At 37.2% G+C, this 60948-nt stretch overlaps 2 protein-coding genes across 2 annotated transcripts; one reads left to right on the top strand and one right to left on the bottom strand.

The window, feature by feature from the left end:
• The first annotated feature begins 34762 nt into the window (after positions 1 to 34762).
• Positions 34763 to 41085, top strand: LOC127082626 (transcriptional corepressor SEUSS). Its single transcript, XM_051022855.1, has 10 exons — positions 34763 to 35128; positions 35751 to 36805; positions 36893 to 37012; positions 37304 to 37352; positions 37542 to 37756; positions 37886 to 37954; positions 38238 to 38335; positions 38882 to 38975; positions 39533 to 39602; positions 39822 to 41085. The coding sequence occupies exons 2-10, from the start codon at positions 35780 to 35782 to the stop codon at positions 40763 to 40765; spliced, it is 2685 nt and encodes an 894-aa protein (XP_050878812.1). The 5' UTR covers positions 34763 to 35128; positions 35751 to 35779; the 3' UTR covers positions 40766 to 41085.
• A 36-nt stretch (positions 41086 to 41121) lies between these two features.
• LOC127082627 (thioredoxin M-type, chloroplastic-like) lies at positions 41122 to 42639 on the bottom strand. The gene is made up of 2 exons (NM_001426879.1): positions 42084 to 42639; positions 41122 to 41758 (listed from the first exon to the last, which is right to left on the bottom strand). Exons 1-2 carry the CDS (start codon positions 42289 to 42291, stop codon positions 41445 to 41447), a joined length of 522 nt encoding a protein of 173 aa, NP_001413808.1. The 5' UTR covers positions 42292 to 42639; the 3' UTR covers positions 41122 to 41444.
• Between the last annotated feature and the right edge of the window lie 18309 nt (positions 42640 to 60948).

Consider the following 60948-nt stretch of genomic DNA (forward strand, 5'->3'; position numbering starts at 1 on the left):
CTATCAGATATAGCCTAGCGTACGGTTCATTCTGATTCAGCTCAACATATGACTCTTTCAACTCAGATGCGATCTAACGTACGATCCATTCCGACCTTCAACAACTCCAATACGGTCTAGCATACGACCCATTTGGACCTTCAAGGCCTCAAATGCTACCTAGCGTACGGTACATTCTGAAGTGTAGTCTGGCGTATGACTACCCCTTTCATCATCAGATTCAGCCTAACGGACGGCTCATTCTGCTCCAATACGGTCTAGCATACGACCCATTTGGACCTTCAAGGCCTCAAATGCTACCTAGCGTACGGTACATTCTGAAGTGTAGTCTGGCGTATGACTACCCCTTTCATCATCAGATTCAGCCTAACGGACGGCTCATTCTGCTCAAATACAGTCTAATGTACGACCCAGTTAGACCTTCAAGTCTTCAGATGCTACCTAGTGTACGGTACATTTCTGAAGCGTAGTCTAGCGTACGGCTACCCCTTTCATCATCAGATTCAACCTAACGGACGGCTCGTTCCGCAACTCAGATACGATCTAGCATACGATCCATTCTGATCCTTTATCCCCAGCAGTGTATGACTCATTCGGATTCTTATCTCATTTTGATTCGGCACAACATATTACTCCTCCAACAATACGGTCTAGTGTACGACCCATTCGGATCTTCATTCCTCAGATACTACCTAGCGTACGGTACATCCCGAGGTGTAGTCTAGCGTACGACTACTTTTCGTCAGATACAGCCTAACAGACGGCCCATTCTGCAACTCAGATACGATCCAGCGTATGATCCATTCTGATCTGTTATCCCCAGCGGCGTATGACCCATTCTAACTCCCCAGTGAAGTCGACGGCCTAATGAATGACTCACTATACGGGCTAGCATATGACCCAGTGACACCCATGACTTCAGATATCTTCTAACGTACGACGTACTCTGAAGCTCTCATCATCAAACTTCCTAGATGGCATCTTTAAACCCATCTCCATCAAGACTAACTTGTAAGACCCCAATTTTGTCCCTAAGATCCCCCATGGCCCATATCATATCATATCATATCATGGCCTCAAGGATCATTGCATGCCCTAGCTTCCCTCCTAGTGGGTAGGTTGCCTTGTGAGTGTGGTTCTTGATCACCAAGCATGTCTTGCATTTGTATATCTTTGCTTTTTCATATGTTTACTAACCAAAAAGTACAAAAATATTGTCATCTAACCATGTTACTTGCAGCTGAAGCAATCATCAGCCAATTAGGTCAAAAACAGTCAAAGTCAGGCATTGCAGTGGATGGTGACCATTCTTGCAGAATTTGGGCACCATGATCAATAATCAAGAGTTCATATGATTTGGGACATCATTTGGAATCAAGTTCTCAAGGAATTAGGGTTTGGAATTCATCAGAAGGTGCTTCAGTCAAGCAAAACCCTAGAAAGTCAAACTTGGTCAACTGTGGATTTAATCAATGATTTGATGGATGGAATTGATTTGAAGGAGTTCATTCATGCTTATATAAGCCTCATATATCATGTCCAACCTCATCAGTGAAGAAAATAAAGTCAGACAAGAAATTTCCAGAAATAGAAAGTTGACCTGTAATTCAAATTTGCCAAAAATGGAAACTTCTTGATCTTAATCTTACATCATGATACAAGCTTCAAATGAATTTTTGCCCAACATGAAAGTTGAAGATCTTGTTCTCCCATTTCCAAAAAGTCCAAGAACACCCAATTCCCATGTATGGTTGGCAAGATATGATCAATTCATTTTCACAATTTCTTGAATTTCAAAAGGCCATATCTCATGAACCATTTGGCCAATTTTAGTGGGGTTTTTTCCTACAAGCTCCATTTGTTCCCCTCTTTCCAAAAATGCATTCATCTTTCACCAAAACCTCACCATGCAAAATGCCATTTTTGGACTTGACTTTATTAATTTCAAGTGGTGCAAAAGTTGACTTTTTGATTTAGCAATTTTTAAACAATTTGGCCATTTGGGATCTGTTTTAGATGGTATTTGGAGCATGCTCAAGGCCCAAACTCGGCCAGACCTCACACCCTCCATGTACACATGTTCAAAATTAGCATTTTGGCAAAACCTCTTCATTTAAGTTAATCTTGCTTAGCACTTCATTAACAAAACTTAAAACAGAAGTATTTAAGGACATTTTCTGCAAATTCAACCCTAGCAGCAGCCTCACAAACATACAGAAAAACCACTCTCTCACAAATCACCATTTTCCTTCATCTTAAATTTCTGCTAAAAAACACCAAAGGGCTGGAATATTGGTCACTTGTTTCACGATCCATCATCATCTTGGAACCCTTTTCCAGCCTCATACCACGACTGTAAGCACAAAACCCAGCTCTGTTTTCTTCGACCCCCTCTCATGGCATATCAAAGTTCAAGCTGATTCGTGCTAGCTGGACCTCAAATTCTCTTTCCATTCACTTCCTGGACACTTCTTGAGCACCTGTTTCCAGCATAAACGTCCAAACGACCATCGAATCGCGACTGCACTCCACTTTTGGTCAGTTTTCGAATTTCTTATTTCACCAAATCATGCCATGCTTTAGATAGTTTATATCTTGCTGAGTCCAATGAGCTTTAGATTATTAAAAATGGTTGAGTATGGAGTGAGTAATTCGGTTTTAAAGCTTGATGTTCATGGATGTTTTTGCTTGTTGCTTCGTGTTTAGTTTGTTTTAACGAATATGGATTTGGGATTATGATTGTGCTTGGTTTGATTGTTCGATTGGTATGCGTATTCATGATTTCTGGGCGATTTCGTTTTTCATGATTTGATGAAGATGATTACTGTAGTTGAAACCCTAAGAAACCCAGAAAAATTTCATGTAAATCGCGTTTCTGCTTTTGGACTTCTGCATTGCATGTACTGTTACTGTAGCAAACCCTAAATGCATTTGAATCCAGAAAACACGATTGGTCTGTTATTCCATTTGTTTTGCTGACCTCCACTGTTCCATGCCCATGCTGAATTGCTGCTTGACACGTCCCAGATCAATCCGCACCGTTTCATTAAATTCCCAACATATTTACCTTATTGCCACCGTGCCCTATATTATTTAATTAATCATATGTTAAATCATTTCATTTCATAATATTATTTCATCTTGTTACACAAACTTACAAAAATCACAACTCATTCATTTCAAATCCAAAATTCATGAAATTTTTTCCATTGTGTTTTGCTTGATGTCTACTTTTTTATCATGATTTTTGCTGAATTTTTGGTTGGTCGAATTTTAAATGGAATTAGGGTTTTGCTCATGTATGCATATTTTGTACATCTTACCAATTCAATTGTGAAATGATGATGATGTATCCATTTGCCCTGAAATTTTTTGTGCTTAAACTACACTCATTCATGTTTGTTTTGATGTAGAGTTCATGATTTTATCTTATCTGGTTGTTAAGATATGAATTTTTGAAGTAGGGTGTGACAATTTGTGTCACACCAATGATATGCAATTTCATGATTTTTGTTGACATGCTTCCTGACCTCCAATTGATGTGAATTTTTTCATGATCCTTCTCTTATATGTCTAGTTGACTTGTGATTTTTCTTGGAATTAATTATGCCATTTCCTAATTGTTTGAGATTTTTATCCCCTGCCTAGTCAAATGTTGACTTTGTGTGACACATCTTGCCATTTCATTTGGGAAATTCTCATACTTTATTGGATGATCATGAAATTTTACATGTGCATACTAGACATCTTAAGCTTTGCCATAGTGTTGATCCCATTAATTTCTCATTTGTTATCACTGACTTATGATTTTTTTAAGTTGATACATGTTTGTTTGACTTCTTTGTGCATGCTTGAAATTGTTTTGACTTTCTGATTTTAATTGACCATCTTCCCATGATCCAAATGAGCTGAAATTTTATATGCATGTCATATTATGGATTGTGATTGATCATGAATTATTTGATGATTTTTGGAATTGATTATGATTGATTTTGAGCTAAGTCTTGCTGTTGACTTCTATGAGCTTTCACTTGCCATGCTTTGACTTCTTTTGCTTATGAAATCATGATGATGAATGATATGAATGTGGGACCAATTGGGTTTGCTTCTTAAATGTTTGAACTTGATTTTGGTTGACTTTCATTTGCTGTTTTGACTTTCTCATTTATTTTTGACCCTAGGCTTGCCCTAGGGGTCTCCTGGCTTATGTTTGAGTTCATTGTTTCAGGTTGAGCAACAAATGCTTCAAAGAAACTTTTTGCAAGTTGATTAAGTTTATTTGTTTATCATGAGCTAACCTTTGTTTTGTAGGTGGTTTGACTCATATGATTTGAGTCTTGTGCTTTGCACACTTGCCTGTCTGTTTTGACTGTTGGTTTCTACCTCTTTCTGATTTAAATTGTTGAACTGTGTACTGATTTGTTTGACTATTTCAGGTACCTTTAGTTGCTTAAGTTCTTTGAACTTGCTTTGCTTTGCTATTTAGCAATTTGCTTTGAGGTATAATCCCTTGTTCTTCATGTAGTCTGGAAGACCTGGCCTGTTATTTGGCCGGGCAAACTGTCTGAAGTCCTCCTTAAGAGGCAATGCTTGTGTGTGTTTAATTTTTGTCCCAAGCAGGAAAAGTCCTTCAAGTAAGGCAATTGGTAGATCAAAGGGATAAGCAACCTATCCCCTACTATTCAGTGAGTCTTCTCCTTGCTCCCATTACATGGTTGTAGCATTGAGATCAAAACCCAAGATCTATAGAGTCTAATGTGGAAAGAGCTCCATCTTTCTGAGCTCCCACACTTTCTGATATGCTCTCCCTGATCAGGGATAAGAGCAATGAGGCACACCCCTCATCTCCTTTCATCTGCTTCACCTTAGCCTCTCAATGGCAAGGTTAAGAGCAACTTTTTACCCTATTCCAGTTGGCCTCAGTGCCTAACCCTCTTGTGTGAGCCTCCTTGTTTGGCTATAGAGTGTGCTGTTTGATATTGATTGATTGATTGATTACTTCATATGCACCTGCTTGCTTGTATGCTCTATGCATTTATCATCATTTATTGCTCATCAATACATAATCATCTCATTTGTCTTTGTGACATTATCATTGTTGTTTGCCCATTGAGGACAATTGTAAGACCATTCATTGGCCATTGCTCCTATGACATGGAAGTGAGTATAAGACCATCACCTTGGCCACTCATCTTATCTTTGCTTGATGCATTTGATTGTATGTGAGGTTGCAATTGTAAGTCCCTGTAAGTTGGCATTTGCTTTCCTATGATCACATGTTGCTTTGTTTGTTTGTATGTGAGGATACAACTGTAAGTCCCTGCAAGTTGGCATTTGTATTCCTAGGACCATACTGTGGAGGTTAGAGTAAGCCCAGATAGATTGGCATCTGACGTCCATGTTTTGCTTTTCTTTGTTTATGTGAGGATGCAATTGTAAGTCCCTGTAAGTTGGCATTTGCTCTCCTGTGATCATAAGTTGGTTTGTTTGTTTATATGTGAGGTTGCAATTATAAGTCCCTGTAAGTTGGCATTTGCTTTCCTATGATCATATGTTGGATATTGGTATAAGCCCAGACAGATTGGCATCCGGTATCCAAGTTTCATTTTGTTTTAGGAGATTAGTGTAAGTCCATTGAGTGGCATCTGATATCCAGTTCTGTTTTAGGAGACTGGTGTAAATCCATCTATTGGTATCCGGTATCCGCCTTTTATTTCTTTTTTTGAGGAGATTAGTGTAAGACCATTGAGTGGCATCTGATATCCAGTTTTATTTTAGGAGATTGGTATAAGACCAGTGATTGGCATCCGATATCCGCTTTTGTTGACTTTCTTGTTTGTTTGTTATTATCCATTGCTCATTCCAAAGGACACACTTGAATCATTTTCTATATGATTTCAAGAAGTGAACCTTCTAAGAAGTTTTACAATCCATCCCCATCCATTCATCCCCATTATGTCCTAAACCTTTTCACACTTTGATTTCAACTTGACATAGATATTGTGCAAACATCTTCATGCTTTTCAAACTAAAAACCTGGACCCCGAGTCCTTGACTTTTTTTTAAACTCATTTCATAATACTTCTTCAAATCAATCTTAATCATACTTTGACTCCATTTTCATAATCACAATCAATTAACTTCACTCATTCACTTGTTTTGGCTTTGTCCATTGTTAATCTTTTCATGCATTAGCCATAGGTTTCAATTATCATTGTGGTTGATGTAAACCTCACCTTATCTTTAGTGAGTCGACAGTAAGACTTCCGTACTGAAAACAGGGCTAACCCCTCTAGTACGTCGAAGCTATCCTCGCATGGTGGATGTTGGTTTTGGTCGAGTGTTCTCCCATTGATAATGAAAAGCCTCAGTGCTATTGTTTAAAATTGAATCCACCAACTTTTTGGAAATCTTTTAGCCGAACTACGGCGTTTTGATCCTTACCTTTGATGGAAGGTACGTAGGCAGCGGGTTCATCCGTTCAAACCCAATAAAAATTGTATATTCTTCTCTCATCATCCCAATCATGTTTGCACAATACTTATGTCATAACAAATAACAATTTAATACAACAAGTGTGAAAAGGGCTCCCTAGGAGTACCTAGGACGTGATGGGTGCCTAACACCTTCCCATTGCGTAATTTACCCCTTACCCAGACTCTCTGATCTTTTTATTAGTTTTCTACGTGTAAAACTTCTTAGGCTTTTGTTCGCTTTTTAGCCAGTCCTTTGGATAAATAAAAGTGCGGTGGCGACTCGAAATTTCATTGTATCCCTTGCTTATGATTTAATCAATAGATCATATAGCGACGAATACACCGCTACAGAAAAGTGGCGACTCTGCTGGGGAGAAAACTCTGGTTGGTATTGCCTACTTTTCACCCTTGTTGTGCTATATTGTTATCTATTATATGACATATTTTTGTACAATTTGGGATAACTGTATTGATTGTAATGTGTGAATTGCTTGATATACAATTGCTGTTTGCTTTGGTGATCTGTGAGATGAGTTCTATACCCGAACTCGAGTGCACTCTAGGATAGGAGAATGGCATAGTCTCGTTGACTGGTGTGGAGTATTCCTTAGCCAGTTGACTTGCGAGTCCATTCACTTGGTGGAGGTCATGTTGAACTAATAATGTCACACAAGTTATTTGTGGTTAGGCATTATTCTTTCAATCATGTTCCGCAGAAGCCAAGGGCCTTAGTTTACCAAACCCATCTTGGCCTATTTTTAGGACCGTAGTGCGGAGGTCGTTCAGATGTCAGTTCTGATACGATTGTTACGCGATACTACACTCATAAGAGTTTCTCTTGAGAATATTCTTGGAATACGAGTATTCGTTCCTCCGATAATATTCGAGAGATGGAACGATGATTATGGGAACCTCTGATAGAACATGTCTGGCAGGTTTAAACCCTAGTACACTCCCTTTGGGTGGTTCTTAACCGAGACTCATGCTCGTGACTCTCAACAAACCCGTGATTCGTGGTTGAGTCGTTCAAACATTGTTAATATCAATGGATCCCGGATCAGGTGTAAAACCTAAAATCCATCAAAGCGGCTGGTTGATATTAAGAATGTTAGAACCGGTTCATGTACCGTTAATATCAATGGAACTTGGATGTCGATAAGGTGAAAACCTAAATCCACCAAAATGGATGATTGATATTAGGGATACACAGAGCTTTCCCACGACCTTTGTGTGGCGTGCTTTGCTTGATCCTTGAGTGTGTTTGTTGCATTCATGCATTCACGCATTCATCCGCATTCATGTCATCAGAAAGAGAAAATTTTCAAGGAACTTAAAGGGTTATTTGCAAAATTTTCAGACATGGAAAGACCGAAAAGGCATACAAAGAAGTACAGCTTTAAGCAGCCCGATGTAAAAGAGTTAAGGAATCTGACATCGTATGTATTAGATCCCTTGGGTTTCAAGGCTCGCTATGGGAAGCTTCTACCTCTGCTCACCACTCAGGTTGATGAAGGATTGATGAGTACCTTGGCTCAGTTCTACGATCCGTTGCATCATTGCTTCTTATTTCCGGACTTCCAGTTGTTGCCGACTTTGGAAGAATACTCTCACCTCATTGGGATTCCGATTCTGGATCAAGTGTCGTTCAGTGGCCTAGAGAGTATTCCATCTGCTCGAGAGATTTCCAGCTTGTTGCATATAGATGAAGATCTGATTAGAGCTAATCTGACTACCAAAGGCGGAATTCAGGGCTTTCCTTCCGAGTTCCTCATTGCCCAAGCTACCTTTTATGGGAAGGCCATGAGTGAGGATGCCTTTGAGGCTCTATTCGTATTGCTCATCTATGGATTGGTGCTATTTCCCAACTTCGACAAGTTCGTGGACATGAACGCCATTAGGATCTTCTCAGTTCTTAATCCAGTTCCGACTTTGTTGGGCGATACATATGTCTCCTTGCACCTGAGGAATATGAAGAATGGAGGAGTTATTGTCTGCTGTTTACCCCTGCTGTACAAGTGGTTTATTTCGCACTTGCCGCAGACAGTTGCTTTCAAGGAGAACAAGGGATGTCTACGGTGGTCCCAGAGACTCATGTCTCTCACCAATGATGATATCACCTGGTATGATCGCGTGTATGATACCGTCCAGATCATCGACTATTGTGGTGAATTCCCTAATGTGCCTCTTCTTGGTACATGTGGTGGGATTACCTACAATCCTATTCTTGCACGTCGTCAGCTTGGGTTCCCCCTGAAGGATAAACCTAATAGCATTATGTTAGAAGGTGTGTTCTTCCAGGAGGGTAAAGATCCCCAAGGCCTGAAAGCCAGATTTGTCCGTGCATGGCGCAGTATTCATAAGAAGAGTAGGAATGAGTTGGGTCCAAAGAACTGCATTGCTTTGGAGCCATACACCTCTTGGGTCAGACAGAGAGCTGCCACCTACTTGATGTCGTACGATCATCCAAGACCTACACTGTTGGATGTGGCTGGGCCTTTAACCCTCCCTACCCAACGTGTAGAGGAGTTGAGAGAAGAAGACCTTTCGCGTGCTTGGATCCGTGAAAGAGAGGAATTGCTGCAGCAGCTCAAGGAGAAGGATGCTATGATTGAATTTCTCGAGCACCGAGTGATCGACGATCCGAACGACACTTGGACTTCTCTGCTTCCTCAGTCTTCCAAATTCTGGAAGAGGAAGTATGATCGACTTGCTAAGGAGAAAGCTGATATGGAGGCTGCCTATGAGAAAGAGATCAAGAAGTTGTGCACTTCTCGTCTTCCAGCATCCCGAGCTAATAGGGATCCATAGGATGTCATTTACCTTTTCTCTTTGTAATAATTAAAAAATGTTGTACTCCTTTGTCTCAATATATTGAATGAAATATCTTCCATGAGCAATTAAAATGTTTAAATATTCAAAATATTGCAAATAAAAAACCTAAGGGTTCCTTGAAAACAAAGCATCTGCACAAGCATTTCATGCATCATTCTTGCATAAACAGGTACTCCTTTTCTGGTCTTCTTGTCCTAACCTCTGTTCTTCATTTATTTTGAAGACAAGCTGACTCACCGGTATTATACGCGGTTCAATTCAGCAAGGGTCATGGAGCAACTTGAACAAGAGAACAGAGAACTAAAGGAAGAGGTCGCCAGACTTGGCGCTTTGATGGAGCAACTCCTTGCTGCTCAGAATCAGCCTGCTCAACAGCCAGCAACTCCTGTTCAGAGGACGGTTATTTCAGAAGTAGCTACTTCAACGGTGCCAGTCAGTGCCCATCAGCCCAATGCCATGCCTCCCGGTTTTCCTTGGGGGATGCCTCCAGGCTTCATGCCTGATCTGCCAGCTCCTACATTTGCTCAAATGCCGGCATCTAGCCCGGTCCCTGTTCCCGCTCCTCCTGTCGTGCATACCATGCCTAGGGTAGACGACACCATCTATCACTCTGAGGCTTCTGAGGGCTCAGATGTTCATGAGAAGATGGATGCAATGAATGACCAATTCCTTGAGCTGAGAAAGGAATTGAGGACTCTTCGAGGCAAAGATCTCTTCGGCAAGTCTGCAGCCGAACTCTGCCTAGTTCCCGGTGTCAAGATACCAATCAAATTCAAGGTCCCAGACTTTGAAAAATACAAGGGGAACACCTGTCCACTTGCTCACCTGGTCATGTACGCCAGGAAGATGTCAACACAGACTGATAATGATCAACTCTTGATCCATTATTTTCAAGACAGTCTGTCTGGTGCCGCGCTCAGATGGTACATGAGCCTGGACAGTGTCAACATCCGATCTTTCAATGACCTTGGCGAAGCTTTCGTCAAGCAATACAAGTACAATGTCGATATGGCGCCTGACCGAGATCAACTCAGGTCCATGTCACAGAAAGATAAAGAGTCGTTCAAGGAGTACGCCCAGAGATGGCGTGAGCTGGCAGCTCAGATCACTCCACCGCTGGAAGAGAAGGAAATGACCAAGATCTTTCTGAAGACTCTTGGCTCATTTTATTATGAGCGGATGGTAGCAAGCGCTCCCTCTGATTTCACCGAGATGGTGAACATGGGGATGCGTCTTGAAGAAGGTGTCCGTGAAGGACGGTTGGCCAAAGATGATGGTTCTTCCTCTAAACGATATGGAGCGTTTAAGAGGAAAGAAGGCGAAGCGCATGCGGTGCAGTCTCAGCCAAAACATAGAAGACCCTCTGTTCAGAGGAAGCCGGCACGTCATGCCAGTCAGTAGCACCAGGTGGCTCACGTAGCGCCTGTTTTCAAGGACAATACTCCTCAACGTCAGCAATATCAACCTCAACAGTATCAGCATCAGCAGCATTATCAACAACTGCAGTACCAACAACAACAATCTCGTCCACAGCAACAGGCTTACCAGCCTCGTGGGAGTACGAGTAATCAAGCAAACATGGGTTATGAAAGGAAGAAGATCAGTTTTGATCCGATTCCTATGTCGTATGCGGAGTTATATCCCTCTCTAATAGAGCGGAAGTTGGTTTCTCCGAGAGATCCTCCGGCTATACCGGTCAACCCTCAGTGGTGGTATAAGCCTGATCTGCACTGTGTCTATCACTCTGGTGCTCCGGGCCATGACATTGAAAATTGCCTCCAGCTGAAGACTAAGGTTCAAGACCTTATGAGAAGTGGAATCCTGAGTTTTGAGGACTCGAGCCCGAACGTCACCAAGAACCCATTGCCGCCGCATGGGAAATCTGTGAATATGATTCAGGAGTGCCTTGGGAAATACAAGGTTAAGTACGTCAGCCACATCATGAAGTCGTTGGTTGATTTACATAAGATGCTGTGTCAGTACAGCTATTTGGAGCATAACCACGACAAGTGCCGCGTCTGCTCAGTTAACCGCTTGGGTTGCGACCAGGTCCGCAGAGAGCTTCAGAAGATGTTGAATGAGGGTACCATTGAGATTCTGCAGAATCGCAATGTTGATGAAGTCGAACCTGAAGTGAATGTCATCTCACCAGTGTTCAAGCTGCCAGAACCCGTTGTTATTCGTTACAATAGCAACAAACCGAAGGCTTCCCCTTCTTTGGTCATTAAACCGGCAGGCCCTGTGCCTTATACATCTGATCGAGCTGTGCCATTCCGGTACAATCCTGTTGCTGTCCGGGATGGGATCGAGGTGCCTTTGCCTTCAACTTCCGTAACCACTGTTGCTGATGTCAGTGGGTTGACCCGAAGCGGTCGTGTATTTTCTGCGCCTCCAAAGGCTGCTGCTTCTGACACTGTTGAGCGTCCGGTTGGGACCGCTGTGAATATCCAGAATCCGGCACTTGATGTTGCCAAACCCTCCTCATCCGTACAAAAGACTCCTGTTTCTTCAGTTGGCCCAAGTGGCATTGTTGATGAAGAATCTGATGAGATGCTGAGGCTCATCAGAAAGAGTGAGTACAATATTGTAGACCAGCTTCTACACACGCCCTCCAAGATTTCTATTCTTTCTCTATTGCTGAATTCAGAACCCCATAGGGAGTCTCTGCAGAAAGTCTTGGACCTGGCATACGTTGATCACGACGTCACCCTGGAACAATTTGATAGTATTGTTGCAAACATTACCGCTTGCAACACCTTGAGCTTTTGTGACGCTGATCTCCCTGAGGAGGGAAGAGACCACAACATGGCTTTACACATATCCATGAATTGCAAATCTGATGCAATGTCCAATGTGCTGGTGGACACTGGATCGTCCCTTAATGTATTGCCAAAATCCACACTCTCTCGTCTGTCATATCAAGGTCCTTCTATGAGGCAGAGTGGGGTTGTTGTGAAAGCATTTGATGGGTCGCGCAAGACCGTGATTGGGGAAGTTGACCTCCCAATCAAGATAGGACCAAGTGATTTCCAAGTTACTTTTCAAGTAATGGACATCCACCCATCTTACAGCTGTCTCTTAGGCAGACCATGGATTCACGAGGCTGGCGCCGTGACATCCACCCTACACCAGAAGTTGAAATTTGTCAAAAACAAGAAGTTGGTTGTAGTAGGGGGAGAAAAGGCTCTCCTGGTTAGCCATCTATCTTCTTTCTCGTATATTGACGCAGAGGATGAAGTTGGAACTCAGTTCCAAGCTTTATCTATTGATGAACCAATCGAGAAGAAGTCTCCTTCATTCACTTCCTACCGAGATGCGAAGCTGGCCATTGAATGTGGTGCAGTTGATGGATTAGGGAAAGTGCTTGAACTCGAAGATAATCGATCCCGGGCTGGCATTGGCTATGGTTCTGGGGCATGCAATGAGCAAGGTTTGTTCACGAGTGGAGGATTCATCCATGCTGATCAACCTGAAGAAGAGGAAGCTGCTGCTATCATTGAAGAGGACGCAGAAGACGTGAACAATTTTGTTATTCCTGGTGGTGTCTGCCACAATTGGGTCGCTGTAGATGTTCCTACAGTCATCCATAGATCAAAGTAATTGTTCATTTTGTTTAAAACCCTTCTCCCATGCCAAAAGGAGAAGCGATGACATTGTTGGCAAAGCATATATACAATGATGTTTTCATTCAATTTTCGCATTGTTAAACATTTGTTTTTCCTTTGTTTTCACTTTTTGCTTTTTGCATGAAATCAGTGATCACAAAAAACCCATAAAAACAAGAATAAAAGCAAACATTTTTTCATCTGCATAATGATTTGCTTGTTTAAATTCTGAAATTTTTCTTAACTAAAATCATTATGCAGGTTGATCCTAAAACCCATTGAACATAATGATCCAACGCCATCTCCCAATTTTGAATTCCCTGTATTTGAGGCAGAGGAAGACGACGTTGAAGAGATTCCTGATGAGATCACCCGTCTCCTTGAGCACGAAGAGAAGATCATTCAGCCGCATCTCGAAGACTTGGAAACAGTCAACTTGGGGTCTGAGGATTGTGTTCGCCTGGTGAAGATTGGGGCACTTCTTGAAGAGTTTGTCAAGGAAGATTTGATCAGCTTGCTACGAGAATATTCAGACATCTTTGCTTGGTCCTATGAAGACATGCCGGGTTTAGATACAGATATTGTGCAACACTTCCTGCCTTTGAAGCCTGAGTGCGTGCCTGTGAAGCAGAAGCTCAGAAGAACTCATCCAGATATGGCAGTGAAGATCAAAGAGGAAGTTCAGAAGCAAATTGATGCGGGGTTTCTGGTGACTTCGACATATCCTCAATGGGTGGCCAATATTGTGCCTGTTCCTAAGAAGGATGGAAAAGTCCGTATGTGCGTTGATTACAGAGATTTGAATAAGGCTAGCCCGAAAGACGATTTTCCTCTACCACACATTGACATGTTGGTAGACAATACAGCCAAATTCAAAGTCTTTTCCTTTATGGACGGATTTTCCGGATATAATCAAATCAAGATGGCACCAGAGGATATGGAGAAGACAACATTCATCACACCTTGGGGAACATTCTGTTATCGAGTGATGCCCTTCGGTTTGAAGAACGCCGGAGCCACGTATCAACGAGCTATGACTACCTTGTTTCATGATATGATGCACAAGGAGATAGAAGTCTATGTTGATGATATGATTGCTAAGTCCCGAACGGAAGTTGAGCATATCGAGCATTTGTTGAAGCTTTTTCAGCGTTTGAGGAAGTTCAAACTTCGCCTGAATCCGAACAAATGTACTTTTGGAGTCCGTTCCGGCAAGTTGTTGGGTTTTGTGGTAAGTGAAAGAGGTATTGAGGTTGATCCTGCAAAGGTCAAAGCAATACAAGAGATGCCTGCACCCAAAACTGAGAAGCAAGTCCGAGGTTTTCTTGGCCGCTTGAATTATATTTCCAGATTTATATCCCACATGACTGCCACATGTGCGCCGATATTCAAGCTCCTCCGGAAAGATCAGTCTCATGATTGGACCGAGGATTTCCAGAAAGCTTTCGACAGTATCAAAGATTATTTGTCTGAACCTCCGATTTTGTCTCCGCCTGTGGAAGGAAAACCTCTGATTATGTACTTGACAGTTCTTGAAGACTCGATGGGTTGTGTACTCGGTCAACAAGATGAATCAGGGAAGAAGGAGTTTGCTATATACTACCTCAGTAAGAAGTTTACTGATTGTGAGTCTCGGTACTCTACGCTTGAGAAGACGTGTTGTGCTTTAGCTTGGGCTGCTAAGCGTTTGCGCCAGTACATGATTAATCATACAACTTGGTTGATATCCAGAATGGATCCAATTAAGTATATCTTCGAGAAGCCTGCTTTAACTGGGAGGATTGCCCGTTGGCAGATGTTGTTATCTGAGTATGATATTGAGTATCGAGCTCAGAAAGCTATCAAAGGTAGTATCTTGGCTGACCATCTAGCGCACCAGCCGATTGAAGATCATCAGTCTGTTCAGTATGACTTCCCGGACGAGGAAATTTTGTATTTGAAGATGAAAGATTGCGATGAGCCTACACTTGATGAAGGTCCAGAACCTGGTTCCAGATGGACGATGGTGTTTGATGGCGCTGTTAATCAATATGGAAATGGAATTGGGGCAGTGATTATTACTCCCCAAGGTTCACACATTCCGTTTACAGCAAGGCTAACTTTCAAATGCACGAACAACATGGCGGAATATGAAGCCTGTATTATGGGACTTGAAGAATGCATTGATTTGAGAATCAAGTATCTTGATGTCTATGGTGATTCAGCCTTGGTTGTCAATCAGATCAAGGGTGAATGGGAGACGAATCAGCCAGGTCTCATCCCATACAGAGATTACGCAAGACGGATTTCAACTTTCTTTACAGAAGTTGAATTTTATCATATTCCTCGAGAGGATAATCGGATGGCAGATGCTCTTGCTACGCTTGCTTCCATGATAGTAGTCAGATGGTGGAATGATGTCCCCAACATTACTGTGATGCGCTTGGATAGACCAGCTCACATATTTGCAATCGAAGAAGTGAAAGATGACAAGCCTTGGTATTTTGATATCAAGAATTTCCTCCAGAACCAGGTCTACCCGCCTGGGGCATCTGTGAAAGATAGGAAAACTTTGAGAAGGTTGTCAGGCAGTTTCTACCTCAGTGGTGAAGTGCTGTACAAGAGAAATTTTGATATGGTTTTGCTCAGATGCGTGGATAGACACGAAGCAAACCTGTTGATGACTGAGATCCATGAGGGTTCATTTGGTACTCATTCCAATGGACATGCCATGGCTAAGAAGATGCTGAGAGCAGGCTACTATTGGCTGACAATGGAGTCTGACTGTTGCAAGTATGTGAAGAAATGTCACAAGTGTCAAATTTATGCGGATAAGATTCATATTCCTCCGACACTCCTGAACGTGATTTCATCACCATGGCCTTTCTCTATGTGGGGAATCGACATGATCGGCATGATTGAGCCGAAAGCGTCCAATGGACATCGGTTTATTCTCGTAGCAATTGATTACTTCACCAAATGGGTTGAAGCCGCTTCGTATGCGAATGTAACCAGACAGGTGGTTGTGAAGTTTATCAAGAACCAGCTGATTTGCCGTTATGGTGTGCCAGAGAGGATCATTACTGATAATGGATCCAATCTGAACAACAAGATGATGGATGAGTTGTGCGCTGAATTCAAGATTGCACACCATAATTCCTCTCCCTACAGACCTAAGATGAATGGGGCTGTTGAAGCTGCTAATAAGAATATCAAGAGAATTATCCAGAAGATGACTGTCACGTACAAAGATTGGCATGAGATGCTGCCATTTGCTTTGCATGGATATCGTACGTCTGTACGCACTTCAACAGGGGCAACCCCTTTCTCTCTTGTTTATGGCATGGAAGCCGTTCTCCCAGTAGAGGTGGAGATCCCATCAATGCGAGTCTTGATGGAAGCCAAGTTGACTGATGCTGAATGAATTCAGAGTCGTTATGATCAGTTGAATTTAATTGAAGAGAAGCGATTAACTGCCATGTGTCATGGTCAGTTATATCAGCAGAGAATGAAGAAAGCATTCGATAAGAAGGTCAAGCCTCGTGTGTTCCGAGAAGGTGACCTCGTGCTCAAGAAAGTTTTGTCTTTCGCGCCCGATTCCAGGGGCAAGTGGACTCCAAACTACGAGGGTCCATATGTTGTCAAGAGAGCCTTTTCAGGCGGTGCTTTGATGCTTACAACAATGGATGGGGAGGATTTCACTCGTCCTGTGAATTCAGATGCAGTCAAGAGATACTTTGCCTGAAAAAAAAAAGTATATGCAAATGAAAAAACAGAATAGCTCGCTAAGTTGAAAACCCGAAAGGGCGGCTTAGGCAAAAATGAGCGTCTCGGTGGAGAACCCGCAAGGGTAATCCAGGCAAAAATTAGAGACTTGAAAAAAAGAATATTTGCATCCCGCTAGATTGAGTACCTCATCCTGGGGCAATCTAGGCAAAAATTAGGGATTTGGCAAGTAACTGCATCCTGACAAGACTTTCTGTCCACCAGTCGTCATTTCGTCAGAAGATTCTCGATTCGTCGTCAACTGAAGCTTCGGATACATCGAGATTCAAATTGGTAGAGAAAGGATCATTATGTTCAATGTAGCCCTCTTCCAATATATATCACTGATTTCAAATTTGTACAGATCTATGGAGTCTTGCCATTTGCAAACTACCATTCCATCAAATCAATTTGAGCTTTTTATCCAATTATTTGCACTCTTATTTGTTTCAATTCAACAAATGTTTTGCATGTTTTAAATTGATAAAATGTCATTGTTTTAAACAAATCAAATTTTTCAAAATTTGTTGTTTTAAACAAAGTGAACATTCATAAGATTGAAAGGATACTCAAGAATATCTCAGTGCTCTCCCGAGGGTGGCATGATTTCCAACAGGTAAGACATTGGTTCATATTCCTGGTTTGGTCGTATCTTCTTTCTTCAGATCTTTGTTGAGGTTGTTCCTCAAACAGAGTTGTTGTTGGGGTTGTTCCCCAGTATAGACGCAAGCAGAGTGTTGTTGAAGGCTTCGTTTTCTCCAGCAGCAGTTTTCCCCCAGCATGGGTGCTTTTCTTGTGAGTTTCGGCGGTTAATGGTTTGTCATCTTGGTGCCCCGTCACTTTCACCAGTGGGTCGTCTGCCCCAGACTTTATTTGTCTCCTCAGCACAGTCATGAGTAGAGCTGTTATTAATATCCCCATCGAATTTGCGAGCAGAGTTGTTATCACTCTTCCCAGTGCAGTTGCCAGCGGAATTGTCTGTTTCCTCAGCACGATCGCTTTCTTTTTGAAGACTCGGTAAGTCAGCGGTTTGAGACCCGATACTTTACCTTTTCCCCGGCGAAGTCGTCCGCGATTTTGTTGCTATCTCTCCATCAGAGATTTTTCTCTTCAGCAGAGCAGGATTTATTTTCTTACTCAGCGGTCGATTTGGGTTGACATCCCAGTATATTGCAACCATCTTTTCCTCAGCGTAGTCTGCAGAGCGTTTGTTGTGACAGTTTTGCCAGCTGAATACTCCTTCAATCCCCGATATGGTCGGATGATGGCTCTAGCCTCCAGTGAACGGATTGATTTCCTGACTGTTCGTGATCCCCAGTAGAGTGGCTTATATTGCAGAATCTACTTGTTGTGATCAGTTTGCTATGTGTATTCTCCCCAAGTGGAGTGGTTCGTCGCAGAATCTATTTGTTTGATCTGTCTTCCCTCAGTGGTTTGTTCCCCAAGAGAGTAGCCGACAGTTTTTCCCCAATAGAGTTGCTTATGCAGTTAGATTCTATTTGGATGATATCATTCTCCCTCAGTGGGTTGTTCCCCAGCGGAGTTATGTGGAGTTGCTTCTACAGCAGTTCGTGCTTGTGCAACGCACTCTTTGTTTCTCAGTTGACACTGGGATCCCCTGCAGATATCGTGGGTTTTCTCTTGTTCTCCAACAGATTCGTCTTGGTGGCTGTTTTGCCCGTTGTGACTTTCTGTATCCTGATCGGGTTGTTTCCTGATATCTCTGATCCTCTGTTTCTTCAGCAGTACCCGCAGACCTTTGCTTTACAGCATATAGATCTCCGCAGATTGGCTATCCAGCTGGTTGTTCCCCTGGAAGTATAATACCGGGCGTTCGATTCCTGGACCTGTTGTGTTAGAATTGTCTGTTTTGTCAGCATTCATTAAACATAAATCACGCATATTCATGCATATTCATAAACATTCAGATATTCATGTTGCAATAGTCCGTCTTTTCGGATTATTCCCGAATTGGCTATTTGTCAAATGTCTTGTGTTTCCCAGTGGGTTGTTCCCCAGCGGAATGTTTTTGGGCCTCTACCCTCATACTGGTAGTTATAAGTCCTATTCTTCCTGGCTTTCTTGACAGAATTTGTGGTTATACACCTTTTATTCTCCAGCCAGAGTTGTTGGTTTCCTACCTAACAGTCGGTAGTTGTAAATCCTATTTTCCTGCTCTTCAGCAGTTTGTGGTTTGTTATAAACCCTATCTTGGTTTCCCGTGCGGATTTGTGATTTGTTCTATCCCCACGCGGAGTTGTTGGTCTTCTACCCCGTATTCGGTAGATGTAAACCCTAATTTTGTGGTCACCTCCACTCTTTTGGCCCTCTGCCTACAAACCAGCAGTCGTAAGTCCTATCTTTGCGGTTTTTCTACCTACAAACCGGTAGTTGTAAACCCTGTTTTCTCCACTTGCAGAGTTAACTTTGTTGTTCATCCCAACCGATGACAATTTCCTTTGTGGTTATCTTCATCTAGTTCTTGATGTTGATTTTCCTTTTCTTGGATAAGTTGCTCAGATCAGCACTTATATCCCTAGCAAGTTTTTTGTGGATAATTGCCGTATGCTAGCAATTTTATCCCCAGCGGGTCCTTTCACCTTTTGTCAGTGATTGTGTTCCCCGGATCATTGATTTTCATCAATGCATCCCAGCGAGTCTTCTTTCATTCACCCTCTTGTTGGTAATGTCTGTTGCTCCCTTTGAATGGTCATCATTATATACCTAGTTTGGTATCCCGATGCCTTTCTTTTCGGATTTTATCCTATAAACAACCTACAACCCGGTTAAGGATAATATTCCATGCGAGGTTATTATTCACGTTTTGACAGCTATGAATAATATATCTCATGCGCTCTTTAGTTGGAATCCTTTGTTGATTTTCCCCAGCTGAGCAAGATTCGTATTCTTTGTAGAATCGAATATCCATCCTATAAACAAGTTTGCTTTCGCTCTCTTCAGGATGATGAGTGTTTTGGAAGTGAAATCCAATTCACGTTTTCGGTAGATCACCTATTATATACCCAGTAACCGGTATCTCTGGTGTTTCTTACCATGCGAGTTTATTATCTACGTTCTGACGGTAATAGATAATATATCTCATACGAGTTCCTTATCCACGGTCTGTCGGTAATGGATATTGTATCTCATGCGCTCTTTGGGTTTGTGTCCCCAGTTGAGCAAGATTCGTATTCTTTATAGAATTGAATATCCATCCTTTAACCAGTTTGTGTTTTGGATGATGAGTGTTTTGGAAGTGAAATCCAATTCACGTTTTCGGTAGATCACCTATTATATACCCAGTAACCGGTATCTCTGGTGTTTCTTACCATGCGAGTTTATTATCTACGTTCTGACGGTAATAGATAATATGTCTCATGAGAGTATTCTATCCACGTTCTGACGGTAATGGATATTATATCTCGTTCACTCTTGGGTCAATCCTTTGTTGCTTTCCCCTCGGAGTAAGATTCGTATTCTTTGTAGAATCGAATATCCATCCTATAAACAAGCCTGCTGTTCTAGCTTTCTTCAGGGTGATGAGTGTTTTGGAACACACACCAATTCACGTTTTTTTGTCCATCCTATAAACAAGTCTGCTGTTCTAGCTTTCTTCAGGGTGATGAGTGTTTTGGAACACACACCAATTCACGTTTTTTTGTCCATCCTATAAACAAGTCTGCTGTTCTAGCTTTCTTCAGGGTGATGAGTGTTTTGGAACACACACCAATTCACGTTTTTTTGTCCATCCTATAAACAAGTCTGCTGTTCTAGCTTTCTTCAGGGTGATGAGTGTTTTGGAACACACACCAATTCACGTTTTTTTGTCCATCCTATAAACAAGTCTGCTGTTCTAGCTTTCTTCAGGGTGATGAGTGTTTTGGAACACACACCAATTCACGTTTTTTTGTCCATCCTATAAACAAGTCTGCTGTTCTAGCTTTCTTCAGGGTGATGAGTGTTTTGGAACACACACCAATTCACGTTTTTTTCGGCCATCCTATAAACAAGTTTGTTGTTCTAGCTTTCTTCAGGGTGATGAGTGTTTTGGAACACACACCAATTCACGTTTTTTCGGCCATCCTATAAACAAGCCTGCTGTTCTAGCTTTCTTCAGGGTGATGAGTGTTTTGGAACACACACCAATTCATGTTTTTTCGTCCATCCTATAAACAAGTCTGCTGTTCTAGCTTTCTTCAGGGTGATGAGTGTTTTGGAACACAAACCAATTCACGATTTCGGATTTTATCCTACAAACAACCTACAACCCGGTTCAGGATAACTTTCCATGCGAGTACATTATCTACGTTTTGACGGCTATAGATAATATATCTCATGCACTCTTTTGTCGAACACTTTGTTTGTTTCCCCAACTGAGTAAGATTTGCATTCTTTACAGAATCAAATATCCATCCTATAAACAAGTTTGCTTTCGCTCACTTCAGGATGATGAGTGTTTTGGAACACAAACCAATTCACGTCTTTGGTCGGTCACCTGTTACATACCTACAACCCGGTATCCTTGGTGTTTCTTCCTGAGTTTGTTACCCTTATACCGGTAACATCTCATTTCTTTGGTATTTCCTCAGTGAAGTTTTCCTGTTGCTTCTCCCCAGGAGTCAGCTTGTGTCTTTCCAATGAATTTATTCTCCTTTGGAATTTTCTTTTCCCCAGTGTGAGTCCTTCACTCCCCAGTGAGGCCTCCAGTCTGATTTCTGTTTCCCTAATCAGAGTCGTGTCTTGTTCACGCTGTGTCAGTTTTGTCTATCCCCAACTAGAGTCTTGTTAGAGTCTCTGTTCCTGGTGAGTGTATTACTCCGATGGATCGTCTTTTCTTCTGTGTGAACAATATTCCCCACAGAGTTTGTGTCTTTTGCATGCATACATCTGCATCATGAGGTCTCTTAGGGACCAAAATTTGTCTCATTACTGTTATTTAAGCCCATTCTACCGCGTCGAGATGAAGATTTCTAAACTTCACTTCTCCGGCTAGAATGACCTTAAATAGGGGCATCTGTAAGACCCCAATTTTGGCCCTAAGATCCCCCATGGCCCATATCATATCATATCATGGCCTCAAGGATCATTGCATGCCCTAGCTTCCCTCCTAGTGGGTAGGTTGCCTTGTGATTGTGGTTCTTGATCACCAAGCATGTCTTGCATTTGTATATCTTTGCTTTTTCATATGTTTACTAACCAAAAAGTACAAAAATATTGTCATCTAACCATGTTACTTGCAGCTGAAGCAATCATCAGCCAATTAGGTCAAAAACAGTCAAAGTCAGGCATTGCAGTGGATGGTGACCATTCTTGCAGAATTTGGGCACCATGATCAATAATCAAGAGTTCATATGATTTGGGACATCATTTGGAATCAAGTTCTCAAGGAATTAGGGTTTGGAATTCATCAGAAGGTGCTTCAGTCAAGCAAAACCCTAGAAAGTCAAACTTGGTCAACTGTGGATTTAATCAGTGATTTGATGGATGGAATTGATTTGAAGGAGTTCATTCATGCTTATATAAGCCTCATATATCATGTCCAACCTCATCAGTGAAGAAAATAAAGTCAGACAAGAAATTTCCAGAAATAGAAAGTTGACCTGTAATTCAAATTTGCCAAAAATGGAAACTTCTTGATCTTAATCTTACATCATGATACAAGCTTCAAATGAATTTTTGCCCAACATGAAAGTTGAAGATCTTGTTCTCCCATTTCCAAAAAGTCCAAGAACACCCAATTCCCATGTATGGTTGGCAAGATATGATCAATTCATTTTCACAATTTCTTGAATTTCAAAAGGCCATATCTCATGAACCATTTGGCCAATTTTAGTGGGGTTTTTTCCTACAAGCTCCATTTGTTCCCCTCTTTCCAAAAATGCATTCATATTTCACCAAAACCTCACCATGCAAAATGCCATTTTTGGACTTGACTTTATTAATTTCAAGTGGTGCAAAAGTTGACTTTTTGATTTAGCAATTTTTAAACAATTTGGCCATTTGGGATCTGTTTTAGATGGTATTTGGAGCATGCTCAAGGCCCAAACTCGGCCAGACCTCACACCCTCCATGTACACATGTTCAAAATTAGCATTTTGGCAAAACCTCTTCATTTAAGTTAATCTTGCTTAGCACTTCATTAACAAAACTTAAAACAGAAGTATTTAAGGACATTTTCTGCAAATTCAACCCTAGCAGCAGCCTCACAAACATACAGAAAAACCACTCTCTCACAAATCACCATTTTCCTTCATCTTAAATTTCTGCTAAAAAACACCAAAGGGCTGGAATATTGGTCACTTGTTTCACGATCCATCATCATCTTGGAACCCTTTTCCAGCCTCATACCACGACTGTAAGCACAAAACCCAGCTCTGTTTTCTTCGACCCCCTCTCATGGCATATCAAAGTTCAAGCTGATTCGTGCTAGCTGGACCTCAAATTCTCTTTCCATTCACTTCCTGGACACTTCTTGAGCACCTGTTTCCAGCATAAACGTCCAAACGACCATCGAATCGCGACTGCACTCCACTTTTGGTCAGTTTTCGAATTTCTTATTTCACCAAATCATGCCATGCTTTAGATAGTTTATATCTTGCTGAGTCCAATGAGCTTTAGATTATTAAAAATGGTTGAGTATGGAGTGAGTAATTCGGTTTTAAAGCTTGATGTTCATGGATGTTTTTGCTTGTTGCTTCGTGTTTAGTTTGTTTTAACGAATATGGATTTGGGATTATGATTGTGCTTGGTTTGATTGTTCGATTAGTATGCGTATTCATGATTTCTGGGCGATTTCGTTTTTCATGATTTGATGAAGATGATTACTGTAGTTGAAACCCTAAGAAACCCAGAAAAATTTCATGTAAATCGCGTTTCTGCTTTTGGACTTCTGCATTGCATGTACTGTTACTGTAGCAAACCCTAAATGCATTTGAATCCAGAAAACACGATTGGTCTGTTATTCCATTTGTTTTGCTGACCTCCACTGTTCCATGCCCATGCTGAATTGCTGCTTGACACGTCCCAGATCAATCCGCACCGTTTCATTAAATTCCCAACATATTTACCTTATTGCCACCGTGCCCTATATTATTTAATTAATCATATGTTAAATCATTTCATTTCATAATATTATTTCATCTTGTTACACAAACTTACAAAAATCACAACTCATTCATTTCAAATCCAAAATTCATGAAATTTTTTCCATTGTGTTCTGCTTGATGTCTACTTTTTTATCATGATTTTTGCTGAATTTTTGGTTGGTCGAATTTTAAATGGAATTAGGGTTTTGCTCATGTATGCATATTTTGTACATCTTACCAATTCAATTGTGAAATGATGATGATGTATCCATTTGCCCTGAAATTTTTTGTGCTTAAACTACACTCATTCATGTTTGTTTTGATGTAGAGTTCATGATTTTATCTTATCTGGTTGTTAAGATATGAATTTTTGAAGTAGGGTGTGACAATTTGTGTCACACCAATGATATGCAATTTCATGATTTTTGTTGACATGCTTCCTGACCTCCAATTGATGTGAATTTTTTCATGATCCTTCTCTTATATGTCTAGTTGACTTGTGATTTTTCTTGGAATTAATTATGCCATTTCCTAATTGTTTGAGATTTTTATCCCCTGCCTAGTCAAATGTTGACTTTGTGTGACACATCTTGCCATTTCATTTGGGAAATTCTCATACTTTATTGGATGATCATGAAATTTTACATGTGCATACTAGACATCTTAAGCTTTGCCATAGTGTTGATCCCATTAATTTCTCATTTGTTATCACTGACTTATGATTTTTTTAAGTTGATACATGTTTGTTTGACTTCTTTGTGCATGCTTGAAATTGTTTTGACTTTCTGATTTTAATTGACCATCTTCCCATGATCCAAATGAGCTGAAATTTTATATGCATGTCATATTATGGATTGTGATTGATCATGAATTATTTGATGATTTTTGGAATTGATTATGATTGATTTTGAGCTAAGTCTTGCTGTTGACTTCTATGAGCTTTCACTTGCCATGCTTTGACTTCTTTTGCTTATGAAATCATGATGATGAATGATATGAATGTGGGACCAATTGGGTTTGCTTCTTAAATGTTTGAACTTGATTTTGGTTGACTTTCATTTGCTGTTTTGACTTTCTCATTTATTTTTGACCCTAGGCTTGCCCTAGGGGTCTCCTGGCTTATGTTTGAGTTCATTGTTTCAGGTTGAGCAACAAATGCTTCAAAGAAACTTTTTGCAAGTTGATTAAGTTTATTTGTTTATCATGAGCTAACCTTTGTTTTGTAGGTGGTTTGACTCATATGATTTGAGTCTTGTGCTTTGCACACTTGCCTGTCTGTTTTGACTGTTGGTTTCTACCTCTTTCTGATTTAAATTGTTGAACTGTGTACTGATTTGTTTGACTATTTCAGGTATCTTTAGTTGCTTAAGTTCTTTGAACTTGCTTTGCTTTGCTATTTAGCAATTTTCTTTGAGGTATAATCCCTTGTTCTTCATGTAGTCTGGAAGACCTGGCCTGTTATTTGGCCGGGCAAACTGTCTGAAGTCCTCCTTAAGAGGCAATGCTTGTGTGTGTTTAATTTTTGTCCCAAGCAGGAAAAGTCCTTCAAGTAAGGCAATTGGTAGATCAAAGGGATAAGCAACCTATCCCCTACTATTCAGTGAGTCTTCTCCTTGCTCCCATTACATGGTTGTAGCATTGAGATCAAAACCCAAGATCTATAGAGTCTAATGTGGAAAGAGCTCCATCTTTCTGAGCTCCCACACTTTCTGATATGCTCTCCCTGATCAGGGATAAGAGCAATGAGGCACACCCCTCATCTCCTTTCATCTGCTTCACCTTAGCCTCTCAATGGCAAGGTTAAGAGCAACTTTTTACCCTATTCCAGTTGGCCTCAGTGCCTAACCCTCTTGTGTGAGCCTCCTTGTTTGGCTATAGAGTGTGCTGTTTGATATTGATTGATTGATTGATTACTTCATATGCACCTGCTTGCTTGTATGCTCTATGCATTTATCATCATTTATTGCTCATCAATACATAATCATCTCATTTGTCTTTGTGACATTATCATTGTTGTTTGCCCATTGAGGACAATTGTAAGACCATTCATTGGCCATTGCTCCTATGACATGGAAGTGAGTATAAGACCATCACCTTGGCCACTCATCTTATCTTTGCTTGATGCATTTGATTGTATGTGAGGTTGCAATTGTAAGTCCCTGTAAGTTGGCATTTGCTTTCCTATGATCACATGTTGCTTTGTTTGTTTGTATGTGAGGATACAACTGTAAGTCCCTGCAAGTTGGCATTTGTATTCCTAGGACCATACTGTGGAGGTTAGAGTAAGCCCAGATAGATTGGCATCTGATGTCCATGTTTTGCTTTTCTTTGTTTATGTGAGGATGCAATTGTAAGTCCCTGTAAGTTGGCATTTGCTCTCCTGTGATCATAAGTTGGTTTGTTTGTTTATATGTGAGGTTGCAATTATAAGTCCCTGTAAGTTGGCATTTGCTTTCCTATGATCATATGTTGGATATTGGTATAAGCCCAGACAGATTGGCATCCGGTATCCAAGTTTCATTTTGTTTTAGGAGATTAGTGTAAGTCCATTGAGTGGCATCTGATATCCAGTTCTGTTTTAGGAGACTGGTGTAAATCCATCTATTGGTATCCGGTATCCGCCTTTTATTTCTTTTTTTGAGGAGATTAGTGTAAGACCATTGAGTGGCATCTGATATCCAGTTTTATTTTAGGAGATTGGTATAAGACCAGTGATTGGCATCCGATATCCGCTTTTGTTGACTTTCTTGTTTGTTTGTTATTATCCATTGCTCATTCCAAAGGACACACTTGAATCATTTTCTATATGATTTCAAGAAGTGAACCTTCTAAGAAGTTTTACAATCCATCCCCATCCATTCATCCCCATTATGTCCTAAACCTTTTCACACTTTGATTTCAACTTGACATAGATATTGTGCAAACATCTTCATGCTTTTCAAACTAAAAACCTGGACCCCGAGTCCTTGACTTTTTTTCAAACTCATTTCATAATACTTCTTCAAATCAATCTTAATCATACTTTGACTCCATTTTCATAATCACAATCAATTAACTTCACTCATTCACTTGTTTTGGCTTTGTCCATTGTTAATCTTTTCATGCATTAGCCATAGGTTTCAATTATCATTGTGGTTGATGTAAACCTCACCTTATCTTTAGTGAGTCGACAGTAAGACTTCCGTACTGAAAACAGGGCTAACCCCTCTAGTACGTCGAAGCTATCCTCGCATGGTGGATGTTGGTTTTGGTCGAGTGTTCTCCCATTGATAATGAAAAGCCTCAGTGCTATTGTTTAAAATTGAATCCACCAACTTTTTGGAAATCTTTTAGCCGAACTACGGCGTTTTGATCCTTACCTTTGATGGAAGGTACGTAGGCAGCGGGTTCATCCGTTCAAACCCAATAAAAATTGTATATTCTTCTCTCATCATCCCAATCATGTTTGCACAATACTTATGTCATAACAAATAACAATTTAATACAACAAGTGTGAAAAGGGCTCCCTAGGAGTACCTAGGACGTGATGGGTGCCTAACACCTTCCCATTGCGTAATTTACCCCTTACCCAGACTCTCTGATCTTTTTATTAGTTTTCTACGTGTAAAACTTCTTAGGCTTTTGTTCGCTTTTTAGCCAGTCCTTTGGATAAATAAAAGTGTGGTGGCGACTCGAAATTTCATTGTATCCCTTGCTTATGATTTAATCAATAGATCATATAGCGACGAATACACCGCTACATAACTAATTGACAAGTGCAAATTTTTGGGGCGTTCTAAGTGTTCAATAATCTTCCACCTCCAGACCACGAATGGCGTACATACCATTTTGACTCTCTCGGTTCAAGAATATTGAACAGGGGCAGCTGTCATACCCCAAAATTTGCCCATTAATATTTTAAGACATTTTGCAGGGCATTCCGACTCATTTTTATGACACTGATCTTAAAGGAACAAAGGCCCAGCTCACGAATGGCCCAATCCAGAAAATGGCCCAAACTGGCCTGTTCGCTACGCGCTCGCTACACGCTCGCCTAGCGAACGTTCGCTACGCGTTCGCTACACGCTCGCCTAGCGAAGCTGACAGACAACAGAAAATTTCGGGCTTCATTCTGAGCCCATTAGGTCATGAAAAAGAGCATTATAAATACCAGCACTTCAGTAATGAAAAAGAGAACGAAAAAGGACGAAAGGAGAACCCTAGCAAGCAAACCCTCGCGCTCACAGACGGAAAACCCTGGAGGCTAACCCTGAGAATTCCGAGAAACCCTGAAGGAAAAGCCGGCGGCAGCAAGGTCACTTCCGCTCAATTCGATCCGGTCGGCCAATTCAAGGTTACAATTGCTATTACTACCTTATGTTCTTAATTTGCATATGGCATTATGATTAAATTTATGAAAATATCTTAAGTTTGTCATGTGAATTGTAGTGTGCACTTGAATACCTTAAATGATTAACCATATAATTGCTGTAATGAAAGCCATAAGGCATAAAATTGGTTGAAATTGTACTGATATCAAAACCAGAATCCGCAGTCGCTCGCTAGCACGTCGCTAAGCGAGCATGAAGCGAGTATTCGCTAAGCCTTCGCTAGGCGAGGCAGGCGCGAACCTGACAGTAGCCGACTTTCCTATTCTGATTTTTCACTCATGTTTTATCATAGCCAGGCATTGTTTATCTGATCATATTACTGTTGTGATTTCTTTTGCGGTGTAATCCTCGATTGCACCCTGATTTGGTATTCTAACCCGTTTGCTGAATGTTGCAAAGGTTCACACACCCCAGGAAAAGATTGTTGTTTAGGTCTTCCACTTTATTTGTGGGATACCCTTGTGAAGAGCTGCCCTAAATTGCTTAATTAATTTTAATGTATTAATTTTAATGTATTATTTTTAATGTATTGATTTTAATGTGGAGATTCACCCTAATTACCTAATTAACTTTAAAACATGGCCTCTAAATATGTGATCTTGGACCTCTCTTTTGCCCTACGGTATTACGGTATAACGGTCATGTCCCGCGAATGTAGGGATACACTTAGCAACGGCCCTTCGGTTAAATCATCATAAAATAAATCATGGTCCCTCGGATGTTGCCTTCGAAAATACGATTTTGTCCCTCGATGACCCTTCGGTGTAGCCTACGGTTAAATGATGATCGTCCCTTCGAATGCTAAGGTATCCTTACAACTGTTGCCTTCAATGACCTATCGATGACCCTACAATGACCCTTTTACATCCAAAGGATAAAACTACTTACTTCTCAATAGTAAGGATAGTTTTACCTTCATAAGGATAGGAAACGTTCATAACGACCTTAGGAAGGTATAACTCTCAATTACTGGATCATAACCTAAAACATTTCCCACCCCTCACACTTTGCAAATCCTAGAAAATCACCACTTGGTATACATTCATACTAGAATCATTACCAAGTTACATTTTTCTAAACCGTTTTCAAAATCAAACGAGATAAATACTTTGTATACATTCATACGAGAATCATTACAAAGTTAAACTCTCTTTTCGAAACATTTTTAAATAATTCACCAACACTTTTCAGACAAAAATATAAGTGATCCAGCAATTAAGAGCCCATGGATAACCATGGATACAAAGGGTGCCAATACCTTCCCTTTGTATAATGTACCTCCCGAACCCAAAATCTATTGAGGTCTTTCCTGTTCTTTTCCACCTTTCCTTATTGGATAAAAGAAAAGTCGATGGCGACTCTTGCTATCCGCGACATTGCGATAAAAAGCAAAATACCCCAAGTCAGTTCACCGTATGACACACCAACAAGACTGTTTCAAGAGTCTCCGTCAATGAAAGTAGTGAAGTCAACATTCTCTACATTTCCGTATTCTTGAAGATGGGACTATCAGAGTCAATGCTAAAACCATTGGAAGCATATCTCAAGGGTACTATTGATGGTGGTGTACTTGTGAAAGAATACATCGATTTGGATACAACTCATTTTTGTACAGTTTTCAAAGTTCGGATATGAATGAATGTCGCATATGTGAGGTCTCCAAATGTTCATTAATATATTATGGTATGAATCTAGATATTCTAGTATGAATATATTATTGATGCTTGATGCTTCAGCTTCATCAATATATAATGGTTAATATATATTTGATCTGTAAAACAAATAAACAAACATGATGTAGCCCAGTGGTACACGCACAATGGTGACTATGGTTTAATTACTGCTAAAACCATTTTTTTTAATTTAAGTGACCTTGATGATGAAGAAGATGACTAATTTCCAACTCAGTTGTCACGCGTACATAAATAAACGCCGTTTGAGCAAAATAGACTGAAAGGACTACTGTGACACTATTTTAATAATTAAAGGATCAACTTAGAACTTTTTAAAATTAAGGGACCAAAATGGACCCGAGATAAAGTTAAAGGACCAAAAAGGATATTTTGCCTAATAATAATTATGGCTAACCTCAAAGTTTAGATATCGTAAATATACTTATAGATTATTAGTCACTAACTATATCCCCGACAATAGAAGTTGAACTTACAAACTAAGAACTAGACCATAACTTAAAATTCAATATCCAATGCATTTTAACATATTTTTGAGTTCATTGACTATACATGTTAGTGGTGATGAGCTCTGCCGTCTTTAAGGGCGTGCAAGGCGGGCTATTGCACATGGTCTAAAATTTGTCACGATTAAACCTTAACCAAATAGGTCTTTATAAAATGTGTGTCATAGTTGAACTATAGTTAAATATGATCTATATTTATTTTGTCATAGTTAAACTGAGACTAATATACACCGAATCTCTGAAGAATTGAGACGACTCTAGTGATGAGAGAGTGAAAAATATACATGTAAGTAAATGGAAAATATATTATAATTTAAATCATACACTAAAAATTATTCCACCCACCCAACACCTGTGGATCTATTTAATAAAAACTATTGTTCCTTTTCATTTTCAAGACAATATTAAAAGTAAAAATATATGATTATTTCCTTTTTTTAAGATGATATTTGTTCTGAGTTTGCTAAAGACCCGGTGCAAGAGTTTAATCATATATATAAGCCCAATCAAGACTATACAACATATATAATCAACACATGTGAAATTCAAGGGGTATTTTTCTAATCTCTATTTTTCACTATATTCATCTTAAATTCTGAACTGAGTTGAGCGTTGGAGTGTCAACCTTGCAGGTCTATCCTATACCACCGTGTCGGAGATTAACATCGCTGATTCTAAAATCCTATATCATTAATCAACACCAATTATGGTTCCATAGCAAAACAATGGTGCCGTCTGTGGCAATTGATTCCTAATTCTCGTGAAATTCCACGAATAAATCATCCTCGATCCCAAGCCAAATCTCTATTGGAACCACCAACAAATGGAGATACTCACCTCCTAAGTTGCACCAAAGAGCTTTGCCGAATCCTCAGATCATGTTCCACCTCAACTATAGATCATTGATGAAATTATTTTACAATTTTACTTAAAATAATGTGTTAAAAAAACCGGATTGATGGATTTGGCCCATTTTTCTACTTCTATAAATATCAATAAATAATTTCATTTGTTATTGTAATTATTTATTTTTTATTATTAATATTTCTTTTATTTCATATTATATGATGTTTTGACTATTTAATATAGATTAAAAAATATAATTAATTTTATATTGAAAGAAGAAATCATTAGAACATTTACAAAATTATTATTCATTATTTTCATTAAAATTGTAAAATAATTTCATAATCTGAAACAATTTTTATTCTTTTGCAAAAGGATATAGGAAGCAATATTTTATTTAGGATCCACCCAAAGTTTTTTGTTTCGGTTATCAAAAACTTAGTTTACTAAAGTTAATTTCTTCACTGTCTTTTTAGTGGAAATACCAATTGAGTAATCATAATTGTAGATAATTTATAGTGTACACTTATTTAACAAACTTTCTTTGGATGATATGGTGGTGGATTTTCAACAACCTCCACCATCATCGACACTACTTAAATTTTTTAAAAAAAATTTGTATTAAATAATTTTAAAATATATTAAAAATATAATTAAAACTATTAATTTATTTTATTAAAAATATTAAATAATAAATTATCTTAATTGTCATTATCATATTATTAAAAAACAATTTTTTATTATAATTATTACTTTTACATCTAGAAGAATTAACAAAATCTTAAAGAAAATAAAATTAAGCATAAAAATTTGAATTTTAAAATAAAGAATCGAAAAGTAAAAAAACACTTAAATAGAAAAATTAAAGGTGTATTTAAATCTACTTTATAAAAATAATAACTTTTAAGATTTAAAAAACAAGTTTTAATTAATAATTTAATTATTTTATATATTAAATATTTTTTAGTGTTAAATATGTATATATGAAAAATGATCATAATGATGATGTACATGCACTTATCAAATAACTTTTTTATCTATTATGATACTATGAAGTGTATGACTCTAAAAAACTCTATCCATGCACGGTTTTATGTTTAATTTGTACTTTAGTTTATACAGTTTTTGAAATGTACCAACTCCGTAAATAAAGAGGTAACCCAAGGTCATATATGTAAATAAACAAATCAATGTGTTATGTTAGCATGACAATAATGTCGAAAATTATACCCATAGCATACCTCATGATTATTAATAATGAACATGGTGCATGTGTATAGCGTAGGCGCATTATAGACGCATTTTCTTTTCAATTTTATTTTTAACATATTTTGAAATAAAATTTATGAATATTTTATTACATATCTCAAAATAATTATCGCATGTAAAAAAAAAATTATCCTAAAATAAATGTCTAATATAATTTTAAATTGTATCCTCTAATTAATATTTATTATTTATTATTTTCCTCTTATTGCATTAATAATAATTGAATACACCAATAACTAATACGAATAGTTTGGTAAAAAAAAATTCTTTTATTTATTATATTTTTATAATTTGTATAAAAGTATCAAATATGACACTTATTTTCGGACGAAGAAAATATTTTATATAAAATTTATTTTTAAAATATAGAATTTATATAATTTATTTATTAAAATATAAATATTTGAGAAAATATTAAAAATATAGTGTTTATAATAGAGATGATAAAAAATACGAGAATTGAATTATTTATCGAATATCCACGAATAAAATTTAATAAGTTTGATTACAATTAATATAGGAATACATAAATAAATTTTATGACACCAGATATTATATCGGTTAATATTTATTAAAATTATTTAAATATTATTTTTTTAATTATAAATTTTTCTTTTTAGTTACAATTTAAATATTATTTTGTTAAATTTAAAACTAATTTTATTATTATTATTTTATTAAATATGAAATTATTATTATTATTATTATTATTATTATTATTTGTAATATCTTTAAAAAGAGTATAAATAAATTTGTTAATTATAATTATTTTATCTAAATAATAATATCAATGAATATCTGCAAATATTTTAAAATTCATCAACATCTATCTAATGGATGTCCGCAATGAGTATATGTCCGCAATGAGTATAGAATTGTATGTGTATTGTATTATATTTATCAAAGAAACGAGTAGGAAAAGACTAATATCTTATCCATAAATAACCATTTTCATCTTTAATTTATCTTCTTTTCCCACTAATTCATAGTCTTTTTTCACTGCGAATTTGATAAAATTTATATCAAATCATAATTAAAAAAAATTACATTTTATAACTTTTTAAAAAAGGTTACTTTTTCACTTAATATAATTTAAACAAATTTACTATGTTTCCAAATACACACGGTAGAATGCGATTTTTTCTATAATTAAATTAAAATGATTAAAATTTGTAGAGATATATTGAAATAAAACGCGAGTTCAACTGAACGGTGTATAAATATTTAATATATCAAGATAAAACGTAAATTCAAATGAGCAATGTAGAAATATTTAATATACAGGTATAAAATTCGAGTTCAATCGAGTGTTGGTAAAGATATTTATATATCGAGGTAAATGTGAATTTAAATGAGCGATGCAAAGACATTTGATATACTGAGGCAAAACACAAGTTTAAACGAGTAGTGGAGCGATATTTTTTATAGAGACACAACGCGAGTTCAAGCCAACGATATAAAGACATATGATACATCGAGGCAAATGTGAGTTCACACAAGTGATGTAGAGACATTTAATACGAGTGATGTAGTTAGATTTGATATCCTGATACAAAACGCGAGTTTAAATGAACAGTGTAACGATATTTTTACAGAGACCCAACTCAAGTTCAAATTAGCAGCGATGATACAAAACGCGAGTTTAAATGAACAGTGTGACGATATTTTTACAGAGATCCAACTCAAGTTCAAGTCAGCAGCGATGATACATAGTGCGAGTTTAAATGAACAATGTAGCGATATTTTTACAGAGACCCAACTCAAGTTCAAGTCAGCAGCGATGATACAAAACGCGAGTTTAAATGAACACTGTAAGGATATTTTTACAGAAACCCAACTCAAGTTCAAGTCAGCAGTGATGATACAAAATATGAGTTTAAATGAACATTGTATCGATATTTACAGAGACCCAACTCAAGTTCAAATCAGCAGCGATGATATAAAACGCGAATTTAAATGAACAGTGTAGCGATATTTTTACAGAGACCCAACTCAAGTTCAAGTCAGCAGCGATGTAAAAACATCTGATACATCAAAACAAATGCGAGTTCAAACGACTGATGTAGATATATTTAATATGAGCGATATAGATTCATTTGACATCTCGAGACAAACCACGAATTCAAATAAACAATGTCGAGATATTTGATATACTGAAACAAAACGCGAATTCAAAAGAACGATATCGAAACATTTGATGCGGGCGATGGAGACACATTTAATATACCCAATCAAAACCTAGCTCAAATGAGCAATTCTCCGCTTAAATATTCAATCTATGTGGATTTTTCCACTAATTGTTTTGATTTTGAGAAGAAAAAAAAAAGATTTGACTTCATATATATTCAAAGGCAAGAGAGAGAATGAATATAGGCAAAAAGAAAGAATGAAGAGAATTCAATCAGATCGAATACAATCTTGACGTCCGCAATGACTTTTTCTCGCTCTACTTTCTCTCTCTAAAATCACACAGTAACCACTTAGCAGCAGCAGCTACAACATAACAGAACAAGGCGTTTCACTGAGATTGAAGATGCTGATAACTCCTAATTCTCCTTCTACTACTACACTCATAAAACCCTAGACAAGTAATGGATGCCAATTCAATACCCAAGTTGAAAGTTCGAAACTTTTTGCTCCCTCTCAATTCATTGATCACTTCTCATATTCTCTCGCTCTTCAATTTCTCAATTTTTATCTCTCTGTGAGTTATACTAATTCTCAATTTATACTTTGATTATGTGTTGTCGTTTTTACTTCTTGGAATTATTTTGTTTTCTTTCAATTGAGGTTGGACTTGTTTTGACAGAAATTGTGGTTTTTTACTGATAGATAGCCTTAATTTGATTGAAGATGATTGTTTTTTTTTCTTTTGTAGTTTTTTTAATTGGTAATTAGTGTGTAGTGAATTGTTATTGATATCATTCTTGATGCAAATTTTGATGCTTTTGGTTATCTGTTTATTGGGATAGTGTTTATGTTGTGTGCTGGTTGATGGGTTGGATCTAAAAAGTCATTTGTTGTACAGAGATTCATGCCAATGATGTTTGAAGGTTGCTCGTTTACGGAAGTAGTGTAATTGTAATGTTATGAATCAAACATTGTTTCTTGGTTTTCTTTGTTCTATGGTTTGTGTTTGGTAAAATTCAATACCCAATGTTTCTGTTGAATCATAGTGAAGAATTTAAGGTTTTTTGGCCTTGGATTTTTGGTTGAAACACTGTCTGGATTGAGTTTTTTTATGCCCATTTTCTGATGACTTGCTGTGTTATGTTAGTTTGTTCTTGTTGAAATCATGTTTTATATAAGGTAGTTGTTCTGCTTAGGTGATTGCTCGAAGACCAAATTTTGAAACATGGTACCTCCGGGTCCAGGCCCATCAACCCCCATTGGTGGTGGTCCTCAGTCTCTCTCACCTTCACTAATGAGAACAAATTCAGGAATGTTGGGGGCTCAAGGGGCTCCCATGTCTTTGCAGACGTCTTTCCCTTCGCTTGTGTCTCCTCGTACTCAGTTTGGCAACATGAATATTCTAGGAAATATGTCCAATATGACTTCTATGCTGAATCAATCTTTCTCAAATGGAGTTCCAAATCACGGGCTCACGGGTCAAGGAAGTAGCCAACGTGGAGGGATTGAAAATGGAGGCGAAGCAGGCCAACTTTCCAGTGTTGGCAATGGAACGAGCTTCACTGGTTCTCCATCCTCATACGGACAAGCGAATATGGGGAATGCCGGTTCCTCTGGTCAAGTTCAGGGTCAACAATTTTCCAACCCTTCTAACAACCAACTGTTGTCAGATCATCAGCATTCTCAACATCTTGATCCTCAAAATTTCCAACACAGCCAGCAGTCAATGCAACAGTTCTCTTCTCTGAATACACAGCAGCAACAGCATTATCAATCAATGCGAGGAGGAATAGGTGGAATGGGACCAGTGAAGTTAGAGCCCCAGGTAAACAATGACCAACTTGGACAGCAACAGCTGCAGTCAATGAGGAATCTTCCTCCAGTGAAATTGGAACAACAACAAATTCAAACAATGAGAACTTTGGCACCAGTTAAAATGGAGCCCCAGCATTGTGATCAACCGCTATTTTTGCAGCAACAACAACAGCAACAACAGTTCCTCCACATGTCGAGACAATCTTCTCAGGCTGCTGCTGCTCAGATCAATCTTTTGAACCATCACAGGCTTTTACAGTTTCAACACCAGCAGCAACAACTTTTAAAGTCAATGCCTCAACAACGGTCTCAATCACCACAACAATTTCAACAGCAGAATATGCCTGCGAGGTCTCCTGTGAAACCGGCATATGAACCAGGGATGTGTGCAAGGCGGCTGACACACTACATGTATCAGCAACAACATAGACCAGAGGTAATAATTTATCTATATATTGGCTTTGTTCTGAGTGTCTATCATATACTCTATTAATAATAACTTTTGCACTTGAGTTTTATATAGGATAACAACATCGAGTTTTGGAGGAAGTTTGTTGCTGAGTATTTTGCTCCTAATGCCAAGAAGAAGTGGTGTGTCTCTATGTATGGAAGTAGCAGACAAACAACTGGAGTTTTCCCTCAGGTCCGTTACCAAAGAAAGCCTTACAATCCAGTTCTAATACCTGGATAATCATGTCTAAGTTCGTAACTTAATTATTGAATGGCGTGCTTAACTGTACTATGCTCTAGTGTTAGTATCTTGATTTTATTGTTGTGATTGCCAAGTTGTTATGTCTCAGGACCAAGTAACTAATACCGTATTGTCTTAAATGTTGCCATGGATATTCTTTGGTATTCAAGAAGCCAACTATAGTAGTCTCATTGATGCTAAGCACTAGTTTTAGCTAAATATGGATTCTTTAAATATTTTCAGGATGTATGGCACTGCGAAATATGTAATCGCAAACCTGGCCGTGGGTTTGGTAAGTTTTATTTTCTTGAGGTTCTTTTTCTGCATTTCATTATTCAGCCTCTTTCTATAATATTCTTCACCATATGAATGTTGGCCTCTTCACTTTTTCTATTAAATATATCTGTTCTGGATTCGTTGCAAATGTCATTCTGTTGCACTATCCTCCTTCTAACTGCTTATGTTTTTTCTGGGTTTTCAGAAGCAACTGTTGAGGTTCTTCCCAGGCTTTTCAAGATAAAGTATGAAAGTGGCACTCTGGAAGAGCTACTTTATGTTGACATGCCCCGTGAATATCATAATTCCTCTGGCCAGATTGTTCTAGACTATGCAAAAGCAATACAAGAAAGTGTTTTTGAGCAACTCCGTGTTGTTCGTGATGGTCAACTTCGAATAGTTTTCTCTCCAGAATTGAAGGTAGCGTACAGAAAATAAATACATTCAAATTATGTTGAAAAATGATTACATGTTATTATCATTGTTGGCATCCTCTATATGAAAAAAAAAGTTTAATCGACATTCTTTTATTTATCATTTCTTTTGCAGATATGCTCTTGGGAATTTTGTGCTCGGCGCCATGAAGAGCTCATCCCAAGAAGACTGTTAATACCCCAGGTTGCTGATTAAGTTTTTGCATCATAAATGCCTGTTACTATAAAGAATACATTAACTGTTTATTTAAAGTATATTGTAAGTTTTGAGATTGTTATTTTATAAGATACTTGCCATGGATTTAATAATCCTTGATTTTGTTGATAGTTATTATGTTATTATTTTACGAGAAATACCTTTTTGTAATGCCGGTGTTAAATTGTAGATGTTAATGGAGCAGAGTTTGGCTAATATATTACACTCTGATTATTCATTCTTATTATTACTTCATTTTTATTATCCACAGATTAGTCAGATTGGAGCGGTTGCCCAGAAATACCAGGCTTTAACTCAAAATGCAACACCCAGTATTTCTGCTCCAGAGTTACAAAATAATTGCAATATGTAAGTCCCTTTAGCTAAACATGTCAAAATTCTTGCTGATGCCAGTTTTCTTTATAACTAGAATATGTTCCCGATAAGTAGTTATAATTGTTAATTATGATGTAACTTCCTTGTTCCGGGACCATGGAATGAGCCATGTCTTATTTCCTTTTGATTAAGGATTTAATGCAAATGTTTCACAATGCTCACCTCTTCTTTTTGGTGGTTCACCATCGTGTATACAATAGACCTGTTTGCTGGTATTTATTTGATTTCTCATTGATGCTACAGTTTAGCTTGCAAGAGTCCTCTCTCTTGATCTCTATTTAGTCTAACTTAATTAGGGTTGCGTTTTGTTGTATTGCCCCCACCTATAAACACAAGATATCTCTTGGCAATGTGAGACTAAATCCACCCCTTCAAACCCACCACAATAAAGGTGTTGGGGGCTGCAATGAAGGCAAGCCAAATGCCGCAATTAAGGCAACTAGGGGTGGACCGCAATTAAGGCGGAAATTCCAACAGTTTCTCTTTTTCTTTTAATAACGCTATAACCTTCTTTTCCAGGTTTGTTGCGTCAGCTCGTCAATTGGCTAAAGCCCTAGAAGTTCCATTAGTTAATGATTTAGGATATACAAAGACATATGTGCGCTGCCTACAGGTATGTTTCATTCTTATGACATTGCTTATATTATTGTTTTGATCTTAAGTATACACATTAACGAGAAAATATGCATCTTTATTTGGTTTGTGTGGAACTGCCGTATCTTTTATGGCGCCATCAAAAACCTTTATTTGAAATGCTTATTTTGGATATTTGCGAACAAATCACCCCACTCGTCCTTGCTTGTTTTGAATAGGGAATCCTTGCTTGGGTTTATATGGCTCAATATGACTGCAAAATATAACAGTCTCTCTTAATTCTCTGCATACTACATTTTCCTGAATCAATCTCTTAACAGGGTCTTCTCTCAAGAGAGGACTTGCCTTTTTGTATTTTTGTGGCGAGTGACTGTCATGAATGGAATACACACATCAGGAATTCTTGCCATTTGTACAAAAAGAGAAAGACGAATCCGTCTTTTCTTTTTATTGCTTTTTTGCCTCATGCTGCAGCAATAGTTTTTCTCTTAGGAGCTAACCTAGAGATTTTTTTTCTTCCAATGAACTCTACTGTGGAAACATAACAAACTTTGTTGTTTACTGTTTATGATGCAGATATCAGAAGTGGTAAATAGCCTGAAAGACTTGATAGATTACAGTAGAGAAACGGTGACCGGACCCATGGGTAAGTTAATAGTTTAAGTGGCTGATTTCTAATGCTAATATAGATATCAACATGACAATTAAACAATGTTTTATTTTAAGTATTCAACTGTGTTTGATCCGACCTGTGTGTGTGGATGCGTGTGTTTTATTGTTATATTAATAATTATTGCCAGCTGTTTGATCGTTCTGATAGGGATTGTGATTTAATTCTTTTGCTTTATTTTTTACCTTCTTTCAGAGAGCTTGGCCAAGTTCCCTCGGAGAACAGTTAATTCATGCGGAGTTCGTAATCAAGCGCAGCAGCATGAAGATCAATTAAAACTACAGCAGCAGCAACAGCAAATGATGGTGCATAACTCAAATGGAGATCAAAATCCAGTGCAAGCTGCTGCCATGCAAATTGCATCCAGCAACGGTATGGTTAGTGTAAACAGTTCTGTCAACTCAGCGTCTGCATCAACAACCACAAGCACTATTGTTGGACTTCTCCACCAAAACTCTGTGAATTCTAGACAAAATACAATGAACAATGCAAGCAGTCCGTATGGAGGTTGTTCTGTTCAGATTCCATCTCCAGGTTCCTCCAGTACTGTTCCACAGACCCAGCCAAACTCATCCCCTTTTCAGTCACCGGCGACACCATCCTCATCTAATAACCCCCCACAAACACCTCGTTCTACTTTAACGCCTCCCAATCAAATGAATACAACAAATCCAACAGCTAATATTCCACTCCAACAACATCAATATCAATCATCTCTTTCTGGTGATGCTGACCCAAGTGATGCTCAAAGTTCAGTCCAGAAAATCATACAGGAGATGATGATGTCCTCGCAGATGAATGGTACTGGAGGAATGCCAGGTTCTGGTTCTCTAGGAAATGACTTGAAGAATGTAAGCAATATTCTGCCAATGAGTGCGAATACAGGGCTCAATAATGGTAACGGCGCAGTGAACAATAATCCAGGTGCCGGTAGTTATGGAACAATGGGGTTCAGTCAATCCACTATGCCTAATGGAATGAGAGCTGCTATGGTTAATAATTCAATCATGAATGGAAGGGGAGGAATGGCATCCGTTGCACGGGATCAAGCTATGAATCATCATCAACAGGATCTGTCAAACCAATTGCTAAGTGGTCTAGAAGCAGCGAATGGTTTTAATAATCTTCAATTTGATTGAAAATCTTCTCCATGGTGTGGTTTTTAACATCTTCTTGTTCAACATTATGAGCAGTCATAGAATTGCATTCCGCAGAAGATTTCAGCAGAATGCAATTGAATAGTGATAGGGGCCAATATAGGATTTTATATATAAGAATTTAGAAATGAAAGTTTGATGGCTGGTTGTGTGGCTTATGGGGCTGATTTTTTCTTGTGAATTCAAGTGTAACTTTGTACTTTAATTTCTGTACTGTCATGGGTTTTTTACAGACTCGCCATTGATAAACACACATAATCGAGAAATCGAGAAAGGTAACAAGTTTTGTCCTACAAAATTAACCTGTTGTGTTCTTGAGAGTAATTAGATATCATCCCAAGCAATCATCAATTTGAAAGTAAACACCATTCAAACATTGAAAGAAGTTTGTTTATCCAATGTAAACTTTACAAAATGATGAAAAACAAAAGAAATATACAAGGATTATTCAATGTGTTGAATCCATAGATTGAAACATAACCCTTACATATAGTGATGATAAAGATACAAACTACCTTTTGCCTTGTAAGACATGGAAAAAAGAATGGGATAAAATGAAAATCAGCAATGTCACTATTGTCATTTCTTCCATCCCATTCCATTCATTTCTGATATTATAATGCATGTCATAAGAGTATCACTTTTTTTCTCAGTTCATGCATCAAATATACTTTTCCACTTTTTCAGACAGAGTAGCCTTAGGAACTGCACCAATTACACTGTCTTTTTTCTCTCCATTCTTGAAAAACAGAACAGTTGGTATGCTTCTGATTCCATACTTTGTTGCAGTGTTTGGAGATTCATCTGTGTTGAGCTTGTAGCACTTAATTTTTCCAGCATACTCTTTGGCTAATTCATCAATTATAGGCGCTATCATTCTGCATGGACCACACCATGGTGCCCAAAAATCTACAAGCACAGGTGTTTCACTTCCAATCACAAGTTCATCCCAGCTTGAGTCATTCACTACTTGAACTGCCAAGTTTGAGCAAGTACATGAGTTACTTCATTACACATACACCACACACAGGACATTCTTTGAGGACATGACTCAAAATTTGTCACAGTTAATCGATAGATAAATAGGATATCATAAAATATTTGTATAACGGCCCCTATTTTTTTCCACGTTTACCTCTAAAAACTTAAGACAGCCTCCAAATCCAGAGATTATAGCAGTACAAATAATGCAAATACTAGGTTTATGTCTATCTAGCCACAATATTCTGAAGAAGTTTTTTGATACTAAACTATTGATAATGGAAAGTAAAAACCAGAAAACAAGGTGAGAAAAGTGTACCTTCATTTACAGCTTCACGAGCATTGCAAACAAAACGTGATTTTCTATAAGCAACACCAGACGGAAGTGAAACTGTTGAGTTCAGCAAAGCTTTCTTGAATCCTACTTTTTGAGGTGAGAAAACAAGCTTTTCCCTTGAAGATGAAAACAATGGAGGAAGACAATGAGGTCTTGGTGTGGATACTCTTAAACAACTCTCAAGGGCCATGTTATTTTCTGTGTATGTAACTCTACTGAATAGTTTGGGGAAAATGAAGGGAGGGTTTTCAGCACTTGTTGTGGATAAGCTTCTAGTGTTGTGGTGGTTTTTAATTTGTTGGGTATGATGAAATTGTGAAGTGTGTTTGTAAGTGGATATTATTTGAGATTGTGAGGTTATGAGATGGCTTGGATTCATGTGGATGTTATTTAGGTTTTCAAACCTCTCTCTACTTTTGTCCCACTAAAAAGTACTTGTACACATTATATAAAATTCTTTTCTTTTTCTGGGGGGTTTTGTTTCACATTTTAGTAGGGAGGTGTAAATAAAACTTTACAAATTAGATTTAAAAATAGAGATCAAATTTAGAAACTCTTTATGCGAGCTTAATGAAAAGTTTATTGACTATTTGAATTTAATTATTTAGTTAAAATTCATTAACTATTGGATCTAGGTTTGAAAGGTTTGATCATGTTGTTCTTGTTAATTTTACATAGTAAATTGGTGAGGATTTCTTGATTTTATTGAACATTGTTTATTGCACCTCATATATTACTCATTCACCATAACGGAATTTTAAAAATATTCTTAAAATCTAAAAATAAAATCAGAATGTACCCTAAACACAAACTCTATCTCAGAAACATGTGAAATAGAAGTAAAAAATAAGTCCGGAGATTGAAATTTAAATTCATTTTTAATCACAACAAACTCAATCTTAGAAACACGGCAAATACAAGTAAAAAATAAGTTCAAAGATTGAAATCCAGATTCAACTTCGAATGTTAATATTATGACACATTTATTCGAGTGTGCACATACAATCTTTCCCTCCACATTCCATTACTTTTGAAACCAACTTCTTAACTTCTCTCAAGAGCAGAGCAAAACTCTCGCTCATTTGAATCAAACATTTTTTTCAATCTTGCTTTCAATATCTACTTATGTTCATTCAAATCAAATACTTCATCAACTTCTACGCCTTCAAATTAAGCACATTCGTCTCTCATATTTGATAAGTTTCTCATATCTTAACTTTTTATGATTTTTTATACACGTAACTCCTTAATAGCTTAATAGATTATAGTTAAGCTACATTAGATTATATCCAATAAAAATGTAATTCCTACTTAAATTTGGTATAAAATTGGGACAATTGAGGATTAAGGTTGACGTTTCGTCTGGTTTTTACTCTCTGCGTGTAATCCAAATTTCCAAATCCAAACCCTTAATATGAATAACAAAATCTGAATTTCTCTATTTATATTTGTGTTTATGTTTCTTACTTCTAAGGATGATAGTTTGACTCATCCCCAATGGGTATCCACAATTAGTAGGGTAAAAATCCATAAAAATGGGAACAGGCACGAGCTCGGGTAATTACCCACTTAAATAAGCAGAGATGTGCACCTTAGTACCCACCACGCCCCATACCCGCGCAATATATATTTATATATTTTAAAAAATAAACGTCTATCAATTTTTAAAAATACAACAATTTTAAACTACTACATATTTAATATAAGTGATTGTAGCGGTAAATTCATGATCATCGAGCTATGGATAAGCAAGACATCAAATAACAAGAGTCGCCACCGCGCTTTTATTGTTTCCAAGGGAAAAGGGAAAAAGTATGAACAAAACCCAAAAGTAAGAAGTTTTCAAATCAAAACTAATAAAATGTCAGAGATTACAGGTAAGGGGGTTGGTTACATAGAGGGAAGGTGTTAGCACCCAAAGTGTCCTAGGTACTCCTAGGGAGCCCTTTTTTGTGTGCATATGTATTTTGTACAAAGTGATGTTTACAAACAAATAGAGTGAGGGGATGAGAAGAGAATTCATTAATTATATTTTTGTGTTTGACAAGACCTTCGGACTTGTGCCTACGTACCAACATAAAAATGAGGGATCAAAACATCGTAGTTCGTGATACAAATTTCAAAGTGGATGCATAGCTTTTAACAAAAATTTAGTTTGAGAGGCACCAAGGCCTAAAAATGGTTTGAATGAGTTAGTTCTTTTTGGCTTTTTGAAAGTTTAAGTCAAGTATGGTTAAGTCTATTTACAAGTTTGATTAAGAAAATAAGTTTAAAAATGCAATGGCATAAAGCCAAAGTTTCTAGTTTGCAAAGTGGTCAAAGTTTAGAACAAAACTAGTTCAAGCAAAGAAGAATTTTTAAAAAAGGAGAGAGAGATTTTGAAATTAAAGAAGTGGGGAAGAGATGAAGAGACTAATCCTATGCACAAAATTAAAAGTTAAGAGTTGAAAAGATCTGACCAATGGGTAGCAACCCAATAGACAAGAATGTCTTATAGAAACCCAAATTCCCTTGGACATTTTGAATCAAGCAACACACAATGCATAATTATCAATCTTGAAGAGCAAGGCATCAAATAAAGATAGCCACATCCAAACTTAGACACTCCATGATCTTCTTCAAATTAATCCATGTAGCAGATGAATTCCTCAAGTCACAGGTTCAAAATGACAACTTCACAATGATCATGTTGCAGATGAACTCAAAGGGATCTTCAAAGATGTACCATATGAAGCTTCAAATTACAAGCACTTGGTTACACACATGTTGGAATTGGCCAAGTCCTTTAGCATAAGGAGGTTACTTAGATTCTAAATCCAAATTGTCCAAGATCAAGTCAACAGTCCACACAAAAGTTTTTTAGGGTTTTTGTTCTTATTATGTACATTAATGGTCAAAGACCACACAAACAAGAAAATATGCACAAACAAGATATATCACACAATATGGTCCAAATGGACACAGTGAAAATTGCACTAACATAAACAATTAGAATGGTATGAATAATGGCAAATGAATAGAACATAAAAATTAAAGTGCATTAAAATAAAGGATTTAAAATTAAATGTTAATTGTTAATTAATTAGAAGTTAGTATTATTTTGCTTTTGCTTTTCTTAAAGTCATTCTTTGGAGAACACTCAACCCACTTATCACAAGCATGGATCCTTGAGCCAAGACATCTTCCAAAGGAAGGAAAAAAGGGTCAAGTTTCCACACAATACCATAAAAGAGAGGAGACTTACAATCTCACTAACTAGAATGCTATGCCTTTTTGTGTAAAAAATTTAGCACTATGTTAAGCAATCGTAATTGGACTTATGTAGAAGTCACAACTATTTGAGGTCGGGCAATAGAATTTTGGTGTTAATGCATGTTAGAGACATAGTATAATGGACTATGCTCATGAAACATACCACACATAAAAAGAATATGCAAAAGAGGTGGCATAATCTCATCCATACTCATGTTGATTTTTCAATCAACTAGCTTTAGGACTTTGAGATATCATAGGCCAAATGAAATGGATGCATAAAGAAGGGGAATTAGATGAAGAGGGAGGGGAATGGATCAAAACTCAAATTGGTCAAAGGAGGACTTTTACCAAATTAATATCATTCATTCATTTTGGGAGATGGAATGTACATTCCATCAATCCCCTAAATCTAATGATATTAACCTAGCAAAGTCAAATCAACCTTGACCAAGGCCCAACAACACAAGTCAAACTTACACAAACCATCATAAGAGGTCAACACAATTATTTGACATTTATTCAATTTAAAAATACTAAAATAAGGCATTTAAATTAAATATGGTTTGCCAAATTCCTAAAAACCTCATCAAAATACCAAAGAAATGACCATGAGATTTATTATAGGTCAAACAAGGTCAAAGGACCTTGGAGAAAAAAATTCAGAATTTTTAAAGACTTAAAAGTATTTTTAAACAATTAAAAATAATCACAAAATCAATTAAATCATGAAAAATATTAATAATGACCCAAAAAATAATTTTAATTCAGAATATGAAAGAGGAATTTATTTAAATTTTTTTGGTGAAACTCTCATATTTTTTGGATCAATATTAAAATTAATATGAATTAAAACAAAAATCAAAAAAACGTGAGCCACTTGGTCTCCCTCATTAATTGAGGTGGCGGATCAAGTGGTTGAGCGCGTGCAATCCACCATGCACTTGAGTCAACTAATCACACGTGTGGTAATCAGTATGTATGCTCAGGATTAAAACATTTTGAATGGATCCTGTGGCTGGGAGACGTGCCAACGCACCGCCGGAGCCAGAGCTCCGGTCTTCTTCTCCGGTGGACCTCACCGGACTGGTCCACCCTCAACCATCACCAGAATAAAAAAAGAGGACATGATCTGAAAGAAAAATGGCGTAGAGCACGAATCTGACCTCAATTTCAACTAACTCAAAATATATAAAAAGATATGAGGAGTTGAATTTTGAGGTGTGTCAACTGAGTTGCTTCGATTTGACCTCAAAGCAACTCAATCTTCTTGCCTACATTGGTAGGACTTCAGACAACCAAAGATTCAAGAGAATTGATGAGAATTGAGTGAGAATCGAAGAGAAGAAGTTTTCTGAAATTTACCTTCAATACTGTGCAGAAATGGATCTTGCTTGCTTCAACCTTGATCTGATCACACTTGAGAAGCTTGCAGGAGAGGTTTGGAAATGGTACAAAGCTTTGGATCCTGGAGTTCTTGAATCTCTAAACAGTGAGATTCAAACTCAATTTTCAAGTTGAAAATTATCAGGTTTTCCTTTGAAATGTGAGGGTTTCAATTGGGGGGCAAAGCTGGCGCGCAAGGTGTGTTTGAATTGAGCTCAAAGGCCTTGTATTTATAGCATTTGGGATTGATAATTGCACACTTGAAAAATTGCTAAATTTGGCAATGTGATGCACATGCTTGCATGGGCGTGTACAGGCCCATGAAGCAATCCATTTTGATCCATATCCAACTGTTCTGGAGTTCAAATGAGGCTTGAGTGGCAAGGCAATGATATGTGGAGTTTTGGACATTTGATTTTCTCCAATGATACAACTCAGTTAAAGCCATGCGCAGACCTAACAAACTTCATCCAAAATGTATGAACTTGGGTTCTTTGGAAATCTTAGATCAAGGGGAACAAGTTTGATGTTGAACACTTTTTCATTTGGAACTTGGATCATGGTGAATTTGAAGGTGGAAGTTTGGAAATTTCAACATGTTGAAAAAATTTCTAAGTGTCAAGCCATATATCTCAATATTCCACCTTGCTTAACTTTTTATGTGAGCTTCAAATGAGAAAAGTGTCTTTATCAAAGTTGTAGATATTTCAAAGACCTTCAAAATTGTCACCAATTTCATTTCATTTGGATTTAGAATGGTAGAGTTATGCATTTTTGAAGTTTGGAAAAATCACTTGTCCAATGGTATAGGTAAAAAATGACCTATAATGTATCCTCATATCACATGCTCATAAAAGTTGATTTAGCTCTCAATCAAAACATCAAAGTTGAAGTAGGAATCTTGGATTTGATTGTGAAACTTGAAAATATTTCATATCATAAAAATTGAGCCAGTTATGTCCTTGGGAAGTTGATTTTCAAATTAGGGTTTAGACAAAATGAACTATAATGTTTCAACATAGAAAATGATTTTAAAAGCAAAAATAGCTCTAGGTATCAACATGGAAGTTGTTTGGAATGCCATTTATAGTAACTTTTCTCTTGGAATAATTTTCATATGGTGAAAATTGTAGGAGATAGCGTCTAGGGAGACCCAGTTTTGATCAGATGAATTCATCTGGCCAACCACCATCAACCAACTTGCTAACCTTCAATTATTTTGACTTTATTGGCTTATGGTGGATCATATATGCATAAGATGATGAATTTTTAAGTGTACCTTGATAAATTTGATCAATTAGTGAGATGACTTGTTGAAGAAGTTACTCAAGATACCCGGACAAACTAGGGTTTCCAAGGCAAACCACTTTCAAACTCTTGAAGAATACTTGATCAAAATCATATGTAGGAATCATTGGGACTCATATATGATGCTTATAACCATTTGTGGATCAATCCTTAGTTGTGCTCTTTGCCATGAGGGTCTTAAACCCTAGGTGTGGACTTGATAGATCAATGAGGATCATGCCCTACCTACAAAAAGTTAGGCAAATACAAAGACATATTTTTGGTATTTTGGTTAGTAAAATGATGATATACAAGTATGATACAATCACATAGTGCTAGGTGATCTCTCCCAAAACAAACCCAATGAGAGAGAGGTAAGGAGGATGCCAAGGTATGATCCCAATTCTAATACATATGATGATATTGCATGAGGGATCTTAGGGTCAAAATTGGGGTCTTACAGTGATCATTTATTTTATAATTCAATAATAAATTTTTTTAAAAACTTTTTAATTTTTTTAAACACTTAAAATAATATGATCATTTATACTTTATATATTTATTTTTATTAGAAATGCGAGTAACAGGTACAGACACTTATATACCCATAAGGTATGAGTAGGGGTGCCAATGTTGGTACCCAAGCTTGTATGGGTTAGGTATAAGAATTTTTTCCAATTGCGGGTATGGGGACGGGTACTATAGTACCCTACCCCAACCCTGCCCATTTTTCATCCCTACTTACTTCTGTTTGCTTATACATTGTTTCCGCTTCTTTGATTAATTATGATATGCTTTTCTTGTTCGATTATAGAAATATGGATGGCGACTAACAACGATACAAACACTATCGGTTGTTCCAACATGCTTCAATGTGTTGTGAAAAATATAAATTGATGGTTAGAACTACATATAAGACTACACTAAGGATTTTCTATGTGCGTGCTCAATTATCCCACTAAGGGGTAATCCGACAACCGAGCCATCCCAACTTGCTATTGATCGCATCCTGTTAGATGATATTTATTTCACACCGTCATACACGACTCTTGGACGTGATATCCTAATACTATGGATGTATGACTTGTGAATCTCAACTTATGTACCCACATATAACTGAGCGAGAACTACGTCAGTTCGGATATCTACATGGTATATCATTGTTCAATAATCAAAAGTAAGTATTGTTTGTATCGTATCCACAAGGACTGGTGCAATATCACTTAAGTTAAACAATTAATGGGGTTTTAAGTGAAATGTTTATAGGATATTCGATTGTGTGAATTAAAGAAATGTAATAATGGTAAGTGTTTGGGAAATTAAACAGATAGATAAGCTTGTCGGGATTATATTTCATTAACCTATATCACATGTATTCTCTTGGTCGATTGTATGAATCCTAGTTATTAATTGTTATTATTACATATCGCTCACCGACATCGTTAATATCTAAACAATGGCGAGGGTTCTACAGTATTATTTAATCAACGATCTCTCAGCTTATTAATCAATACAGTAGGATTAAGAATCAATACAAGGAGTGAATATCAAATCCAAATATATGTCTAAAGTTTAACTTTAGATAGATGATGATCTTAAGTCGGGATTCAAAAAGTATTTCTCAACATCGATTCAAATCCATAAAAATAACATGTAAATAAAGATAACATCAATATTGATTCATAACTAGTAATGATCAGAAGAAATGCATATGATTATTGTCAACTTACGTATAATGCCAACAAGAGAGGAGTTAGCTACTCATGGTAGCTTAATACAAATGAGAAGAATGGAGATGAATCATAATCAATCTTGATTTCCATATGATCTATGCGTTTCCACCTTCGATTCGTCAAGTTCTCACTTTTTCCTCTCAAGCAATGTTTCTCTCTCTGAAAATTGATGTCCAAGTGTAACAGAAGTGAAAAAGCTTTTTATTTTGCTGTTCTGAATGGCTTATATACTAGACAAGAAATCACATATGCGCTAAGCCCTAGAAATTCGCGCTAAGCACCACATCCTTGCTTTACCATGAAGCAATCAGCCACATCAGCATTGCTAAACTGCGTTGTCTCGCTTAACCCCATAAAGCCAGGCTAAGCGAGCTCTCTCCACAACCACACAATTTTTCTTCCTTTCTCCCGCTTCAAGCATGCTTGAAGCATAACCTTATGGGTTGTGTGAGTGCAACTTATGTAAGATGTGTTTTGTATGAAGTCAAAACTATGATACTTTCGTGTTAATATATATTGGATGGTATCCTCTGATTCTTTATGTGCACCCTAGAATTATAAAGCATAAAAGTATTTGGAAACAACTTGGAAAATGTCTCATACATCAAACATGCATGAAAAATCATTTTTGTAAAAAATTACACTATAGGTCGACACAAGCAATTACAGGTCGACCTATGGAAAAAAATTCCTGGCTATAGGTCGATACATGCATTCTATAGGTCGACACATATGCTGCAGTATTAAATCCTATAGCTTTTGTCTCATGTGCCGAGTCTTCAGGTCGACACATAACTTTTATAGGTCGGCCTATCCGATGTAATTTTTCAAAAGTTCATATTTTTTTCAAGTCCTTTGCATTCCCTTTTTCCATAAATCATCCATGCATATAAATACTTCATACATACATCATTCTCTAGTAAGGTTCCTAGAGTGAGTAAAACCTATATGAATCCAGGATTTCAAAGCATCTCATCATCTTCAATTCAATCTATGCATACACACAATCAAACTACACATAATAATTTTTTGATTGGGTGTCATCTAGATTAGGCTTAATAATGTCTAATTAGGTTGTTGTACCGAGAATATTGGGTTGAGACCTTTGAGGGATTCAAATAAGAAAACCGAGGTGGGGGTTTTCTTCAAGATCTTTAGGGTTTGAAGGTTTTGGACAAGATTGTGCAATTCGAATCGGATCCAGTGAAAGCCTTGGGACTAGATGTGTTGTGAAATGAAGTAGCGTGAAATGGTGGATCATGTTGACAAATATTGGGTTCAACAAGTGTGCTCTTGGGATTAATTCAGCCGGGTGAAAGCCTTGAGACAAGGAGGTTGTGCAAGGAAGTAGCAACAACAGGTGAATTGAAGTGGCATTGTTGGTTACATGATCATGTGCTTAGGATTAATCCAGTCAGATAAAATCCTTGGGACAAAAGGTTCCTTGTAAGGAAGTAGCGACAACAGGTCAATTGAAGCAACATGGTTAGTTACTTGATTAAGATTGATTAAGGTTTTTGGAGGTGCTAGAGTCAAGAACAAACTTAGGGTTTGTGGGATTTGATTTCTCGTATGTTGTATACACATATTTGCAAAGTAAGATTTATTATATTAATATCTTAATTAGAATTCAAATTGAGGGTAGATGTACCCATATCAAGGTCGATTGGGGAACTGCCTAAATAAATACTTGTGTACCCTCTTTCTCTCTCACTCTATCTCTTTTATTTTTTGGTTTGAAATTTGTTGATTACTTTGATCTCTTGAACAACATTGTTTGGATAATAACTTTAGAATCATTTGTTAAATTTGTGTTGTTGTAGTAATCACATACCATTTGATAGTGATTGGATTTCTAAGAGCTACAAACAATATACTAATATCCAACCTTTGTTGATCGCACACAAAGTGTTCGACCAAATTGTTTCAACTAGTTTTTTGTGTGTTGTCATCATTGAAGATAAACCTTTACTATAGTGGAGTATTCAATTTGTTGTTTAAAGTGTTGTTAATCAACTTGTGGATTATCATCATACCATTGACACCTTTACGCATATCCGAGCTATTCAGTAGTAGGTTCGGTTAGATGATTTTTGATCTGGGAAATATTTGAAACTTGCTTCCCCGCCATAAAATTTTCTAAATCAAATTTTAAAATAAATTTTTAACTTGGGATTTATTCATCTCCCTCTAGATCTAGGCCTATCGTCTAAAAAGTGGTATCAGAGCTTCGATTGTTTCTGATCTTTAGATTTTCTTATTAGATAATGGCTATCGAACTTAAAAGAGCGTATAATAGAACACCTATTTTCACCAGTGAAGATTATGGCTATTGGAAAGCTTGTATGTGTATCCATATCAACTCTGTTGATAAATGTGTATGGGACGTCATCACCAATGGTCCTAACAAAATTACAATGACCAATGGTGAAGGCGTCATAGTACCAAAACCGAAAAATCATTGGAATGATAATGATAGGAAGTTGTGGTCTCATGATTGTAAAGCACAAAATATTCTCATAACCGTATTAGATGCTGATGATTATTATCGTGTCTCTCATTATGAAACCTCCAAAGTTATGTGAGATGCATTAGAATTTTCCCGTGAGGGAACTAGTAAGGTCAAATAAGCTATAATCAACACATTAAACGAAGAGTTTGAACTCTTTCGTATGAAACATGGTGAAACCATTGTCGACATGAAAAAGAGATTCACACATATTATTAATAGATTGGATGCTCTAGGTAATCCTATCTCCAATGTTATTGCTACTAACAAGGTTTTAAGATGTCTTAACAAGGAATGGTAACCCAGGGTCAACGCGATTAAAGAAGCGAATGATCTTAAAGCACTTGATCTTACTACTTTGTTTGGTAAATTGGAAGAACATGAGCAAGAACTCACTTGCTTAGAAAAACATAAAAAATAGTATGAAAATATGATGAAGAAGGAGAAAGGTAAAGACAAGGAAGAGGTGAAGAAGTCCATTACTCTAAAGACTTCTAGTTTTAAGTCCTCAAAGAATGAGCCTAGTGAGTGTGAAGAAAGGGATGAGAAGAACTTCGATGATGGTGATGTTGGGCTATTTGTCAAGAGATGCCAAAGGTATATTTGGAAGAACAAAGTCAAGCACTCCGAAGGAAACTTAGCCAAATCTAGAAAGGAGTTTAAGTCTTCAAAAGATGGTGAGAATAGGAAAGGTAAATTTAGAAGCTCTTGTTATAATTGTGGTGAAATTGGTTACTATAAACCGGAATGTCCCATGATTAAGAAAGACAAAGAAAGAGGGCATCACAAGAATTCTATTAAATCTAGAAGAGGTTATGTAGCTTGTGATAGTGAAAGTGATTTCTCAAGCGATGAAAGCTCCACTTCAAGTGTAGAATTGGGCCCGAATTGTCTTATGGCAAATGGATGGAAGAAAAAACAAGTAAGTCCTTCTAAACTTGAGCTTACTAGTGATTTATCATATTCTCAATTAAAAAATAGCTTTGAAAATCTTCATAGAGAGGCCTTAAATGATTTTAACAAATTAGCTTCACATGAAAAAGTATTTTTACACTTAGAAGCTAAAGTGTTAGAATCCGAAAGGAAGTTGGAAGATATTAAGAGATCTATGATATATATTCAAAGTGACAAGAATGAGGATGAAAAACATTCTAGGTTTGATTGTGAGTATTGTCAAAATGCAAAAAGAGATAAATACTCTTCACGTTAAATTAGACAAAGCCTTACAACCAAAAATTGCTTATGCTATTGATTCGTCTAAGTATGAAAGGTCTTTGAACCATTAATATAAGAAACACAAATTTGTTAAAAAGGAGTCTAATAGCAAAGGCACATATCATCATAACTTGGCTTGCCTCTATTGTTGTAGGAAAAGTCATACCATTGAAAAATGAAAATTTAGGAAACTTCTAGTTCCTAAAGGAGCCTTTCAATGGTTGCCCAAATGCAACCTTATTTTCAATCACCCCCAAGGATCCAATGAAGATTAGGTACCTAGAACTTGTTGTTAATTTTATAGGATAAATGTATTAGATCTATAAACAAAGTATGTTATCCTATTTGTGGATACTCAATACATGTGACATGTTACATCTCCCTATTTCGTTGACTTTGTGGCAAGGAAGAATGGTTATGTGACCAAAATGAATCAACTTCTAGTGTTTTTTAATTGGTAAAAGTGTGTTGATTACTATTAATATTTTATCCTAGAAATATCGAGATAAGTGTTTCTTTTCATGATATAGGTATATCTTCACAAGTCATTCTCAATGAAACCGAAAAAGGAATTGATCAGCCTAAAGCGGTAGAAGGTGAGAAGGAAGAAGATAACGATTGTGAAAAGGCGAAAGTTGAAAGTCCTATTGCAGTGGATGATTTATCTTTGACTTGGGGAACCTCCAATGATCATCAAATCAATAATATTCTTGGATACATTATTAATCGTACTTTGTCAAAGAGAAAAATGATAAGATCGTTGTTGTCTAAAGGTTGTATGGCATGTTTTGCATTTATTCCAACTTTCGTTCGAGAGTTTCTTATGGGATGCATGTGCATCCTCCGTGATTCATACAATGAGGTAATATATTTTCAACTTTTGCATTATAAAGAAGTTCTTTCTTTTTCCTGTTTATTTTTCAAAGCTTATGCTTGCTTGGAAGATTTCAAGTTTATGTCGATGATATTATTTTTAAATCCACTGACATGTAACTTGTAAAGGAGTTTTCTAAGCTTATGCATGGAAAGTTTGAGATGAGCCTTATGATGGAGTTGAATTACTTCCTTGGCATTCAAATTAAACAACTCAGTGAAGGGTCATATGTATGTTAAACCAAATATTGCAATGACTTGCTAAAGAGAGTTGGCATGAAGGATGCAAAGTTTATTGACACTTTTATGGCCAAAAATTAAAACTTGGAAAGGAAGGAAAATGGTAAGGATGTGGAAGTGAAGAAATATCAAGGTATGACCGGTTATCTTATATATCTCACTGCATCTAGGCCAAATATAATGTTTAGCGTCTGTATGTGTGCCCGATATCAACCGGCTCCTAAGGAATCCTATCTCAAAGCTGTCAATCACATTTTTAGGTATCTTAATGGTACTTCAAATTATGGGCTTTAGTATTCCAAAGGTAGTGATTGTAGCTTAGTTGGTTACACCGACTCTGATTTTTTCCGGATGAAAATCGGATAGGAAAAGTACTAGTGGGACTTGTCATATATTTTCAAATTCCTTAGTCAGTTGGCATAGCAAGAAACAAGTTTCGGTCGCATTGTCAATTGCCGAGGCGGAATACGTAGCGGCTGGTAGTTGTTGTGCTCAAATTTTGTGGCTTAAACAACAATTACTTGATTTTGATATAAAATTAAGCCGTATTTCGATTATGTGCGACAACACTAATGCCATTAACCTAACTAAGAATATGGTGCTACATTCTCGTACTAAGCATATTGATAATTATCATAATTTCCTACGTGATCATGTTGAGAAAGGCGACGTTGTTTTTGAGCATGTTGATAGTAAAAATCAACTTGCCGATATTTTTACAAAACCACTTGCGATTGAACCCTTCTTTAACATTTGACGAGAATTAGGGATTCTTGACATCTCAACACTTGCCTAAATGTTATGTTAATGCACTTTGAATATATCTTGTCCATCTAACCTTCTTTGAAAGACATACTTCATAAGAGTGCATTCCTAATCATTTCACAAGCAAGCTATTATCGTTTCATTTTCCGTTTTCGTGTAAGCTTTTCTTTCCGCATGTTGTTTATGGTCCATATAATTGATGTTCTTGACGTATAAGATAATTAATATATGATCACTTCCAACAATGTCCAATTGATGCATGTCAATTCATATGCTTATAATGAATTTATGCTATCTTCATTCTACTTGAAATATAGTGATTGGTGCATTGGTTTGTTATCTATTTTCTCATGAATTGTGATTGAACATGTTACATTGTTAACAATATTCTTGATTGTGTGTCATTTTTATGTTTTCATCTTTGTTTTTGGTTTGTGTGGTGGTACTTCGTTTATCGCCTTGCTAGAGCACATGCGTGTGCAGCATTTCGGGAGAACCAAAGGCATATGTCACATAATCGTGTTGCTTTTGTTGCAACTCACGAGTTTTCTGTATATTGTATCGTTCATTTTTCATGTTTTTGTTGTGTTATTTAACATAAGTTGTGACAATTATGTTCTATTGTTGTATTATTATCTTTTATTTATGTTTAGGAATATTTTTCAATATGCAAATCATTCTATGTGAGTGCTATCATATTGATGCTCTTATATTTGCAAACCGCCTCTGTGTGTTACATTGGTTATGCATGATTTAAGATTCTTCTCATGGACTGTTTTGTTAATTTTTGATGTTGTCAAAGGGAGACAAGAAAGATAAAGTTGGTATGCATATATTCAGGGGGAGTTTTTCATTGCAAACACATCGTCTCAAGTATTGCCATCATAAAAAAGGGGGAGTATGTGAGTGCAGCTTCCGTTAGATGTGTTCTGTATGATGTCAAAACTTGGATACTTTAGCGTTAATGTATATTGGACGGTATCCTTTGACTATCTATATGCACCTTAGCATTAGGAGGCATAAAAATATTTGGAAACAACTTGGAAAAGGTCTCATACATCAAATATGCATGAAAAATCAATTTTTGTAAAAAATTGCGTTACAGGTCAACCTATGGAAAACTTTTCCTGGCTATAGGTCGGCACATATGCTGCAGTATTAAAGCTTGTAACTTCTGTCTCACGTGCCGAGTCTTCAGGTCGACATATAGGCAACATATAATAGTCATAGGTCGACACATGACTTTAGACAGGCCGACCTATGCATCCAATAGGTCAACACATAACTTTTATAGGTCGACCTATCTGATGTAATTTTTCAAAAAATCATATTTTTTTAAGTCCTTTGCATTCCTTTTTTCCTTAAATCACCTGTGCGTATAAATATAAATCTGTGTAAGATCATCGAAACCATGATTTGGACATTTGCGTAACATGGACGTGTAATGCTCTCATGCATCATAAAGTGTTTATGTTGAACCTTGAGAAAATATGGTAATAGCTGTCTTGGCATCATAAAGTTTTTATGTGGGAAGAACCGGCTAATAAACTTCTCCTCAAGTGAATTCCAATTGGTCATAATCTAAACCGATTGGTCTAGATACCAATCTTTTGCCTTACCGATCAAGGAATATGGAAACAATCTCATGAACACGACCTCTTCTTCCGTTTCAGATGCTCTAAGGGTATCGACAAGCTCATAAAACTTGGTAACATGAGTATATGAATCTTCATGATCAAGTCCAAAAATGGATTCACATAAATGATTTGAAGCAATCCAGTCTTTGTCTCAGTTTTTTTGGTATTGATTGGAGATCTAACAATATGCGCCAACCATCTTGGGATGTTGTAAAATGGAATTAGCCTATCTTGTTCAAACCGAACCGGCTCATCTATAACTTGTTCACCCTCTGGTTGTGCAGCCATAAATTTCTCTTGTTGAGGAGATGTTGAAGAAATTGAAGTAGAAGTTCCCTCTTGTTGATTCCTTTGTTTGGATAGTTGTTTGCGTTTCCTTGTTTTGCTGTCGTTTCTTTGGCTAGTTCTTTCGATCTTGGGATCAAAAAGCAATTGATCTTCCAGTGTCTTACCTCGTATCTAGGTAGGGATGCTTGTTTCAATAACGAAGGCGAATCTAAAGTGAGTGTTGCAAACTTGTGTGAAAGACCCATAATGCAATTCATTCAAAATAAACACAAGTTTGCAGCCCTGACTTCAACTTCATCCGTCTTTCATTATAGATGCCATTATGCGACATGTACGTTTCTGAAACATTCTATGAGTTGATATGTTTGTTGTATCATGTATGTTGTTTATGGTTTATTGTTCATGAACGTTGTTGTTAATGTTTGTTTAAAAGATGAGTTTATTATATCTTATGTGGTTTGAGTTTTTTTCCAATCCCTTACCGAATATATAACTTTTCATATTGCATTAGAAAATTATAATATGATAGATAAATTTATATTAGAAAACAAGTACACGTCTAATTCTAGACAAGAATTCTTCAGTCCCTTATCTGCATATTATTATTTAACTATTAAAACTTTATTTAATGATTATAGTTCTTCATCTGCCCCTTTCTCCACCTCTAATTTTGTTTGCAAAGTAAATAATATTTTAAAAAAATTAACTAGAGGTGAAGGAAGAGGCGGTTAAAGAACTAGGACCATTAAACAAAGTTCTGACTGTTAAATAGCAAAATGTGAATAAGGAGTTGAAGAAATCTTGTCTAGCATTGAACGTGAATCTGTTCTTCTAATATAACTTAATTTATAATATTATAATGTTCTAGATCAGATTGAAAGGTTATATGTTTAGTGAGCATTGGTGTGATAAAAATTCTACATCATTTATAATAAACTCAGTATATATATCAACGATTGTTTATACCAACCGTTGTTAAATGTTATGCATTAAAGAATATCACAATGGTTGTTTGAAGTAACTGTTGAGGTAGGTAGCGCACTACATAACTTATAATCACAGTCACACGACCATGGTGGGAAGCATCATACATAAAATTACACCTTACCTCACAACGGTTGATCCAACATGGTGGTATCCCTTTTCCAACCATTGTGATTGGTGTTTTTCGTAGTAGTGTATCCTCTAGCTTCTGCTTTACTAATGAGTGTTGAAAGTCCTTCTATTATTAGGATAAAAAGATATGGAGAAAGTAGGTTTCTTGTCTCAATCTCCTTCCTGGTTGCATTGGCCCGACTCTATCCGTATTAACCAGAATTGAATAATGCGCTGAGGTTACACACATCATCACCCAATGAATCCACCTGTCCTCAAAGCCCATTCGACCTATAACACCTCTTAAAAAATCCTAGTCCACAATGGCTATTAGGGTGGTGTCAAGAATAAAACTTCCTTCCATAAACACTGACTATTCTTCTGTTACACATTTAAATAATCAAACTTTCATTATGTTTGCTAATTAAAGCTTTGATAATATCTTATACACCATGTTACATAACGAGATAGGTCTAAAATCCTTCATGGTATTATGATTCTCAGATTTAGGAATGAGACATGTATTAGTGTCATTAAGTGAAGATGGAAAGAAACCTCTCTCCAACTGAAGCTAGCGGGAATATACCTGAACACATCGCATGCTCGAAGATACAACCGAATCGCCATCAGACTTTATTTATTCCCAAAGGAAAGGGAAAACATCGATAAAACCCAGGGAAAGAGAAAAAGGGTAAGGAAGTCGGTTATGCAAGGGGAAGGTATTAGCACCCCTCACATCCATTGTACTTAACGGGAACCATTTTGATTGTTCTTTGCTCAGATGAGAGTTACTATCTAAAGGTTACTCACAAAAGGATAAGGGGAAAAAGAAAGGAATAAATGAAGTACTCGATGAGGATTATGACCCTCATGCCTATGTATCCTTATAGTGCAATAAGGAATTCAGAGCTCCGTAGTTCATTGAACTAAAGGTGGGAGATGAAAGAAGAGTGATAAAGGTATGGTTTGAACCAAAGGATAATGTTGTTTGAACCCATAGGGTAGGTATATCTGAACCAACAAGAAAACTGACATCAAGCCAAAAAAAGGGTAAACTGGCATCAAGCCAAAGATAAAGGTAAACTGGCATCAAGCCACAAAACTGGCATCAAGCCAAAAATAAAGGGGTATTGGTTCAGAAGATGGACACTGATTATTTTCCCACAATATGTATGGAGCTCCAAGAAATAATATATTTGGCTCAAATAGAGAGTATATCATATGGGGTTAATGATTGGTAGAATATATTGAATGGAGGTAGTGAAAAGTGGATAATGGAAATGAATGGTAGGAAAGAGAAATAATCAATGTGGAAAGAACTGAAAGGTTTGGTAGAAGTGAAGAAAGTTATAATTTGGAACCAAAAGATAAAGGTATTATTGGAATCCATAAAGGAAATGGTATTTGAAACCAAGAGTAAAGGTGGCATGAACCAATTCATGGTGGGGCCAAGGCATGAACCAATATATGGTGGGGCCAAAAACAAAGAGAAATAAATATTTGAAAATAAGACAAACAACTCTTGGTACAAAGGTGGATACTGGTTATTTGTCCTAAAATGGTATATATGGGATCCAAAAGAAAAATGGCATTTGGTTCCAAAGAAATAGTATATCACTGAGATGAATGGTTATGGCTGAAGATAGATGATGCATCATGAAAGATATTGATGGTGCCCTAGAGCAGAAGAAATAATTAGTATGGTGAAATAAGAATCAATAATTAGGATGCTCGTCAAGGGTTCGAAGCCTTGTGCCTACGTATTCTCATTGTGCAATTAGAAAGTCAGAGCTCTGTAGTTCGTGGAACCAATACGGAACAAAGACAACATGAGATTTGATAAGAAAATAGAGATTTGATAGAAGCGATGAAAAGTATAACTTGGCACCAAAAGACAATGGTATTGCAGGAACCCATAAATGTGAATGAAATTTGAACCAAAGAGTAAACAAACATCAAGCCAGAAAACAAAGGAATTAAGTGTTTGGTATCAACACAAACATCTCTTGGTTCACAAGGTGGGCACTAGTTATTTTCCCTAAAAGGGTATGTATGGGGTCCAAAGGAAAATGATATTTGGTCCAAGGAAACAATATATCACTGTAGAAGAACAAATAATATGAAACCAAAAGATAAAGGTATATGAATCCATGAAGGCACAAACTCTAAACCAAAGATTAAACAGGAATCAAGCAAGAAAACAAAGGAATTAAGTGTTTGGCATCAAGACAAACATCTCTTGGTTCACAAGGTTGGACACTGGTTATTTTCCCAATAAAATATGCATGTAATCCAAAGGAAAAAGGGTATTTGGCTTTAAAGAGAAGACAATACAATACTGCTGAAGGATGGTAATGATAGATGCACAAGACTTAGTAGTCCTTTGATTTGAACCATATTAAAGTATATGAATGAAGGAAAATACTTTGAATAGCTAGGCCCCACGCCATGTACACAAAGGTACTCTATACAAGGGCAGGAGAAACTCCATCTCATCATTCTTCGTTGCTTAAGGCTCGTGGCATGTGATACTCATCATAACTAGCAAGCTGCTGAAGAAGGCTTTC

The sequence above is a fragment of the Lathyrus oleraceus genome, chromosome 5 (assembly GCF_024323335.1).
Source record: "Lathyrus oleraceus cultivar Zhongwan6 chromosome 5, CAAS_Psat_ZW6_1.0, whole genome shotgun sequence".
NCBI lineage: Eukaryota > Viridiplantae > Streptophyta > Magnoliopsida > Fabales > Fabaceae > Lathyrus > Lathyrus oleraceus.

What these genes read in the sequence shown, in the direction of transcription:
- LOC127082626 (XM_051022855.1), top strand. Translation starts at nt 35,780, where the DNA reads ATGGTACCTCCGGGTCCAGGCCCATCAACCCCCATTGGTGGTGGTCCT. An exon ending in TTTTCTCTCCAGAATTGAAG is followed by an intron (nt 37,757 to 37,885) that starts GTAGCGTACAGA and finishes TTTCTTTTGCAG; the next exon opens with ATATGCTCTTGGGAATTTTG. An exon ending in GAAGACTGTTAATACCCCAG is followed by an intron (nt 37,955 to 38,237) that starts GTTGCTGATTAA and finishes TATTATCCACAG; the next exon opens with ATTAGTCAGATTGGAGCGGT.
- LOC127082627 (NM_001426879.1), bottom strand. Translation starts at nt 42,291, where the DNA reads ATGGCCCTTGAGAGTTGTTTAAGAGTATCCACACCAAGACCTCATTGT. An exon ending in TCGTGAAGCTGTAAATGAAG is followed by an intron (nt 41,759 to 42,083) that starts GTACACTTTTCT and finishes CAAACTTGGCAG; the next exon opens with TTCAAGTAGTGAATGACTCA.